The following is a 61344-nucleotide window of genomic DNA, read 5'->3' on the forward strand; positions in this document are numbered from 1 at the left end:
CTATTTACCGATGAAACAAAAATTCGCAGTAGCAGCAAAACTTAAAAAACGACAAAAAATTACCTTTCCTTTGTAAAACTATGTCTGACAGTTGCGGTTTGTTGGATGAGCCGATTAAATCGCTAAATAGCAAATATCAATATGGCATCAATATTATTACAAATACATTCATACACACACGCTCACAAGCACGCACACATTGTTGGTCACAGTTTACAGGTCAATAGGGGTCCAGGAGTCAAGTGTAAGGTACCTTAAAACAATTAACAACCTATTAACGCGACATACGAAAGAATGCGACATACGAAAGAAACACGTGGCAATGACACGAACACACTTAAAAGCTACCCGACACGGCTACAGCTACTCATATCTGACACACAAGTAACGCAGGTCATTATCGCTATACCGCGATTCGTTTCCGTTCCAGCCTCTCCTCGACAACACCGTATCGCTCTGAAATCAGGACGAGATTAAACGACTGAACTACAGTGCGATTTAAATCGGTAAACTATGATGAGTTTTAACAGCAAACACTGACCGAGCACAGGAATAAACTACAAGCCAACTACGGGGGTGAGAAGAAATGACAAGTCGAAAGAGACACGAGCAGAAAGGAATCATGGCAACAGTCGGACAGGACGACGACAACGAAGCCGATGATGATGAAAACTGTGAATTCATAGATGCTCCCTTACTAACAATCAAAAAAACATAGTCACGATACAGCATTAACCATCTTTTTTGTTTTTTGTGAAGCCAAGAACGTTTTCTTTTCCTCAATATTAATTATTAAAAAAAGAAAAAAACAACGCTAGAGTGTCTCAGTGTTAAAGTCTGATTACGCTATTGCTACGACAGCGCTGCTTTTGCAGGCCGTACGTAGTTATTGCAACTTCATGTGCATGTGTCTCTATGGTCAGTCTGCGAGTGAATGCGTTTAATTCTTATGCCTGGGATTAACTTGAGATTTTAAAAAGTCGTATAATAGTTGCTCATCTAGCTTCCCTCCCTAATCTTAATCTTTTTACGATTATTCCCAGATACCTGCCTATACCTCCCTCCCGCTTAACCTACGACCTCCCTCCCTCTCTCAGTTTGTTTCTCTCTCCCTCTTGTTACACTATCGCTCAACTTCCCTACATTTTAGGTATATTCCCCGTGATTGGGTGCATTCTGCAGTTAACTAGAGGAGTCCCCTCCCCCCTCCCACCCACCCACCCACCCTCATGGACACACAAAGGGCGTGGGATCTGTCCGTCAGGCGGAGCGGCCAATCGCGTCCCTCTCCCCCACGATCAGGGCAGTGCAATACACAGATGGATGAGTACCCCCCTCCTAAAGGTTCAACTGGAGGAACAGAAACAAAAAGTATACAGATACCAATAGTTAGTTTGCATACTTAAAATGAATAAGACTGTTGCTTGTTGATAGACGTAAATTTAGTCTGGTATAGCAAAAACTACTCGTCTCTTGCTTGTCATATAGGGCTGGGCGGTATGACATCACAAAAGTAGCCACTTACCTGACAGCGTGTGCTGTGTGTGAAGCAGAGGGGCGGGGCTACACGCCATAGCATGCAGAGAGGCGTTCCTTCAGGATGGGTGGGAACTGTTCTGAGAACTGCTGCCAGTTCTCCTCACCAACCTGGTCCTTAAAACCATGCAAGATCTACAGAAACAAAACGCTCACTTAGAAACAATTCATTGCAGTTGACATTGAGCCGTATGGATGTCTAGCTCACCTTGTAAAACATGTCCCTCAGGTCATCTTTAGGGCTGACCCAGGAGGCCACCGCATCACAGAAGAAGATAAAATCCTGTAGTGAAAAAGATTGATGTGAGGACACCGAATGAACGAACAGTGTGTGCTGGTATATAAGGCTATCAAAACTGACCTGGACCACACCCCCAGGATTTACACCAATCATCACGCAGATGCCTCTAAAGGCGGAGTCTTTCTCTTCATTATCTCTGATGTTCCTTAACGATGTGCACCTGCAAAAGACACGTACATTAAAAGAGATAAATGACACAACCATGTATAGCAACGTAAGTTAACTGTAGCTATTTCTGTATATGGTGACTCACCAGGGCCTGATGAACTGTTGCAACATAGGAGCCACTTCCTGTGGACAAACATAGCCTAGGCGACCAATTGTGATTGCTGTAAATAAAATTGGGAGTGGTCAGAAAGAGAACTGAAAATAACAGAATCTCGCAGAATGCTGAAGGTGGCAAGCATAATTTTAAAAAGCATACCTGTATTCTCCAGTAGTGTTTTGGGAGTGTTGGGTCTGTTTATGATCTCCACCAGGTGAGGAAGAACCAGGGACACATATGGCTGCATCTCCACACCTACCACAATATAAAGATCAAATAATCACAGACATGATCTAGCAATCATATTCACTACAATAATGATGATACAATCACAAACATGACCTAGCGAATAGGGCTGTGACGGTTCTAATAAGCACCGCGGTGGTGAAGTGTGACACGCCGTGGGGAAGTGCGCCATGCGGCGGGGTGCAGGTCACAAACTACGAAAAATATAAAGTACAATCTCGCCCAGTGAGATGTCATCAGGTTTGTGTTAACACAAACGGCCAGCAGACGCAGAGTTAATGTGCTATTTGCAAGGGAATTCAACTGATAACAGTGATGACCCGCTGGCTTGGGGGCGGAACAATAAGGGAAGATATTGGCCGTTTCTCAATCCGAAGGTTGTAGCTGAAAACATAACCCGAGGGGCAACCTTCCGATCTCTATGATGAAGCCAATACGGCAGTGACTTAAACTGTAATTCATCGACTGGCCACTTGAGGCTGGCTCCAAAAGGGAGGCAATTACCATAGACCACCATGTTAAAAATGCCCAACTTTGCAGTAGAAAATAATATGTTTACAGCCTGGTACAAAAAGTATGAATAGCTTTTTTTGCTCTTCATGAAAACTGTGAGGGGGTGAATTTTTTTGTTACTCATCCGTTTAAATTATATTAAGCTAAACTTCTGCATAATTAAGGGCGTGGCCACTTGAGTGAGGGGTGAACGGCCACTGCTGTCACTAGAATCGAGCTAGGCGGGCGTGGTTTCAACAACCAGCCACCTCAACTTCACACATGTCCCGCCTCTTTACCCATTTCGGTTTTCCATGAGTGATTTCTTGGTGACGCGCAGCCAAAATGGCGATGCAGGCAGCGCCTACTTTAAGCTTAAAAAACGACCTTTACAAACTAATGGGTTTTTTTTACAGTCTATGACATAACCCCAAAAAGGTTTCGCACTTGTTTCACGGACGGATGTGCTACAATAAATACGCAGAAAGGCGCCGATCCCGTGGGTGGTCGAGCACCTACCAAGATGGCCAAGCATATATGCTTCACATTTACTTCACATGTCGCGTCTAAAACCACACAGAAAATGTGACCGCGCCGCTTTCCTCCTCTTCAAAGCATGTGGGCGCTTCAGAGCGTCTTTCGTTGCTAAGTAACCTAAAAATTGCTTGACGCTCACGAGCACCCACCGGCGAAAAAAGAATTTGTTGCCTATCAACACGCACTTTTGTTAAGAACTGTATATCTGATCCTCGTTTACATTTTTATTTTTCAAAATATATGCATTATATATATAAGACCTATATGCATCAATGTGCACGTGCACACACACAATCTATAACCCCACAGTCAATTTGTGCATTACCATCACAGTGGTAAAAAACTGCCACCGTCACAGCCCTATTAGCGAACACATTCACCCCACTGATGACATCACACAATCACCAACATTATCGAGCAATCACATTCACCCCAACGATGAAATCATAATCACCAACTAGGGGTGGGCGAAGATTTGTCTGCAATTGCTGTGTGTACCTCATCAATAAAACTGGTTTTGTGATTAGTAGTTAATAGCCATCACCTGCTTTCAAATGGAGTGGCATTTACTACACAGAGCTGTATTTCAAAGAGAAGGTAGGCAAAATCGTGTTCATAATCGTGGACAAATCGCCACAGATAATATATGCAATTTGGAGAGTTTCTCAGTGAAATACAGCTCTGTGTAGTAAATGCCAGGTGATGCCAATTTACTACTACGAAACCAGTTTTATTGATGAGGTACTCATGAGAATCGCAGCGATTTATCACCCAGCCCTATTCACCAACATCATCAAGCAATCACACTCAAGCCACTGATGACATCACAACCTGTACAACACCCTAAGAGTCAAATCATTACCTTGGTGATGTCACAGTTCAATGAAAATTATATAAAAATTAAATTCACTTTAGCAAAGTCACAATGAAGCAATCAAAACAACCTCATCTATGATGTCATTTCATCTGAACGATAAAGCATTAATTAACAAATGCATCCAAACAATCATACGAGAAGATCCTCACCCATCTGCATGCAGATCTCTCCGATGGCCCAGGTTGCATTATTACACACAGAGATGAACTCGGGGTTCAGATTCGTCCCCAGGATGGGCATGAACTCAGCTTTACACAGAGACACACACACAGACAGTTTAACAGATGATTCAAAAACAATACTTAGATCAAAGTAGATGAGGTCAAATACATGATGTCTTACCAATGCATGGCTTGACGTGTGGAAAACAGGCCTTGGTCAGGTCACCCAGCAGAGCAAATGAGCTCTGTCTCACCTCCGGCATTGTGTCCTTTATGTAAGACAGACATTCCTTACTTCATATAGTACTAATGTAGTAAATTATTTAAACACATTTACTTTTTAAAGTGTGGCCCTTGAGAACACACACAGTACCTGCATACACTGGAAGAGAAGGGTCATGATGTTGCTTCGTGCAACCAACTGGTCCACATGACCACCGAGACCCTCGGCCAGCCCGCTGAGCAGATCTAGTGCGACGATCATAAAATCCTTATCTGGTGCTTCATACTGATCTGGCTGCTGACTGTACATCTAACACACACACACACAAAGATGAGTAAATATGAGTATAACCACTGATGGAAATGAATGGATGTGAATGTTTATGTTCTCACCATGGCTTGTGCAAGTGTTTTCTGGACCAGGGTAACGCAGCGCTGATAGACCGGCTCGCAGTATGGTAGGAAACCGCTTTGTAATGCTGTAGCCACAGATGACAAACACTAGACACAGGAAGAGTAAAGAAAGTTCACTTAATCGATTATATGATTTATCCATTTATCTCTTAGTCCTCTTAATATTTTCTCCCGTTTCTCTACCCCACTTTTTTTTTATGCAGCAGTTTACGTATCAATTGTTTATTGAGTCAATCAATTACATTCAACTTAATACAAAGTCCTGTTTGAGCTTCTCACCTCCAGCAAAGGAAAAAGATCTTTGTCTTCATCTTTTAGTTCGTTCCATTTTTGAATGAGAGGCGGCATCAGTTTCTGAATATATTCCTGTACACAAACACAAGACAAATATTAAGACACGCATCTTGATAACTCATCTCAACTTGTAAATAATAATTTGATTCATCATTTCACTTTAACATTTAACTCATTCCCTCAAGTAGCTCAAGAAGTTACCGGTTGGTTCAGGTGATGTCCGACTGAATCTGCCAGCGTGCCGATAGCGTCATATAGGATGAGTAGGTTCTTGTGCTGATATTTCCCAAATGCAAACACCAAAGTGTCCAAAATGAAACTGAGGTACGGCACCAGCTCCGTGCAAGCCTCTTCCTCCAGTGTTGCGAACGCACTGAGAGCGAGAGACAAACACACATATACAACAATAACATTTTATAATAAACTATTTAAAAATTATTCTCTAGTGTCACAGTATTTCGAGCCACACCTGCAGGCCGCCTCCTGCACCCGCTTGTTGCCATCTAAGATGCGTTTGAGCAGTTCTGTCATGAGTGGTTTAAGATGGGCGTCCGGCGGCTGGCTCACCACCCAGTGTGCGTAGCGGCTGAGAGTCCAGCAGGCGATGGAGCGCACGAGAGCCTTCTTATCGCACAGACACTGGATCAGGTGTGGGATGAGTTCAGGCAAGTACGGCACCATGCCCTGCATGCAGCCTGAGAGAGAAATAGAATTAGTCAATTTATAAATGAGAGAGCGAGTGTTGATGTACAAGTAAGAGAGAGAAACCACCTTCAGCAATGGCTCCCAGCACCAATATTCCCGATTCTTTAATGACCCAGTCCGGATGGAACAGCAGACCCTTCAAAAGTGGCAGCAGGTGCGGCAACAAATCGTCCCGAAACACGTTAGCCAGCACGTCCAGCGCAGCCGCAGAACACTTACCTATGTACACAAACACAATTTTATATTAACTTATACCATGTGCATCATTGCGTTCTGATTGGTCCGTCCTTTCACTTACGCAGGTTCCAGTCTGACAGGGTGTCGTCATCATCATCCTCATCTTCATCGATATCTTCTCCCTCCTCACCCTCTCCTCCCTCGTGCTGCAGGGTGACGGTACGGGATTTGTGGAAGCGAGGCTTGATGTCCTGCTCGCTGTCGGGAACATTGTCATCCTCCTCCACGTCACCCTGGTCAAACATCAAAATCACACAATGTAGCATCTGTCTACACACAGATTCGCATGACACAACATATGCCAAAAAACACACTCACCTTCAACAAAATGATGTCAATCTCTGAGTACTTCATTCCGTTCACCAGGATGGGAATGAGTCTGCAAAAACACACAAACGTGATGTCAGATCATGCACAAGCATACTGATGATGGACAGGTGGGTACATACTTACTGGACCAGGTGACCGGACAGAGCCTCCTTACAGATGGGCTGTTCAGCAAGAGTTAACCAGAACTCACAAGCCTCCAGCGCCACGTTCTCATCTGCGTCCTGTGTGCGCTGCAACATGTACTAAACAGAGAGAGACCAGATATAAACCTTCAGTAAGTCATGAGTAATTCATTTGTATTTGTGTTTATATCTCTCTCACCTGTATAATGCTGTGCATATGGGGTATCAGGCGGTCAATTCGGACCTCCAGCAGCATAACCAATGCTCGGCACACATTCTTCCTCACTTCACAGTCTTCGTCACCAGCCAGTGCAAACAGAGACTGATAAAACAACACAAACACACATAGCCTCATGTTTTTTTTCTAATGATTTCAGTATGTACAAGCAATAACACGGAGAACTGCTATCATTTGTATTTATTCGTAATGTAAAGTGCAATTATTATTCAGAAACTGTGACCACAAATCCCACGCACATTTTCCATTCCGTTCACACTGAATAATCAATAAGATATGATGGTGTGACCTCATCATGCATGGTTCATGAACTCACCTCTATGAATGTGTCGATGTTGTCCATCAGAGCCTGAGCCCTGCCGATAATGAACTGATTCACGCACGCTATAGCATGAGACCTGAGAGAGAACGTGAATGTTTACGATGTTTCGCAATAGACACACAACACTCAGCGTGAAAGGTGTGGGTGTGTGTGTACCTGATTTTTGGGCTGCAGTGTTTAAAGAACTGCAGGAATTTAGGAATCATGATGTTGAGAGGTCGATTCAAAGCATCGCTGTCCAACAGCTCAGACGAATCCTCACAGATCTTCTGCAGCGCGCCGAATGACCCCTGCACGCAGACAGTTTGAGCACATATGCACAATCATAGACACCCTAATGCATTGTGGGTTTTTTTTGTTTTAGAAAGGAATGCTAAAGAACTGATATTTCTACAAGCCAATTGTGTAGTATGCAATAATGGCAGTCACAATCTATGTGATTTTATTTTTGGTACGATGGGTGTAAGAATGTTATACGCACCTCGCAGGTGTTGTAATCCTCTGAGTTCAGGAGATTGCAGAGTTGCGGCAGCAGTTCTGGCCACGTTTGCAGCTCCCCCTTAGAGGCGATAGTAGTTATGAGAATACCTGCAAGCAGACAGATGCGCATTTAAAAAGCTTGTTTGGCTCACCTTGGTGTCTTCAAATTTACACAACGATCTTCTTAAAAAAAATTAATTATGAAAGAAAATAAACATCAGAATTTAGTAACATTTAGGAAGATCTAAACTACTCAGACGACCCTGATGTTCCTGTATCTCGACTGATAAGAGTATTTACTTAGCAAAACTTTACTTAGCAAAGGTTGCAACTTCAACTCCCAGGAAATCACTTGCTAAGCTGCTTTGGATAAAAGTGTATGTCAAATGCAAAAACTTTAGTGTTAATAGCTAATTAAATAAAATGACACATCCATGTCTGTTAGGGTTGAGGTCAACTATACACTAAAGTATGCCTAATGGAGCACAACAAATGCAAATTAGGGATGCTCATATCAGTTAATTTTCCCGACCGACAACCGTAGCTTCTAAACCGAACATTAACCGTTAACTGATAAGATTTTAACATGAAATTGTCATTGAGTAAAAATACAGTTGACGGTTGTCTGTGAACTAGTAAAAACAAAACATTTCATTTGAACGTGCAAACAGCAGCCACAGATCAACAACAGAACCAGGATTCATACATTATCAGATATTCACGCAACATTACCTTATTAAAAAGCACGCGATCGGTCCAGTAGATTAATATCCAAAGGACAGATTGTCTCCGTTTCATCTACCACAGTGGTCATTTCTAAAGCAGGACGCTTTTCAGAAAGTTTTGGTTTTGCATCGTCTTTGGTTTTACGTCGTGAAAACAGCAGCCACAGATCAAGAACAGAACCAGGATTCATACATTATCAGATATTCACGCAACATACCTTGTTAAAAAGCACGCGATCGGTCCAGTGGATTAATATCCAAATGGCAGATTGTCTCCGTTTCATCTACCACAGTGGTCATTTCTAAAGCAGGACGCTTTTCAGAAAGTTTTGGTTTTGCGTCGTCTTTCTCCGTTTGTCCAAAAAGAGCTAGATGTTTATGGTTAGGGTCAGAGGCCATCAGCGAACGTCTGTCCGGATGTGCGCAGACGGACCGCGTCATCTTGCGCGGACACGCGCGCGTCTCCGTTCAGCTTCCAAACACGCATACAAATGATTTCTCATACAAATGATTACTTTATCAGACTGTCAGGGCAGCAATCATTTGTGTCATTTACAGGACACTCACAAATTAAAGATAGAAAAGTGGCGAAATGTCTGTCGGCTCATGACGACACACACCATGTATTAACAAATATTTTTTATTTTAACTGATAATGTTAATCGGTCATAATTTCTTACCTTCGGTTAACGGTTAAACGGTCAATGTGAACATCCCTAATGCAAATTCAATGATTTGCATAAGTAGATTACATACAAAGTCAATGTAAAGACGTTAATAGACGCAACTCACGTAGGGCGAAGGAATGACGCGGATTGGGTGGCGCAACTGCAGCGAAAACGCCTTTAACGCATCTTCACGCAAGTTTAAACTCCAGCGAAAAATTTGATGACACAAAGTTAAATCTCGCAAAAAATCTAGAGCGAGGCTTTTGGTGTGTACCAAAGCAAAGCTCTTGCTGTATTTTGATGTAATGCGTTGTGATGCCACATACCACAGGGATGCTAAACAATTAATCGCGATTAATCGTTAGCAGAATAAAGGTTTTTGTTTACATCACATATGTGTGTAAACTGTGTATAATAAATATGTATATATATAAATATGAACACATTCATGTATAATTTTAAGAAAAAAAAATGTATATATTAAGTATTTATATTTAATATAAATTATACATAAATATACAAATGTATATACACATGTAAACATTTCTAAAACATATACATGCATGTGTGTACATTAGGGATGCTTAACGATTAATCGTGATTAATCGTTAGCAGAATAAAAGTTTTTGTTTACATCATATATGTGTGTGAACTAGGGATGCTAAACAATTAATCGCGATTAATCGTTAGCAGAATAAAAGTTTTTGTTTACATCATATATGTGTGTGAACTGTGTATAATAAATTTGTATAACTAAATGTACACACATGCATGTATATGTTTTAGAAATGTTTACATGTGTATATACATTTGTATATTTATGTATAATTTATATTATATATATATAAATATAAATAATTAATATATTATTTCTTTTCTTAAAATTATACATGAATGTGTTCATATTTATATATATACATATTTATTATACACAGTTTACACACATATGTGATGTAAACAAAAACTTTTATTCTGCTAACGATTAATCACGATTAATTGTTTAGCATCCCTAGTGTGAACTGTGTATAATAACTTTGTATAAATAAATGTACACACATGCATGTATATGTTTTAGAAATGTTTACATTTGTATATTTATGTATCATTTATATTATATATAAATACTTAATATATACATTTTTTTTTCTTAAAATTATACACGAATGTGTTCATATTTATATATATATATATACATATTTATTATACACAGTTTACACACATATGTGATGTAAACAAAAACTTTTATTCTGCTAATGATTAATCACAATTAATTGTTTAGCATCCCTAGTGTACATTTATTTATATAAAGTTATTATACACAGTTCACACACATATATGATGTAAACAAAAACATTTATTCTGCTAACGATTAATCGCGATTAATCGTTAAGCATCCCTACGCGCTATATTTTAAAAATTATCATTTGACTTTTACACACGTCAGGTGACGCGTAAATGGCGGAAAAACTTTTTCCATTGCAGTTTTGCGTTATATTACTTTTTCGATTTGCCTTAAAAACTGTAAAAACTTTTGCGATATATGGGAGGTTATTTAAAACTGCCGTGTTTCCATAAGCCTCATTTCTAATTTGCGCAAATTGAAGGGTAATAGAAATGCAGCTTGTGTCCAACAACTCCATTGGGATTTTCAGAACCCAACTCATGTTCCCACTCAAACCGATGTTCAAACTGACCAATGGTGGCGCGGATGAGAGGGGACGGGTCTCCGATGTTGTTGAGACACTCCCTCTTGATGAAGTCGGCCACAGGGGGAGGGAAGTTCTGGTAATGAGCCTTCACATTGTTCTTTAGGATCAGACCACTCAGAGATCGAGTGGGCTCATCTGAAAACAGACACATAAAAAGTGTTTTCCTTCAGATAGGTCACTCTCAGAAATTTGATGCATATTATAAGAAAAACACAGACCTTCTGATTTGAGGCTGGTGAGAACAAAGATGAGATAATTGTTGAAGTCAGGATACTGATTCAGCTGCTCCAGTTTCTAATGGAAACAAGATAGATTTAAGAAACTATAAATATGACCACATATCCACATATTCCGACTATATCAGTTTATAAACTTACTGTACTCATTTGGGCTGTGTGATTCAATTTAAATCTATGTCATATTTCTTTTTATTTATTTTGTTAACCCTAATTGCTAGAGATATGAAGCACACAGATTCAGTCACAAAATCTGACTGTGAAAAGAAGACGGCATTTTGTCACTCGTGCAGTTGTTTGTGTCGAACATGACGTGCTGTGATTTCTAGGGAAATCTTCACATGCATATTGGTGTGATGTTGCGAGCTCACCTCCTGAACGGCTCTCTGCGTGGCCGTATCTGGAGACTGGGAGTCTTTGAGCAGCTGTAGCACCTGCTGTAATCCCTGTTCATCCGGCTGCCACTCCATCCTCTGTCACACACACCGAAAACGGGACAGGTGTGAATTTGATACAAAACTAGAAATTGAGCAACAAGATGCAACAGGCATACACATAACACAGTATATGCTGCAACACTCGTGGGAATAAGAGACTGTTATCTCCAAAGCGAAAGAGTATAGACAACATGAGATTTCCAGTATTCCCAGCAAAACCAAAGCGATCTAACGTTACGTATATATTGATGCACAGTTTATGATATACATAACTATTATTTACATCATCACTGGTTTAACTGGGATAGAGGAAAATGTAAGCGTGTCTATCTGTATAACACTTATACAATATTTGTATTTGCAATCTGCGTGTGATGCTTATACAGTATGTATACAATCTGTGAACGTGACACTTATGACGTACGTATAATCAGTACGTATGACACTTATATTCTATGTGTGTATAACATGTAGATGAGTATGAATGTATATTTTGTGTGTATTTGTATCCTGCTGTACATGCATAAGGATACATTTGTTTATATCTGTATGTGTAAGATTTGTGTACGTGGGTTTGTTTATACTCGTGAGTGCGTGATTTGTGTACGATTTTAGTGGTTGTATGTGAGTGTGTGTACGTTGTGTGTTACGTTATATGTAAGGATGCGCGTAACTTAGGCCGTGTGTGTGTGTGTGTGTTTACGCGGCCCGGTTTACCTCAACACCACACTTTAAAGCTCGACCAGACATAAAATATCGCGCATTAAAACAGTCGCGTGTAAGTTAATACGTGTACTGTTGTAGTTTAAACGCGCTCGTACACAGAAAACGGTTATGTAGCCGTTAGCTTCCGTGCTAAACCGCCAAACGCTCTCACCTTCAATTTGTCGATCGCGCTATCTCTCTCTCTCTCTCTCTCTCTGTTTCTGCCGGTACACAAACGATGCTGGCCGTCAGAACGCGGTAACGCACTGCGGAAATCGCTCGTCCCGGTATTGTGCGTGGTTTCTGCGCGTTTCGGTCGGTGTCGGGTGTTATTCCTCGGTCGCCGGTGGCGCCTGATGCATGGCGGACGCGTTAATCGCACGGTGTGATTCTGCGCGGCTTCCGTACAGCGACGCTGACGTCACAATACATTAGCATAATTTATATATAAGGCGCTGATTTTGATATTAAATCATTGTTATGAGGGGAAAAAATAAGTTGTATGATTGATACCGATTGATTTGATGTATGTTTCGTGAATGAACTAATAAATAAACTTATAAATTAACTTTAGGGCTGGTTTTCATGATATGACCGGTAGATGGAGACAGACCTTGCAGAAAAATACAAAACGGTTTTACTACAAGCAACATATGAGCTGTGTCCCAATTCAGGGGCTGCGACCTTCTAAGGACGTATTTTAAGACCGATTGCGTCACAGCAGCGCGACTTCAGGCTGGTAAGGCCGTCCCAATTCGAAGGATGCTTAGAATGAAGCCTCAAAATGCGTCCTCATTTCTCCGCGCTGTTAAGGATAGAACGAATGGATCCTTAACAGCCGAGGATATCCCAAGATTCATTGCGCGTCTGCAACGGCAGCTGGATATTCTAAAATAAACAATTAAAACCTTCATTAAATAAAAGTGTGTATTTATCAAAAAAAGTTTGTCACTGTTTTAGTATTATAAGTTATGTTTTGTGTTAATATTATTATTTTTATGATGCATATATTTCTAAGGTTGATTAATTTAATTTAATATACTGTTGAATAGTTTAATCTACATCAACGTGTCATATTTTCTAAACTAAATTAATATTTTTCTGATTTCATATTTATTTTAATAAGTCAGAAACGTTTCCGCTATGTCCTGCTGACAGGCGCAGCAGGTGACGCCAATTATGGGTCGTCCGAAGGTTAGACCGTCTCATTTCAGTTCTCTTCGCGGATTTCTGAGGCTGCCACCTTGAAAGACCGAGTGCTCATATTTAAGGTCGCATGCTTAGAAGGTCGCAGCCCCTGAATTGGGACACAGCTATCGTTACTGTAGCAAATACATGGTTAACCATAATTTAACTAGAGTTTAACATCATTTTGTAAGGTGAATACAAGTAAAGTGGGATATTTTCTGACAAAAAAAACAAAACCACACAGGAAGCTTAAATCTATCAGAAAACAAAACTTTATTCTGACCAAAAGCAGACATGGTATTGAACAGACAAAACATAGATAGATGTTTTACTTTGGCTAAAATCTATTTATTCCATCTACACCCTCACAACTTCTCCACCTCATTCGTCATGTTTGGGATGGGTGGAGTTAAAGAACAGAAAGTTACAACAAACAGTCCTTTAACATAATGAGCTGATTTCACTCTTACTGCAGCCCCATTTACAGCATGCATTGGACAGGCCAACCACGACATCCCGCCCCTTCCTGTCTGATGACCGCAAGGCCTCCAGCACTTCCTCTGAGATGAGCGAGCGGGCGGGGCGATTAAACTTGGGGCTCTCCTGGCCCTCTCCTGCCCAGGCAGCAGCTTCTGAGTCAGGGCGAGGTCTGTACGAGAGTACAGGGATGGGGTTGGTAGCCCAGCTATCAGAGGCTTCTTCATCATGGGGCAAGAGCAGGTCACTGGATAGGTCACCTGATTAGGGACAATAGCAAAAAACGTATGTAAAAAATATCATATATGCATATTTCCTTTGTCTTATCAATACAAATTAATTTAAATTAAGCAAACAGTAAAAACCTGGCAATGTGAGCAAATAAAACATTGTTGGTCTAACTGACAGATCACAGACTCACCTGCAATATCCAAAGATCTTTTCCAGCGAGAACCTCCACAGGTGAAAATGACGGCACGAATGAACTCTCTGCCACACAGTTTCACTCCGTAGATGGGGTGGACGTCCGTGGCCTGGGCGGCCTCCATGACTGCCACTAGCAGGGCGAGGGTAAAAACTGCAGCTTTGTACATGACGAAATTGACAGGATGATAGAACCGTTTGTCTTTGAGGTGCAGAAAATCTCTATTTTCTTTTTCGGTGGACCCTTTTGGATTGGTAAAGAAACTCACATTTCTTCCAGTGGCCCCTGAGTCTATTTTATATGGTCTCAAAGACCCTCTCTGACCTACGCACCTTGCGTGTAAGTCAGATAGATTGTGATAGCGAGGCAAAGACCTTTAGGAAGACAAAGTTTCTGTAATTAACCTGTGCTCATCTGTGCATGTGATGTCACAAAACGACCTAATCTCATCACTTCTGACCTTTCTTTTGCTCAGCATCACACAATATTGGGAATTTTCACACCTCGGTTGTATTGTCTTGAATTTATCTGACCTTAGTTGTTTGTCTTCCCTTACAAAAGAGTAGTTACCTTGTGGCGGTGCCATGTATGATGCAGTAAACGTATCAGATGGTTGTCAATGACCAGAAACTCTAAATATCAAAACTAGATCCCCTAAGAACGAGACCAAGACTAGCTCCCGATGCAGACACATCCAGTTTTTCCAAACAAGGATATTCCACAGAAAGATAAAAGAGCTCACATGCTGGCAACACCAAGGCCAGAAACTACTTAACATGTTTTGGCTAAACTTCTATCGTGTAAGAGAAAGAGACTGGGAAAAATGAAAACCCTTTTTTACACCCTTGTGACATTTCCAACAAAGATAAGACTTAAATATGAAATATAAAGTGATTGTGTTTGCCAATCACACTGTAATCAGAAGAGCCTGGGAAATAGAAGCATATCGACAACGCCTGTTTTTTTTATTTTTTATTAATCATACATTCATGAGATAAGAAAGTCTGCTCAATATGATTCACCCATTTTGGCATTCATTGAGATAATAGCACATGGCTGAGTCTTCACCATATGGGTTAACCGGTTGACTGTTTTACATTAGTGATCATTGTGGTTAATATGCAAATTAAGTCCCATTGTGTGTCTGTAATTAAACAATTTCATTACACACAAACTGCTGTTTTGTTTCTCAGGTAACATTTACTTAATGAAGTACACAGACATAGTAGCAGATCAATACCATGATTTTGGCTTATACCTTGGTAATGCCATAGTATTATTGACATTACAAAAATTAACCATGGTTTTACTAAGTTACAGTTAAAACCAAAAACCATGGTAAAACTATAGTTACAACAAAATAACCGTGGTTTTATAAAATAACACTTTTCTATTGTCTTTCATCTATTTTCACCATAGTATTTTTTGTTGTTGCTGTAAACCTACAAGATGATACTATGGAAACTATTTAAACTTATTTTATTTGCTTTATTTTTTTGCAACTGAACGATTTCTGACATTAATTTGTTAGTCTACTTTACGTATTTTATGTTTTTCTTTCAGCTCTCCTTGACAGAGTACCACGCTTTTACCGTGCAATGCGGTTTACAAGCGGCATGCATGTGACGTTTGAATGACATACACATTATCCAATCAAGAAAGGCAAAGTGGGAGTGTACGTCTTGCGTAATCGCTGTGATTCGATTGACAGCTACAGTCAGCAAATGACAGCTTACGTTTTTTAAAGACACTCGCCTTATCCAATCATGAACAGACAAACCTGTTCCCCTTGGCGACTTTTAACCAACCACATCTAAAGAAGAGGGCGGTGCTAAAACGGGTGGGTAGCAACAGTTGCCCCGGTGAGGACGAGGCGCCATAGTCACGGTAGTCGTGGCGACAAGAACCCAGCAACGAGAATCAACAACAACAATTTGAAGCATTAAGAAAATAAAACTCCGCGACAAACTAACAGCAATCAACGAGGCGCGAAAGGTGAAAATAACAACTTTATTTTACGCAACCTCCTCTTGTTTTTGTTCCTGACGCGTGCTAAAGTGCGTTAGACACGATTTCCTCAGTTATCGCGCTTCATATAGCTCGCACGCGCTCTCGGTTGTTATGACGATGTCAAATCTGCGCGAGCTCTACAAAATGGCGGGTGTTGTAATGTGAGATTTTGCGACTTTTAATTGTTTGCTTAATGTGCACGTGACGTCAGATGTACGTTTAACTGCCTCGGTGACTAACATGAAAGCGTAGTTCACGATCACATGTCAAACAGCGACTTTTGACAGTCAGATTACAGTTATGCTTGTTTTTCCAGAGCTTATTGAACATAAGTGATGCATAAATGTGGATATTCGATTAAATTAACTGTCTAGAGTTGTATTTTTAGATGGTTAAAAAGTTTTTCTAGATAGACGTCGAAGTGACAAATGTTTGCCAGATCAGCTCCTGTGAGAAGGGAGTGGAGGGGGCGTGTTCTGTACAAATGGGCGTGGTGTGCGGACTTAAAGGGGCGTGGTTATATCTATATCCAGTTTGAAGGAAAAGCTCCACTCTGTTTTGTTTTTTGTCAGCACTTTTGATAACATGCTTTACATGTGTGTTGCTTATTCTGTCCTTTTAGTGTTTAAGTTAACCGTGCATTGAATTCAATAAAGTGAGTTGTGCTTTTTAAAACAGTTGATTCTGAACCATCAAGATTCACTGTAATGTTTTCCTTCTGTAAACAGCAGACAATCTCATCGCAAGACGGGGCATGTAGGAGCTGGGGGTTCCCTTTAATTGTGAAGAAAATAAGAGTACTGTTAAACAAGTTTGACGAGCTCAAAACCGCCCTGGATTAGAGAGAGAGCGAGAGAGAGAGAGAGAGAGAGAGAATGTGTTTTATTAGCACATCATGCTAATTATTAACAAGGTCAAAGAGAACTGCTGGACTGCTTACTAACATGCCAGTAACTATTGCGTACTGCCACTTAACCTCAAGTACTGTTATATACTATACTGTTTACTTTTATACTTTATATACTTTACTATTGTAAATACTTCAACCACAACCCAAAATCTACTATTTCTTTGCTATGTGATCAGACTAAAAAACTAGTGAAGAAAATAGTATACACTTCCACTGAAGCGTGGATCTAAGTCAAACCAAAGATATTTAATATTACCAAGATGCGTCACTGCTATTGCTATGAACAGGGGAGATCGCAACGATTAATATGGCCGCTCTAGCAAAAGAAGTCCCGCCTTCTAGTAAAAAAGAACCAATCGTCAACTGTTAAAGAATGACATGTTATCACGCTGATATATGTTCAAGTATTCATTTTGTGGTTAGTTTCATTTTAGCTAGTAATTTGATGCTATGGAAACGGGGCGTGTCGTTTTGATTGGTGTGCTTGAATTGGTCGAGCGAGCGTTTGGGCGGACGTTTGATACCGCGGCTCCGCCTCTGGCTCCACGGATGATTCCTTCTGCACATGCCTTGGCTCCAAACTGACGTTTTTACGTGACATTTTTGGCTTCAATTCATTACAATGGAGGGAAGCGACGTCGCATCGTCCATTTTTTTTTTACAGTCTATTCTTTTGAAAGACTCGCCTGTTTTGTCCCAATTGACGATTATAAATAAAGTGTGCATTGTATTGGTTTCCATGGCAATAATGTATTTTTGCATTTTACTAACTTACCTGTAATCGTGTACTTTACACATTGCATTTATTACAAGATTTAATATTAGTTTCACTCTATATAACTTTATTCTCACCATAAACACAGCCATAGAAGCTGGCATGGCGTTTAAAAGAAAGAAAGAAGGAAAGAAAAACATTTAATATGATTGATAATAAATATAGCAAACTTACTGCAACGTCCCAGTCTTGCTTATAAAGACTCGACAAAAAGTTGGTAAATTTTTATTTAAGGTGACGTTCTTTCTGATCCCATTTTTTAAACCCTAGTTAGTGTTTAATGTTGCTATAATAGCATAAATAATACCTGTAAAATGATAAAGCTCAAAGTTCACTGCCAGGCGATATATTTTCTTTAACAGAATTCGACTTTCAAAGCCTACAACGAACGTCCGGTTTGGACTACAGCCCTCTACTTCCTGCTTTAATGACGTCAGTAGAACAATTTATTTTGACTAAACTCCGCCCACAGGAATACGTCAGTTGCCAGCTAAGCTAACGGCAAACAAATCTGCTATCGAATCACAACACACTAATCAAACTACACAATCAGAACTCGATACATATTTCTAAAGGAGGGACTTCATAGAACAAGGAAGACATCAGCCTGTTTTTAGGACAGTGAGTTTACTTACAGAAAAGTAAATTGTGTGAAAAAATACCGTGTTTTATTACATGTGAAACATGAACACATGTTATATTGCGCATTGTAAACACAATTAAAGCTACAAAAACACAGAAAGAACAGGACCTGTAATAAATTGAATCAATTACATTGGTAATATAAATAGAAAAAATAGTATATGTAAAAGTAAACAGTGAATTTCTAACGTTGTTTATAAAAATAAACAACAGTGAATTTTTTTGTTTTCTTAAATATGCTTTAGCAAGACCTGGAGGCATTGCAAACTTCCTAAGGCGACTTCCTTATAAAGACTTTGGTCAAAACAAGAGACAAGAATATCTCTGTGGACTCTCTTGACAAGTGCTAGTAAAAAGGAAACCACCCAAAACATACTAACCACTGTATAGCAGCATGCAAATACGGCATGTGAGTGCAGCATGCAAAAATACAGAACAACACTTTAGCATCATTGCAACAAGTTTTCTCGCAGGCAAGCGGCACTCAGTGTCCTCCATCTAAACGAAATGTTTCAAAAAGCACGTAACTCCATGCTGTCTGTCCTAAATCTGTTGTAGATTTCTTTTCATTTCCTACATAGCTTAATCCATGTTTAAAATGTTTATTTACAGAGGGATTTAAGCTTTTGTTGTCATCATGGCAACTTCCGGCTATGCCGCCGAGGAGCTTCAGCGCTCCCAAACACAAGGTGGCAGTGTGACAACCTCATCAGCACAGCAAAAAGCCATTTCTACCGCCACACCTCAGTACCCCACCGACATACAGAGCTCGCCGGCATCCACGCCTTCACAATCGGGCTCCATCGCGAGAGGACAGACCACACCCACAAGTCAAAAGAAAATCGTTTTGGCCACGCCTCCTTCGGGAGCCGCATCAGTGCAGTATGTCTCAGGAGAGCTACAAAGCCCCGCCTCCCAGTCAGGAAACGGCCAAAGCACACCTCAGTATATAGTGGTGACCGTAACAGGTGAGATGCATCGCTAAATACACATTTGACTAACCCTGATATTTAAACAGGATTGAGAAATCAGTAATTCCACAGTTTTGGATCAAACCTGTCACTTTTGTGTAAGCAGGCCAGACCGTTAAGCCACCAACAGTTTATTTGAGTTGCTGGAATGAGTGCCTGTGTAATACGATCATTTTGACACCTGACACGTTCTGGGTCTCTCCCTGAATAGAAGGACCTCGAAATAAACACGCAACAGCAGAAGTGTAAACTCCCACCGAACACACACATTCTGCGTGTGCTTTTTGTTGTAGGCACACACAGACACTTTAGTATGCATGCTTTTAATTTATACGAATACAATGATGTAAGCACAAAATAAAAATAGACATACAATTACATAGAAGTGACTTGTTTTTACGATTTACTTATGCATGATCCGTCTCTTTATCCGATACCTGTGTTTACCTGAACAAGAGATTTCTTGGCCCATCTGTTGAGATTAGTTGTTCAAGGCCGTCCTTTATCAGTGAAATATAAAGACAAATCACTCGATGCATCTTTGCATCCTGCACACTTGTTATAAGAACATGTACTTCAGTAGCTGTCTGTACAATCTGGATGTTGTGTATCGTAAGTATGGGGGATTTTGACTTGCGCTTGTTAGTTAGTTGTGCATTCATGTGATCTTGTTCACCGTACCGCGATGTTTGTCTTTCCTGCCTTGCCTTCATTGTTTCCTTTTTTCGCAAAGTCGTTGGTCACGTGCTTCCCTTTTTGCCTCTTTATCTATTTCTTCGGCGTGTCTTCCTCTCATTGTCACACGGCAGCTGCAATGGCTACACATATACCATGTGTGCTTGTGTTTAAATTATTATTATATTTATTGTGTTAAAAATATTTGTTTTGTTCTTTTGTATTGTAAAAGTGGAACAGGCACTGTGTGTTAAACACCTAGCTACTGTAACTGTGCCAGTGTCATTGAGCACTTTGAGATGCCCAACCGCAGGTTCCCTTTTGAACACTTATCCTGAAATGAAAACGAACACAGAGGAAGTGCTCATAAATAAGGTTGGAGGGTGTTATCCTATAAGACTCCCTACACACGCATGTCTCACTCTTTCGAGTAAATGAAGAGTTGAGACCATATTGTAGGATTTTGTTTAGTTTGTCTTCCTTACCAAACTACTTTTTACTGTTAACAATGCAGAATCGTAAAAAGTGCTATAGAAATAAATGTACATTTGAGAAAAGTAGCATTTTAAGAATAATGTTCAATACACACGTATACACACATACACATACACAAATATATAGATAGATAGATAGATAGATAGATATAAATATTTACATATAAATATGGGTAGGTTTCTTCAAAAAGCTGAGATAATTCCATTTCTGTGAAGGACTTTTGGTAGAGATCAGATGCAGAGCGATCCTCAAAACTTACATGGACATACAGCTGTTTGCCTTAGGGCAGGGGTCTTCAACTACTTTTCTTTGGGGGCCAGATTTTAAAATTGTAAATATGATGCGGGCCACACTTTTACCCCTATTTTTACCTTTTTTTTTACTTTTACCATATATTTGTGTGTGTGTGTGTGTGTGTTGTTTTTGTTACTTTTGTTATAGTATATATTTTTTAAAAACATTAACAAAACATGCATTTTCAAACAAAGATGCACACTTCTTGTATCCAGTATGTTGCCTTACTGAAAACTCGTATTTTCATAAAACTCATAATTTTTTAATATTTAAAAAATTGCAGTTTAACATGTAAGAGCCAAATTTTAATATTTCTGAACAACTATAAACATTAAATATTGCACAAAAAAGTACAAGTGTAAAAGATCAACATATGTAGAGCTCTAATATTTTGTTTATAACTGTTTAACTTTAATTAATTGTTACATGTCAAGTATTCACAACATATAGTCTTCTCCTAATGACTAAAATTGCACTACATGTTTTCTTTTTTCATATTTTAAAGATGTATAGGCTAAACAGCCTTTCCAGGGCTCAACACAAATATTTTTTTATACTGGACCAAAAAAGATTTTGCACCACTCTAAATATGTGTCACATATTTAAAATAAATATACATTGTATTTATCATTTGAAACAGTGTTATTAATATGCTGTGTGTTATGTTGTTCAATGTGCTTAATATTCTCTTACGTTTGCCATTAAGTTCATTGGACCAGATAAAGAGTTATGCGCAACCCTTTTGATATGCAAGCTACATATTGTCGGCCTTTCTCGTGAGTTTATGGTTTTGTTAACGGATTTGCTTGTTCCAACGAAAAAAGCTCCCGACTTTACCTGGAAACTGACGGCAAACTGTACAACACATCACATTGTTTCTTTCATCGTGTTTTACCCAAGTTAATGTCTGCTTCCAAGATGTCTTATAATTATGTTTTCATTTGGCCCCATTATTAAAGGTCTTCGCCGTCTTAACTTTTTGCTCTACCAGTTACGCAACAACCAATAAGATAGGAGAAACCGCATGGCATTGCTGAGAAGTTAACATTCGCAACTTGTAAAATGTGTCTCAATAGTTACATTGCATAAGAAACATAAAGACAAACAGCTACAGGCAGAAAATATATTTTAGTGACTGATGCCCAATCGGGCAAGTGACAATGCGGTTTAATGGCCAGAATGGCTCTCACCCTGGCCCCGGGCCACCGGGCAGTCCTTTATGTTGAGCCCTGCTTTCCATTGTATATTACATACAGATATAACTTTTGGGAGTTCGCCCGCTAGTGGCAGTTGCAATGAAATTGCCGTTTAATCGTAAATCTGTCATGAAAGAGAAGCTCAATCCAGTGCAAGAACTTTTAATCTATGAATATATTTATAGTTGATAATTTTCTTAACAGAAATTAATAATTTTTAAAGTATTCAACTGCCCTTGCGTTGTCGCTCCCGAAAGTCGCTCAACATTTTGCTTGTGTCTGCGAAAAATTGCAGCGCTTTTACTGAAATTAATAAGATTGCATTGCTCCATCGTTGCATGTCACTGGACACGCCCACTTCCTGTCGCCATCGGTCACTGTTGCTTGTGTCGGTGAAAATCCCAAAGCTTTTATTGAAATGAATAAGATTGCGTTGCTCCATCGTTGCATGTCGCTGGACACGTCCCACTTCCTGTTGTCAGCGGTCACTTGTGTCGGCAAAAGTCACCAAGCTTCCATTGAAAAAAATGAGATCATGTTGCTCTGCTACTGTTAAGGGCGATTTATAGTCGTGCGTAGGTCCTACGGCTTACGGTCCGCGTAGAGCCAACGCGCTGTTAGAAATTTTGTGAGGTGCGCGTCAGGCTACGCAGAGCTACCCACAGGCTACGGATAGCCTACGGCGTAGGACCTACGCACGACTATAAATCGGCCTTTAGTCACAGGCAGTCTGTTGGCAACAGAAAGTGGGCGTGTCCACTGTCCATTGCAACAAAATTGAGAACAATTCGACTTAATACAAATGATGAGCAACTTTCAGGACCAATGAGAGTGAAGCATTGGAGAAAGTATTTCAGTTGCATGTATGCATCAGTATGCATTAGACAATTGTTAAACAGACTTTGGGCACGCTAATTGAAAATGTGTTATGATACAGTCATTTAATGTTAATTGTATTCTGTCTGTGTGTTTGTAGAGGGCTCAAATGACTCTGTGTCAGACTCAAATTCTCCTCCATCTGGACAGACAGGTGTGCCCACACAGGTAGTTCAGCAGGTGCAGACAGTACAGGTAACAACACACACATACATAGACTTGCACACTTTTTTACGAGCATAACATCCCAAACCTTCAACACTTATAATTTTACATTTTGGATTTTGATATGAATCTATCAGAAAAAGCAGTGTAACTTTGCTCACTTGCGCCCCACAGAGGTCAGTGGTGCAAGCTGCAAGCAAGGCTCAGAGCGGACAGCTGGGAGTCAGTAATCTACACATCACACCTGAGGTAAGATCAAACCTCTCATACTAGACTTAGGTGTAGCACGAGAACGAGTGTCATGAAAGTGGTTTGTGTGTTTTTTGTGTTTCTTTACAGCATGTGTACTCCAACCAGTTCGGGGAAGGAGATGCCAGCTACAATAGTACTCCAATGTAAGGGCACACACACATGCAGTTCATATTTAGCCTTCGTCGACTCTTTAAAAATTGTTTTTTCACATGATCCGTTTCAGTCGTTCCAGTAGTTACTCGTACACAGACTCCACCCTCTACACTCAGACCACGCCCTCCGTCACTTATTATGAGACTCCGCCCACGTCCGGGTCGCAGGTCACATCGCCTTCCACTACACACGTTGTCTCGGTCACATCAGGAACGGGCACAGGGGTGGCATCAATGTTCTCAGAAGGAAGTTCAGGGATAACGGTGGCCGCCGGCGGGTCCTCATCAGGTATGGGCGTGGTCACCCCTGGAGGGGTGGGGAGTTACGTGATTCAGGGCGGGTACATGCTCGGAGGAGGGAACCAGGGTTTCGGACACAACACACGAGCATCGCCTGCCACTGTGAGTATGATTTTTTGCGTATGATTTTCTGTCTGTCTGTCTGTCTGTGTGTCTCACTGTCCGTCTCTCCCTCACAGGTGCAGTGGCTGATGGACAACTATGAGAATGCTGAAGGTGTGAGTCTTCCTCGCTGTACTCTCTACTGTCATTACCTCTTGCACTGCCAGCAGACCAAGCTGGAACCGGTGAACGCCGCATCCTTCGGCAAACTCATCCGCTCTGTGTTCATGGGACTCAGGACCAGACGACTCGGCACCAGGTACATTCACAAGCCCCTTCACTTTAAGCAAAGTTTATTTTCGTCACATCATGGTGGGTAGGCCCACCCACATTAAATAAAATATTTCTTATTTTGTTTTGTGGTTAATTTTGACCTTTTGCATTGTCGCTGTGTTAAGGGTGTGTATATGAGTTGATCTTAATCTCTGTTCATGTGTAGGTGTGTATGATATAACTGATATTTAAACATGTGTTTGTGTATTTCAGAGGGAACTCAAAGTACCATTATTATGGGCTTCGCATCAAGAGCAGCTCCCCACTGCTCAGATTGATGGAGGACCAGCAACATCTGGCTATGAGACAACAACCCTACTCGCAGAAACAGAGGTGTGTATTATACAGTATATGACCCTGGACCACAAAACCAGTCATAAGTCGCACCGGTATATTTGTAGTAATAGCCAAAAATATATTGGGTTAAAATTATAGATTTTTTTTATTTTAAAATCATTAGGAAATAAAGTGAAGATCATGTTCCATGAACATATTTTGTACATTTTCTACAGTAAATATATCAAAAATTTATTTATCATTATTAATATCTGTTGACTTCATTTGAACAACTTTAAATGCGATTTTCTCAATATTTTGCACCCCCAGATTCCAGACTTCCAATTACACTGCAAAAAATGATTTTCAAGAAAAAAAATTCTTAGTATTTTTGTCTTGTTTTCAGTAAAAATATCAAAAAATTCTTAAATTAAGATGCTTTTTCTTGATAAGCAAAACAACCCAAGAAAATAAGTCTAGTTTTTAGACCAAGCAACATAAAACAAGCAACAAAATCTGCCAATGGGGTAAGCAAAAAATCTTGAAAATTTTTCTTAAACACTAAATTCGAGAAATATTCAAGAAAAATTAGCTTACCCCATTGGCAGATTTTTTTGCTTTGTTTTATGCACAAAATCACTTAAATTTGAGATTTTTGTGGGTCGTTTTGCTCATAAAAAAGCATCTTAATTTAAGAATTTTTAGATATTTTTACTGAAAACAAGACAAAAATACTAAGAATTTTTTTCTCTTGAAAATCATTTTTTGCAGTGTAGTTGTATATCAGCCAAATATGGTCCTATCCTAACAAACCATACATAGATGGACAGCTTATTTATTTAAATTTCAGATGATGTATAAAGTTCAATTTCGCCCCTTTGAATGGTTTTGTGGTTTTTCCAGGGTCACATATAGGTGCTTCTCACGAAATCCTGACTTAAAAGGTGTCCAGCATCAGATTTTTTTAAAAAGCCTTTGAAGCCTATTTTTTTGCACATATAAGGTCTGAACTTACTATAACCATTATTTTTTGAGGATTTAAAAAATATTTCCTATAGAATTATTTAGATTTTTTAGATTATCATTATAAAAAAAAATCATTACCGCAACATGATATTACATTAAATATATGCATTTACAAACTCATGTTTCGGTAATGAGAATTAAAAAGTTGTGTAGGTACTATGACAAACAAAACTTTAACTTTTATCTGAAGAGAAAAAATAAGAACTGCTCACCTGGTAGCCATCTTGAGTGTCACAGTCAATTATGTCCCTTCCAACAATTTTTTTTTAAATGTTAGTTCCTTGAGGGCTTAAACAATTATTGAAAATTGTTGCGGAGGATGAGAAAATTGGCCTTGGACACATTTATATTCCTTATTATTGTCTCTACATTTACCAATGATCACCAAATATCACATGTGTCTTTACTGTAAATGTTTATAGTATAACATGCATTGAAGTTTTTTATTTTTAGATTTTTTAATTATAAATATTTCCATGTCAAAGAACCCAAATCCAGTCATGGACACATTGCGGTAATGAAAATTTTCCCCTTAAATGTGGATAAAACAACAAAATTGGTTTGTATGATGTCATTTGAAATCATGTGCAAAAAAGAGATGTGTGTAACTGTATGCTTCTTATTTTGATACTCTTTACTTTTTTATCAAAATGTTTCATGACACCTCATAAGTCTAATTTTGCGAGAATCACCCATATGTGCCGGTTATCATGTTCTGGTAGTATTTTTATTAACAATACTTCTGTGTTCTGACTTTAGGATAAAGCCCATACAGAAGATGGAGGGACTGACCAATGGAATGGGTCTGGGGGTGGGTCAGCAGCAGGGGGTGGGGCTAGCAGACATCAGCACACAGGTGCACCAGTATCAGCAGTTTCTGGGTAAGACAGACATGACATATATGTAATAGTAACACAGATGAGAGCATGCTAGTTTGTAAATATGTGTCTTCATTTTTAGTGATTTACTGTATTGTACATAAAATCATCCTACATAATGTAATGCAGATTCTGTGAAATGATAACTTTGATATAAGACCACATCAAAGATTGAAATCAATGAGTTTAATCAAACTTTGTCCGCTTACTTAGCACAATTCTTATTGTGTGTGTGTGTCTCTCAGATGCATCTCGCGCACTGCCGGAGTTCAGGGATCTGAAGTATGAGGATGAATGCCTGCCAGACGGACTCCTTCCTCAACACATAAACACTTATCAGCGGATCTACAGGGAACACTGCGAGGTCAGTTGCAGGTGCCAAACGCAAGTTTGGTTTTGTGGCTCGCTGTCTAACCTGCGTTTGTGTGTTTAGGCAATTCAGGACGTGTTGGTGAACCTGCATTTTCCTCTTGTGGAGACATTGTGGAAAACTTTCTGGAGGTTCAGCGACGGACAAACCAGCAGCAACGACTCGGTCGACCTGTGAGAACCACTCACGCACAATTTTTATTTATAACATAAACCTTTGAGTTTGGGTCTCACCCGTCTCTCTGTCTGTGTAGACACGATGAATCAGAGAAGCGTTTACCCATGTCAGTCCTGGTGCTGCTGTGCAAATATGAGCCTATCCTCGCCTGGACCCGTGATTGTGACAACATACTGTACCAAAGCCTAGTGGAGATTCTCATCCCTGATGTGCTCAGACCCATTCCCAGTGAGTTAAATGTTCAATATACTCAATGGGGCAGTTTCCCTGACAGGGTTTAGCCAGGAGTCTGGACATTTAAGTAGTTAAAACCTTAAAAACAAAACAAAATACTGGTGTGCATCTTAAGTTAAAACAATGGCACTGATATATGTTAAGAAATGTCAGTACAAGGTGTTTTTAAATCAAGCAGCTCAGGTACTAGGATTAACCCTGTCTGGGAAATATGTACAAGCTTAATCGGCAATGAGCATAATTTATCTATGCGCTCTCTCCTGAAGGTGCCTTAACTCAAGCCATCCGTAACTTTGCTAAGACTCTGGAAAACTGGCTCACCAACGGCTTGATCAACATCCCAGAAGAGATGGTTCGCACCAAGGTCTGATAAACACAGTGCTCTATTAAAGGATTACTCAACTTAAAAAAAAAAATCCAGATAATTTACTCACCCCCATGTCATCCAAGATGTTTTTGTCTTTTCTCCATATAGTAGACTTTAGTGGACCTCAGTTTACAGTGTTTTCAATGCAGCTTCAAAGGGCTCTAATGGCGCTTTTCCATTGCATAGTACCCCATGGTTTGGTTTGGGTCAGGTCAGGTCAGCTCACCTCACTTTGGCTTGGTTAGCTTTTCCATCGAGTTTAGTATCACTTCGCAGTGGGAGGGATTATAGGCGTGTCGTTATATTTGCGCTGCCTACTGCTGTGACATCATACAAGTGAGAGCGTTGTTGTACATTCCCATACATTCGTTTATTTCTCAGTCAACCACAAAGTTAAAATTGACCACCACAAATAGATGTTTGCACATCGCGTTTATCACTATACCTCTGTCTCACATGACAGTTTCTGTTCAAACACCCGTGGCGTCAGTTGACGGCGCTCCGCTGAGCCTCAATGAAGTTGCATTTAAGCATATATAATGCTGACGTGCTCGTTGCGAATGTGCTGCCACAAACTGCAAGTCTGGAAAAAACTTTTATGGTGTCCCGGATTCTCAACCTGTGGATGTTTTTCATCACTAAAATGGAGTTTGGGAACTTATAGCAGACCACAGATGACAACATGTTTGCTCGAGACGGCGCAAGCTAGCACGAAGGTAAAGCTAATCTTTTACATTATAGCGATGACGCTGGTAGTGACGATTCTCTCAGACCAATCAGTGATCTACGTGTTTTCGCATCACGTTTTGGTATCAGCTCGGTACCCCAACCGAGGTGGTACGAAAAAAGTATCGGGTACTACGACTGCACCCAAAAGTAAGCTAACCCGATCCAAACTAAACCGTGGGGTACTATGCAATGGAAAAGCACCATAAAAGATCCCAACAAAGGCATAAGGGTACATTCACACAGGGCGAAAGCGTTAACGCCTGATGGAAAGCTTGTCTGAAGCGTGGCCAACAGCCAATCTTAGTGTCCGCAACACATGCTTCGGTCTTGCATAAACGTAATTGGCTGGCTCACACATAAGGTGATCTGATTGGCTGATGCATGCGTTGGGGCTTGAAAAGTTGAGAAATTTTCAACTTCTGCTTCGAGCAACGACAGTGACGTGATGTTGACAAATCCACAATTTAGTTTGGCAATGCATGACGTCACCTATTAAAACTAAATGAGAAGCGTTAACACTTTGGCCCGTTGTAAATGTACCGTAAGAGTCTCATCTAGCAAAACAATCGTCATTTTCATCAAAAATAATTAAAAATAAGTACTTTTAAACCACAACTTGTCATCTTGCACTAGCTGTGTGACGCACCAGCGTGACCTTACGCATTATGTAATCACGTCCAAAGGTTACATATGTGAAACGCACACTTGTGGACCCTTTTAAACAATAAACTAACATTAATTAGTATTATTCCACATACAAAAACGTCAGAACAGTCGTCTTTTTCAACACTTGTAAACAATGGAGTGGTAGTTACCCCACGGCGCATTGCACGGCTAGTGCAAGACAAGAAGTTGAGGTTAAAAAGTACTTTTTAATTTTTTTGGGGTGAAAATGGTGATCATTTTAGTAGATAAGACCCTTATGCCTTGGTTGGGATTGTTTAGAGCCCTTTGAAGCTGCATTGAAACTCTAAACTGTTGAAGTCCACTATATGGAGAAAAATCCTAATGTTGTTTCTAAAAAACTTAATTTCTTCTTAAAGGGGACAGAGAATGAAAAACCATTTTTACCTTGTCTTTGTTGAATAATGGTAGTCTACCCGCATTCACAAACATACAAAAAGTGCTAGACATGCTAAACATCTCAGTCTCATAGAAATTCCTCTTTTAGAAATGTCAGCCAGAAAACGGCCCAATCTGAAAAACTGATGCTTATGACATCACAGGCATCTCACTGCCCCTCCACTTTACAATAATTGGCAAAATTTTTTGAGTGGCAGCAAAGTCAGCCAATCAGTAATGAGATTGCAAGTCAAGCCAGGGGGAGCCAAATAGGTGCAAAACCACTTGTTTAAAATCCCCCACCCTAATAGAGCTATCTGAGAGAGGTTTTTAGGAAGCTTCTAAGGCATTACAGACCCAAACAAATTTTTTTTGTCTACATGTCACATCACAGAACAAGGATAAATACTCCGTTCAATCATTCTATGTCACCTTTAACTGAACAAAGAAAGAAATAAACATCATATTTTATTTTTAAGAAAGTGGAATATTCCTTTAAAAACTGAACGTGCAACCACTGTCGGTGTGCTCGTGGTAACGCCATGCTTGCATTTAGGTGGTGTGCGCCGGAGCATTCGCTCAAACGCTGCGACGCTACACGTCTCTCAATCATCTGGCTCAAGCCGCTCGTGCCGTCCTGCAGAACACCGCTCAGATCACGCAGATGCTCAGCGACCTCAACCGCGTCGACTTCACCAACGTCCAGGTAACACAGCCCTCTCCGCCTGCTGTATAATTCTTTCCTGTATAGCTCATTTTATCATACTGATAAAATGTGTACGTTGTTAAGTCGCTTTGGATAAAAGCATCTGCAAAATGCACAAATGTAAATGCTTCCCATGTGTGCTCAGGAGCAGGCAGCATGGGTGTGTGGCTGTGACGATGGCATGGTCCAGCGGTTGGAGCAAGACTTTAAAATGACCCTGCAGCAGCAGAACTCTCTGGAGCAGTGGGCCACGTGGCTGGACGGGGTCGTCTCGCAGGTCCTGAAGCCTTTCAGCGGCAGTCCCGGCTTCCCTAAGGCAGCTAAACACTTTTTGCTCAAATGGAGCTTCTACAGGTGAGGATGAGTAGAAGTCAGCAAGAGATTTAGGAAAGAGATGTTCAGTGTTTAAAATCTGTGTGTTTTTCTCTAGTTCCATGGTGATCAGAGATCTGACTCTGCGCAGTGCTGCCAGTTTCGGCTCGTTTCATCTGATCAGACTGCTGTATGATGAGTACATGTATTACCTGATCGAGCACAGAGTCGCTCAGGCCAAAGGAGAGACGCCCATCGCTGTCATGGGAGAGGTATAGACATACACAAACACTGTCATTTTAACCAAGACTACATGAAACCGTTACACATCAGTGTTTGTTGTTGCAGTTTGCCTGTTTGAACAGAAGTCAGAGGTCATCAGATCCTGATAAAGGTACTTCACTTAAACATACATTTCATCATTGGCTATGTTTACATGCATAAAATTGTGTCAGTCCGACTGAATTTAATCCGATTGCAGGTCACGAAAATCAGTGTTGGGGGTAACACATTACAAGTAACAAGTACTGTATTACTTTATAAATGTTCACTTTGATATTTGAGTTACTTAAAAAAAATGTTATGCGAGATACTTTTCAGTTTAATTAATTTGTTAAAAAAAATTATGTACCAAATGAAACTGAACGTAGTCGCGTAGAATTACGCACTCTTTGCGTGCGCGCCTAAGTGGGAACAGTTTGAGCGGAAACAAAAAAGGTAGGTCAGAGCCTGACATTTTTGCGATGGAAAATGCAATTTCACCTCCAAGGCCTGAAAGAGATCAAGCCTCAGCCTAGTAAGAAAAAATAACGCAAAAGTAACTTTTCCATGAAAAGTAACTAAGTAACACATTTTGTTACTTTATTGGGGAGTAACTTCATATTATAATGGATTACTTTTAAAAGTAAATTTCCCCAACACTGACGACAATACAGTTTGAAATGTTCGTTTACATCTACATTCTCTTTTATCCGAACCAAACGTCTGCGCAAGTGCACAGCCAGGGTTGCCAGATTCGCACATCAAAACTAGTCCGATGGACATTCAACACTAGCCCAAAGACTACAATCCAAAAACTATCCAGAGCCCACATACCAATAATTAATCAACATAATCCTTCGATCTTTAACCAGCAGAAAAAAAATCTACTCGCGCACTGCAAAAAATGACAAAAAATTTATTTTTAGCTTCACGCGGTCCGGCAGCATCTCTCTAATTCAACACATTGTAAGTTATTTGAACAAAAGCACACTGAGGAAGGCGCTAAGCCGAAACACGTCTGTGCAATAAATACGTTTTATATGTAAAGTGTGGCCCTTTTCTTTGAAATTACTTGCATGTTTGGTCAAACACTCTTATAATATATAAAAGAAATTGAGTGAAGCCTGCTCTTACGACACAATTATTTAAGTTATTTGAACAAACCATAATAAACATATTAAACTACTACATGTATTCAGTATTGTTTTCGTTTTATGAAAATATTATTACATCGCTTCTTACACGCTAGATGTAGACATGAACTCTAACTATTTGCTTATTTTAAAATTATTTGCTTTTTCATTTAAAACATAACAAAAGTATGCATAACAATATATAATAGCAGAATAAATAAAGCAGCATATTTTTATCAGCATAATATAATTGTAAAATTACTGTTTTTATTGTTCACTGGTAGTTTCTATGAAAGGTTTCTGGATAAATGTGTGGATACAAATCATGGGTGCACGTGCGCCAAATACACATTCAGCTCTTGTGTGTTTATTATGGTTAAAAAAATATTTTTGTAGAGATTTAATGCGTTTGTACCAGATATTATTGCAACACTTCCTGCACAAATTATGTCTTCCTAGATTTCATAATAAACATTAAAAGCCAGTCAAAACTACCATTAGCTTTAGTGGCTCACCGGAAGGAGATCAAAGATGGCAGTGCCCACATTTACGGCAAAAATAAGGTGGTTAACACGTTAACACAATTGTTCTGCGGATGTGCATGAGGTATTTTTTACATTTGATTGAGAAAACACTATAAATCACGCATTTACATGCTTGCTTTTCTCTTACATTTCGGACTACACCACCCCTTTTCGTAGGGTGGCCATTCGTCGTGTTGCTAGACCGCATACGTCATTGAGGTTCTCACTTTTCAGTTAAAAACATTAGAAAATTAAGATTTATTTCTTTTAATACATACAATCATTGTAGTTTTATTCTTACCTTGAAATGTAACGGTTGCTTTTCTGAAATTGAACCCGAAATATTAAACCTTGATGACGTATGCGGTCGACCAACGCGACTTCCGGAGAACGCACCCGAAAACATGTTCCGGCAGAACTGGCAGGAATGGCCACCCTACCTTTGCAATCGAAATGTGCATCCAATCGACATCAGTCGTATTAATGAAGGCTTTTCATTGATTGTGTGATTACAAAAATACAAATATTTGGTTGCATATAAACATACCTAGTGTAGGTAGTAAAGTAGGTTTCTGTTTCACCATTGTGCTCTTCTGCTGGTGTTTGTGCAGATGAGGATGATGAGGAAGAGGACGATGAGACCGATGAAGATCAGGAATTATCTATTCCTGCTCACTCTGTTGGGATGGAAGAGGAACCTCTAGAGCCGCCTGCGAAGCTCGCCAGAACAGACCTGTTCAATAGCAACACACAAAACTAACACACACACTTGAGTTTATTTGTGCTCATTAATCCTTAAAGTTTCATCATCTCTTTTCTTAGTCCTTAATTTGGTCAAACTCATGAAAAAGGAAAACAAAACAACCAAACTGCATTTGAGTTCTCAGTTCTGTAAAATTTTGGAGGGGGGACAACATGACAGATGTCAAAAACATGACAGATTTTAATGAAGCCCTCAGTGATAACTCTAGCAGTGAGATGCCTTATGTCTACAAATACATTTTCATCACCTTCACTTCTCAAAAGCTGCCATGTTTGTTATGTGTCTTGACTCTTAAAGATCCTGTTCTTGATAGAGATCTGTGAGGATGTGACGGTCCACACTTCAATTTCTCGTGCTCTTGTTGTCCCACTGAAATTTAGTAATGACGTCATTCTATGAAGAATCGCATGTTTCTCATGATTGGACAGCCATTGGAGGAGGTATATGGTAAATTGTTAGCAACTGCTCAACGTTTTTTTTTAAAGCACATAGTCACGTTTGACACAAATTGCACACAAGTAATGTCGTCCACAGACAATATTTCAATCGTAAATCTAAACTCGCTCTTCTGAAAACCCAATCAAAGATATTTCAGGCTTGAAAATGTTCTCTTCCAGGTCTCTGATCTAAAACTGTACATCATGAAAACCAACTTTTGCCAAAGCCAATCATACCTTACATATTCCTGTAACTCATCAATATTCATGGTCGTGGTCAATCGAAAACAATTTTGCCTTTTACAGCAGTAATGCTATACATCATTTCATGACTTTCGACAAATCTGGCACTTGGAGAATTAAACTTTGTATATAATTATGAAAATGACACGCAGTTGTAATTTCAAAGCTTCAGAAGAGAGATCGTGTAATGTAAATGGATCAAGTGTGCCTTCTATAGATTATTTGTGATCCATAAATCACTTTCTTTTTTCGGACATCATATCGGCCAACTGTTGGCTTTCCTTTAGTGAACTAAAATTATTGTTTGTTCATCTTGTGATTCATTTTGTTGCGTCCTGCATGTGTCTATGTGGGACAGGTGAACACAAATAAATGCTGAGCACAAATTATGCATTTGTCAGCCTATACACACACACAATATACAGCTGAGACATATATTAGTACAAAGTGATATTTTGATATTCTGTGTCTAATTATTACAAAATTGCCAATATTGTTTAAAGTTTTTTGTTATTCCCATAATCATCACTTGTGATATTACTGTAATACAAAATTCTGCATAGATGAAAGGCAGTAAAACACAATATTATATACTGTAGTAGTATTATATATATATATATTTTTTGCATTACAGTAATGATGGTGAGATCAGATTTTGGGTTATTGTGTTCTGCATAAGTGGTCAAATTTGAGTGACTGTATAGCTGTTTAATGGCAAGTTTATTGCAAAACTATTATGAATGCAGATTTTAAATTCTTAAGCAGTATGTAAGTGTTGAATTGTATTATAAGAGTTTACTGCAAATGATGTCACTTTAGTCTGTGTGTGCATTTGATAGGAACCCCGTGTATGATTATGCTAACGTGTGATACAGTTTTATGATTTTGTACCGTTGAAACCATAATGGCCTTATTTGAAGTATAACTGTAGCAGAAATCAATGTGGAAATTTGTGTTATTGTGCCTCATACTGAAAGTGCAGCGTCCCCTTTAAAAAAACAACATACTGAGAGAATCCTGCTGTGTAGATGTTTTGTATTTTATGATCAGGGTTTAGAAACAACATACAGAATGCATTGAAACTCGGTAACATGCTTTACTGGAGTAATACAAAATATAAAATTGAAAGAGTTGTTTAATAAAGATGTAAGGGATAAGGAAGAAATGGAGGTTTGTGAATGGTGTTGCAGGTTCAGATTAAAGTGTAAAGTTTCTAAACACAATAAATGTTAGGAATGTATTGGTGAAACACGTTACAAAAAATATAAACTATAAAAATGAACTGAGTTTTTCCACATTTCTGTGTTCAGGATTATTTGGGCGTGGCTAAAATGATGGCTCGATGACACACTGGAGTCACCGAGCATGGCCCCGCCCTTAAAACAATTGTGAACATGTATTCTTGTAGCGGTATTTGAAAGCTGAGAGAAGGCAGCTTTCCCGTGAGTGGGCGTGGTTTCAGCAGTGACAGCGGACACGCCCCCAGCATTTGGGAGCATATTTTAATAACTTTTATTATTTACTTGTCGTTTTTTTTAAATCATTCCAATTTGTCTGGGTGGTTAATAACACATTTTTCTGTGGTCTCACAAACTGAGAACATTTAATATCTAACTTTACACATCTTGTAATAAATAATCGAACCTTGGATGTTTAATGAAAGCAAGTCATGAAAACAGTGTGGTATTCAAGAACGATTTAATTTTATCAAAAATAAAATAATGTTGGATAAAAACAACATTCTCATCCAGTCCAGCTGTGAGGCCACGACCAGTATTTAAACAAAAAGACGGAGGAGCTACAGCTTCTGATTGGCTGATGTCTTCCTGTACATGTTGTAAACAACTGTAACATAAAACAAACAAAACAAATTCTTTCTGCCCCAAAGAAAGGTCTCTATCTGCTATGGCAGACAATATGTTTAGGTAATCGATTTTGTTCAATTAAAAGACAAAAGATCCCAACTTTGGAGCATTTTAAAACAGAAACACAACATAAAAACTAAAAATGTTACGTTAACATTAAAACCAAGATTTTACATTTAACGGACAGATTTCAGAAGGAAAGATGTTTCTGTATATTAAAGGGATAGTTCACCCAAAAATGAAAATTCTGTCATTTATTAACGATCTTCTTTTATGTTCATCAGAAAAAAGAAACACAACATGACATTAAGTGAATGATGACAGGCATTTTTGGGTGAATTATCCCTTTAAAGCGGTTTTGTATGTGGATGGAAATTTGATTTTCAACAGTAAAGGTACCCATTGAGAATGATCCACAGGATCCAGCACTGTCATGGATATTTAGGTGGTGAAATGTGCACAATTTTGTGTGATCTGTGAACGTTCCCTTAAGAGATACCAAGTGAGCGACAGCTGTAGCAGGTCTATAAGACCATTTGTTCAGTTTTCTCTTCATGGGTCCCAAAGCAGAGCAGCATTGATGGGTCAGTTAATGTGTGTTGTATCTCTCAGAGAACAATCCAGGTTCCTCTGTCATTATCAGCTAACACCTGAAGAGAAGAACCTGCGGAGAACACATAAACATCATGATCAGATGTCTTCAGAAAATCACGAAAAATTGGGGGGATAACAAACCAAATGTAAAAGTAAGGCAGTTGCCAATGCAAAAGACAAATGCAATACGTTTTTAGAGGACTGCTACTTTTTTAAAGGTGCAATGTGTCCCCTCCCTTTCGAAATGCATAGTGAAGCTATGGTAGCTATCACAAGACAAACATGTAATCGTCTGAGACAACTTGGTTATAATGCTTTCTGTAGAGCAGTTTGTCAGTTTAGGGCTACCGTAGAAACATGACGTGCAAAATGGCGGCTTCCATGTAAGGGGAACCGCGGTGTATGTAGATAAAAAACGTTTCATTCTAAGGTAATAAAAACAATACAGTTCATTACATCTTTATACACCACTGATAATATAGTTATGTATATTATATTGCATTTCTGTCTAAACATCCTTTTAAAATGTACACAATGCACCATTATGTATAGGATCTAACATTTTGATACATCTAGTGACCGGAAATCCTTTCAGGTACAGATGTTCGGGTTATTTTGTGTGACACGCACCTTTGTGCAGAGCCTCATTGGTCATGCGGTTGATGTAGCGTGAGCTGCTCTCTGGTACGAGCCACCTCATGACTGTATTAACACAGGACTTCCTATATGAGCTCCACACGCTTCCACTAGAGACACACAACAACAAGAGAAAACTTTAACGACAGCTTTTATGCAAAGCAATTTGGGTTGCATTTAAAGTATACATTTTAGTATGCATGTTCCCTCGAACCCACAATCTTTTCAGCTGCTAAGGCAATACTTCAGTATTTGAGGGTCATCATTATTACCTTGTCTGACCTTTGACTTCTGTCAGGTCACCAACACCGACCGTGCGACACGCTCCAGTGTTTAAATCCCAACTCACCTGCAGACTGGAATGAAATGATTTCGGTCTAGACAGAAAGACAGAGTTAAATTATTAGGATTAAAGTAATAAAATAAAGTATTTTTTTGTAAAATGTGATGGATGATTTACAGCGGCAAGCTCCGAAGAGTTTCAGAAAGGTAGGCTGTAGAATTTTTGTGCGAGTTTAAGTGCGAATATTATGCCCTATATTATGTTGTATAAGTCTATAAGAAGATTCAGCTCAAAATAACACAGATCATTTGAAGAGTTTGGTTCCAAAACACGATAAAAAACTAGTTACCACCAAAATCTGCATCAGGTTAGTATTAAAAAAAGGACATTTTTAATTTTACGCAAAATCCAATATCCGCCGTGTTATTATGTCATCTTTTCTCCCTTTTTTCCTCACAACATGATAAACCCCAGTAGGGCTGCACGATAAATCGCATGCGATATCACGCGCATCTCGTCAGTAATGCCGGTTTCTTGATTAGTATTAAATCGCCATCAGCTGTTTCGCATTAATTATCGCTGACGTATTGCCTGCGATATGTACGCGATATGGCCCAGCTTGTCAGGGAACTACGGCTCTGTGAAGTTAATGCCGCTCCATCTGAAAGCAGCTTTTTGCGATTTAATACTAATCAAGAAACCGGCATTACCGACAAGATGCGCGTGATATCGCATGTGATTTATCGTGCAGCCCTAAACGCCAGTCTTCCTTCTCTGCAGAATGCAATAAATCCGCTCCACAAATCACAGCGCACCATTCCACTCTTTGTAAACAATAATGGCGGCACGTTGAATACACAAAATCCTAGTTTTCCTCATCTACTTTGTACTTCATGATCAACAAACAAACAAAAACTAAATAATACCTTTGATGGCATTGATAAACCTTGGGAAGACGGGGAAGAAATGTAACCCATTAAAATTTAATAATTTACATGAGAGGCACTCGGGCGGGAAAAATGCCGGCTGTTGCTTGTTCTCACACGACAGCATCAAGCTTCTGTCATATTAACACATTGACCCCAGGAGATCTTATAAAAAACTTTCCATTATTTTACTCGAAGTCAACGAAAATCGAGCAGGACCAAAATATTTTACAGCTGATTGCTGTCAAAAAAGTTCAGCGACTACGTCCCAAGGATCATCCAAACATCTTTAGCCACATTAGCTTCACAATGTGCTAACAAACACATCTAGAAAAGCTTTGGGGTAAATTATAATCAGTCAGTCAGTGGACGTGGGCGGGGCTTCCCATCCTATCTAGTCAAAACCGCCGTTTTCATCCTAAACCCAACATCTCGTGAGATTTAGGCCGTAGCTGTATCCCATAGTAGGGATGGGCATTCGATTAAATTTTTTTAGTCGATTGTCGGGAGAATTAACGATCGACTATCGATTAATCATTAATATTTTTATAATAAAAAATAATTATTTGAATTTTTATCATTCAAAAATGTTGAATACAAAAATACAGCGTGTTTTCCTCCATGAGACCTTTATTACAAGATCAACTTGTGGCAGATAGTTAAACTACATTTAGTTAGACAAACGGAACATATATGCGCTTGAATATGCGGTGCTCTAAAGCAGCGGAACCTGCAGCTGCGAGCCGCATTCTTAAACAAAGACCTCATTTGTTCCAAAAAATCATGACCTCTTCATGATTATTCTTTTGAAATCAAAACACGGAAGGTCACAGATAACGGAGTATGGTGTCAAATATTGCACCCTGGTGGTAAAATGTTGAATTGCTGCCACACAGTGAAATTCATTTAATTGCTTCAAGACACACGCTACGCTAGGCAACGCAACCTGCATTAGATAAAAAAAGTATTCGATTAATCAATAACAAATTAACGTCATCGACTAAATTCTTAACGATCGTCGATTAATCATGCCCATCCCTATCCCATAGGGATGGGTATCGATTCAAATGTTCCAGATCGATTCGATTCGCAAGCTATCAAGTCGATTCCGATTCTCGGCTCGATTTTTATACTCGGTTCTCGATTCAACTCAATGAATATAGATTATACAGAATAATATATTAGAATATAGACTGAATGAATGAATGACAGTCTCGCCTCTCGCTCCTTGGTAACATCGCGCAAGGCAAAAAAAAAAAGGGTGACATCTAGTGGAGAAGACTAGTAATTAGATTAACATTAATCTTACGTGCAATGTTTGCGAAAATAAAATGGGGGAAAAAATCGATTCATGGCCTGTGAGAATCGATTTTTGAATCAATTTTGCCCAGCCCTAGTATCCCAGACATTGTAATGATACAGGTCAATGATAGAGATGAACGCATGAATCTGTGTGCGTGTACCTGCAGTGCTCATCTTCACAGTTGGAGAAGGCCAACAACAGTAAGCCAATGTTTATCACCACTTTATTTGTCTCAGGACAAACCTGTTGCCATAGAAACACACAGCACGTCCACATGAAATAGTGCACCGATAACCAAATCACATTTACTGTCCACAACCTTATTTCATGCTGGCAATCACAAAACACATCAATTCCTACTAAAAAGATCATTTACGCACCTCAAGGATGACAACATCATAATCGCTGAAGGAGCAAAACTGACCGCCCCACTCGGCGTCATTCCTGATGACCTCATTGATCAAATATTCAAAATCCAGCGTCAACTGCTCGATACACACACACTGAGACACAACACAGAGAAAATCACGAATTAGAGTCTTTTAATGATTTGTTTAAATGACGTATACCGCATCATCAATGGGTAAATACACACCTGGCCGTTGTATTGCCCCGTCACCAGCTGTAAGTTTCGTCCCTTTAGATCGGTCACAGTGAAGGGAAGCTGAACTTTATCATCCTCTTCTCCTAAAGAAAAAAGAAGAGAGATTTCACTTACTCAGTCAATATTATATTTATATTTTCCAAGGATGAAGAAAACAGTGGTACCGTTTGGCTGCTGTGTAGCACCTGGCTGTTGCAGTCTGTATCTGAGGGTGGTGTAGTTGACGTAAGCGGGCTCTGAGGAAGAGGACGATGAAGGTTCAGGGGCGCGAGGAGACAGTGAGGAGAGAGAGGAATTGGACACGGGAGACATGACTGTGTTACACGACGCCGTTTCCTCTGGCTCGGTGGGCGGGGCTAAACTTCGTCCACGTTTTAAGGAAGAAGAAGGTCCGGGGAGCTCTGCGTCTCGTTCCTCTCCAGAGGAACGGTGGGCGTCTGTCTCTACTTTCTCTTTGGGTTTGCACCTGTCGTGGTCTGTCGTTTTCTGTCCCGCTTGAGCTCGGCGGAAAATGTCAGCCACGAATTCTCTGGCCCGCACGGTCGCCTGCGATGGGCCAGGGGAGAGCGGAGTGAAATGAGGCTTTTGATGTCCGAGGTCAGGTGACCCCTGAGATGAGGTCGATGAGGACGATGATGGTGATGCCGGTACGGCAGGTGGAGATGATGATGAAGGTTCTCTCTTCTTGTAAAGAATCTGATTACTATCCTGCTGTGGATCTCCTACAGAGAGAAAATGACCAGATTAAAGAAAATTGTGATGTCACACAATTGAGAAATGTAGTAAGCAGACACTAAGTTTACCTGAACAGAGCGAGATGGCGCAGGCAACCAGTGAATAGCTGGTGTTCAGCAGAATCACCTGATCTTTCTTCAGCTGCAAAGCCGGCTGGAACGTTGGGAACGGATAAACCACCTGATAGCGGGCATTTAAAACATATCCGTGCTGCAGACACTCACCACCTACAAATACAAGGAGAGAGTGGAAATACATGAGCTTCACATCGTACAAACTTGATGATGATGATCATACCGGGCATATGCGGACCTGTGCGTATGGTGGTTATGGAGGAAGTTGGGCAGCACTGTTTGCAAGGTTTCTCTGGAGGCATCGAGGTGATGGTGATGTAAATGTCTCTGTTGTTCTCATCACTCATCATCATGTTCATCAGAGCTGAACTGGAGCTCCTCGTGCTGACATACACAGGAACGAGAGTGTTTAGATATCTGGTGATGATGTGATATAGACAATCAATACAGTGAAGCCAATCTTACTTGAAGCCGAAGACAACCAGCTTGGAATGATCATTGTGCCACTCACACACGGTTAAATAGAGGTCACTGTAGATGTCTTCACCGGCAAACAGACGCACATGATGCACCTGCAGTGATACAGACAGATGAACTTTGTCATGTTTGTAGAAATGTGGTATTAAAGTAGTTTGAAGATAACATGACAAGTAGGACTTAGCTGAAGGTCATACAATCATAACGTGGCAGGGCAGAATAATACAACTTTATCTACATCTCGTGTGAAGTGCATCAGTTGAACAAATCTACCTGTTTGAGTCGGCTGTGCAGGTTAAACTCCCACCAGTACAGATGATAGGTGTAGAAGGAAAAGTCATCATCTTCTCCACAGTCACTGGTGTAGGACAAAACGTAACGGCCACACTTAGTGAAGCCCAGGAAGATGTGTCTGCAAACAGGGGAGAAACAGATCAGAGATCCAGATTCTTGAAACATGGGGTGATACAATTACGATCACACCATTTAAAGGGGTCATATTATGAAACTTTTTTTAAGATGTAAAATAAATGTTTGGTATCCCCAGAGTACATATGTGATGTTTTAGCTTAAAATACCCCACAGATAATTTATGATAGCATGGTAAAATTGCCACTTTGTAGGTGTGTCCTTTAAAATGCAAATGAGCTGATGAAATGCAAACACTGATCGCCATAATGGTGGTTTTTTGAAATTGAAACTCAATTGAGCTGTCAATTATTATCTATCTCTCTCTCTCTCAGCACTAAATGACAGTGCCGTGGATGAATTGAATAGTGCAGATTAAGCGGTAGTATTATTGTAATAAGACTCAATTTCTGTCTCACAAAAGAGGCAAAAACGGAATAACTTTTTACATGCTTTCATATAATGATGATGATTTTACCAAACCTAAGTTACTGGGTTAATCTTTTTTATGTTTTCTAGGTTGATAGAAGCACTGGGGACCCAATTATAGCACTTAAAATGTATGACCCCTTTAAATGTTCACCTCACCCTGCTCTGAGGAACTCCTCGCTGACTATGTTCTTCAGAGGGACGCAGACCCGCGGGGGGAGTTTACGAAAGAGCCGCTGAGAGATTTGACCATTCAGCTGACAGAGACACACACACACAATGATAAAAAAATCACATATCACAAATGCTAACACAGAAGTACACTAAAATATAAATTAAAAATAAGTTATAAATATCATAAAACTAGATATTTTACTATAATACATTAAAACAGTGTGTGACATATAGAAAGAAGCGTTGAATGATGTTATAGCTAAACATGCTAATAACACACACATTATTATCTACATTACGCCTTTAATCACAAACATGTCACGCAATGAAATCGATTATATGATACATGCTCTTCCTCTCCCCTACCCGTCCACGCGCGAGGAGTTTGACGACGTGATCTTTGTGTTTTTTCTGTTGTTTTTGTTTGTCATCTTTTTCAGATTTCGAGCTGGGCGCCATTTTTGATTTTTGCCAACTCCATCGATTTGCTCTCTTGCCTGCCCACCCAGCTTACCGATTGGCTCTGCGTCATCGATCGAGTCATTTGATTGGTTAAAAGAACCGTCAGTTAGTCAGTAGTTTATCGCGTTTAATTTTCATAGTATGTATTAATATCATAATAAAATAAATATATAAAAATGTAAAAATAATAATATAAGTGCGTAAAAAATTAAATATTTTATTTATTTATACATACATACATTCATATTCTTTATAATCACCAAAATAATTAGTGTAAACAGATGTAAATAAAAGTACTAATTTAAAAGGTGAGTATAAATTAAAACAATTCGTTATGTTCTGTTGCATATCTAGAGAGTGAATATAAAAAAAGTTTAATTTGTCCTAACATAGTTTTCTTTATTGTTGTATTATCATTAAAAAAAAAGTTATGGTGCTCACTATGGCTTTATCATATATGTTATATGTTGGGATTTATGACTGTACCTCCTACTTGACCATTTTTTGTTAGGGCTTGTCTCAGGAGAAATTGCTGAGACATGAGTGTGCAAAACTCCTCCCTCCCATGTATACATACTAGGCTTGTTCGAAATCAAAACCGACAGGCGGATTACATCAAAGTACCGCGAGAGCAATTCAAAACGTTTACGTAAGAGTCTGCTTTCGAATCACTCTCGCGGTATTGTGATGTCATACACATATCGATTCTTGCGACGCTGCATGAACCCTCCCCTGATAAGGCGAAAGAGGCGGACTCTAAAAACACAGAAGGGGGAAATATGGCGTCACTGGTAGGTCGTCTCTCTCGGGCTGCTTTCATTAGAAATGCAGCAACATTGAGCCGTAACGCTGGCTCAAAATCTGTAAATGGGACAGGGCCGACCCTCAGCCGAACTGTCGTGTCTTCCACATCTGGGGCAATCCTTCCCAAACCAGATAAGGTGAGTTTTTGTGTCTCAACAGTGCCGATAGGCTTAGAAGGAACGCAGTGGCTAGGGTTTCTTGTTAGCCAATGACAAGAAGAATTGTTTGACGGACAAGATTGATAGCCAATTACATTGTTGGAATAGAAAATACGGAAGTACTCAATGAACAGTTGTAGTATCAATTTCAAAAATATAAATAAAATACAAAAAATAAGTTAAAGGAGGCAAATGGTTTAAACGTTAAAAATGGATAGTTCTGACGTAAGAGATAAACGATGCAGTTTATAGTTTTTATTTTATATTGCAATTCAAACGTGCACATGTAAAGAATGTATTTTTATGAATTTGTTGTATTATTTATTTAATTTAATCGTGATTATTACACAATTCATGACTTGATTGTATTGTATGTGTACAGGTTCCGTTCGGTATGATTCGCATGACGATAGTGACAGTTCCGTTCTTGTATCTCGGGACTCTGATCAGCAAGAATTTTGCGGCTCTGCTTGAGGAACACGACATCTTCGTCCCAGATGACGACGATGATGATGATTGAGATAAGGTACATGAACATGGGATTTCATTGGAAAATGTGTTTTAGTGGAAGCAATATAAATATATAGTGTGTGTATCTGTTTTTTCAATGTTTATGTTTTCTTTCAGTGCATGCTTCAGTCCAGCTGCATGAAGACCCGAGACTTGCAGCATTGATGTAGACGTCAAGAACCGTTTATGCAACCATGAAGATCATCAACGTGTTCTTGTGTTTACATTCCTGCATTACACTAACGCTCGCTGTTCATAAGCCAAAGTTGAATGTTATTTTATTACTTTTAAACATTGTCAAATACTGTCACATAAGACAATATTATTTGGGGCTATCATCACGTTACGAGCCTCTCTGCTATTTAATAAAATATCTAAACGTGATTTATGTGTTATGGGTGTTTGTTTGGCATAGATGCTGGTGTGTTTTAAAATCAAATTTTTATTGTTTCAAATGCTCATTTTACATATCAATTCAGTTATGAATAAAATACTTAAATAATCCACAACTGTAGTCCAACAGGGCAAAGATTTTTTCATGTTTAACATAAATATAAAATATCAGTGCTTAAATAGTTAAACTTAAAGGTGCAGTGTGTAATTTTTAGAAGGATCTTTTGACAGCAATGCAATATAATATAGATAACTGTGTTTTCAGTGGTGTGTAAGGACCTTACAAAAAGAACTTTATTGTTTTTATTACCTTAGAATGAGATGTTTTTATCTGCATATTCACCGCGGGTCCCCACATGGAAGCCGCCATTTTGCGCCATCATGTTTCTACAGTAGCCCTAAATGGACGAACTGCTCTAAAGAGTGCGTTTGTCATTACTTTGTCTCAGAAAATGACATTTTTGTCCCAAGCGTGCCGCATAAACCATGAAAAGTGAAGCCAAAATGTCTCGTATCTCAAAATGTATCTTTTTTTTACAGTCTATGGTTTGTCCTGTGACGGCTGGCTTTTCTATGCCAGTGGTTTTCAAACTGTGCCGTGGCCCCGTTTAATGTCATTTTATAAGAAACATTAATTTATCATAAATTATTTTTATTAAACCTCAGAAAAATAAGGCTACTAACTGACCCCACTGCATTGTATAATTTAATGTGTTTTGATTGATTGAAATTGTAAATTTTGGAATGTCTTATGTCATACATTTCGGTATGCACCGCACACGGGGGGCCGCACAGTAAAAAAGTTTGAGAACAAATGCTCTATGCTCTTCGAAAGGGAGGGGTGCAATACGCAACCTCACCACTAGAATATACACACTGCACCTTTAATTAGGCCTAAGTTTAAAAAATATAACCAATTACAGGTCTGTCTCTTTCAATATATGTATATAACTAAAACCAAACAGTCAGAGGTAGAAACTAATGCACCATCATGAAACACAAATATTTTAATAGCATCCCTCTTGTTATGTTCTCATTGGTTGGCGCTGTTGCCGTGGAGACGCCCCTCATCCAGAACAGTGCTGGTGAGTTTGAGATGTTCTTTAAGTGCATTAATCTCTCTTTCACTGTGGCCCTTTAATTCACTCAGCTCGACGTGGACCTCCTTATAGCGCTCACTCAGGGCTTTATTTTCCTACAGACGGAGAAAACTTGTTAATGTTCTAGCAAATTACTAGAGCTGCACGAAACTCCGATGTGAGATAACTTGCAGAATGGTGCAATATATGATATGCGATACAATAACTTTGAAATATCTATTTAAATAATAATAATATTAATAATATATAACAACATTTATGTTTCATATTCTTACTGGGAAAAGAAACCATCACTGTCTTGCTCTCACCAGTTTCTTTGCTATCTGCATCGACCTATGACTATGCAAAACATTTTGCAATATGTGTATTGCGATATTCTTGTTATTTCTTGCAGCCATATTTGGATATGTTTATAGTAAGGAACAGTAAAACATTACATTTTTAAACACACAATTTATAAAGTACCTTAGTCAGAGCTTGGACTTCTTTCCTGAGACAGCCGATCTCATTGTGGAGATACTCCACCTCATTCTCTTTCACTTTCAATAACATCTGCAGATTAAAGCAGTTGACATCACATGTCAGGCTTTAGTGACCGGTTATAAACTTATAAAAGTATTTTAAACCATAAATCTATTATAATGCATTTTAATTGTATAGCAGTCTTCTTGATCAATCTTCGCGTATCACGCAGGTTAAAGCGTCGTACTCTGAGTCAAAAACATATTGATGTTTAATACAAAAAGCATGTGTCCTTTTGTGTCAACAACCCAACACGCAAACTACATTAAAAATTCATAAACCACCTGCATGAATGGAGAAAGACAATACATTAGCATGACAAAGGGAACCCTTTTAATGATTTATTACTATTAACAAAAAACTTGAAAAAGCAATGTCAATGCAATTGCAATTCTGTAAAATAATAATCTGAATATTTTAATGATGTGAGCATCACCAGAAGGGGGCAGTGTTTATCCACAGAAACACTATTCATGTCTGTCCAAAAGATACCCTTGCAGCATACTGTACTTGTTTAGTTACACTACTTTAATTCCTTGCTACATTTACGCAACTTATTCAAAGGGCCTTGTTAAAAATGTTAACATTATGCATATTGTCTGGGATGGAATCGATGATCTTTTGTGCTGACGTCAGAGCCTCACCTCTAATTCTGAGGTGCTCCTTTCGTAGCTTCCAAGGGGAACAACTCCTGACCTTTGACCCGTGATAAATGATCGCATGAGACTTATCTCCTCCGTCAGACGCGCCTGTAGTTCCTGTGTCAACAGGAAGTGGAAAAGTTATTTTGACACGTCCAAACAAAGCCCACACACGAAGGCTCGCTAACGCATTTACACCATCAATGACAAGATGCTGATCTCAAATCAGTTTTGCAGAACTTGCAATGTTAAGCAAACACTGCAACAATTGACTTGTATAAGCCCACACCAACCCAGATGTCCACTCTTGTAAGAACAATGAAACAGGACGCCGTCTGCTGAGAAATCAAGATCTTTCCCCCCTCTGATTTATTGATAGGTGCTGTGTGTTGGATTTCTACTTTTTAAGCGTATGACATTTACATTCATGCATTCAGCAGATACTTTTATCCAAAGCTAAAGGTTCAGCTTTATAATGGCATTGGATAGTGCCCCATTTTTTAAAGCTCCAAAAAGCACATCCATCCATCAAAATCTTATCCATACAGTTATTAAATGTCTTCTGAAATAGACATAGTCTTATAAACACGCTTTTTGGAGCTTTAAAAATGGGGCACTATCTAATGCCAATACAAAGCTGAAAAGAAAAATTGGATCCAAAGGGAGGATGGCTCGAGAGTGAGTAAAATATGGGCTTATTTTCATTTTTTGGGTGAACTAAATATTTTCTATATATTTATTTATATATCTATAAATACATATACATATAAATATATTTGTAGGTTAATTCTCCTAAAACATTTTAATTTCACACTTTACAGATTTACTTAAATCTATAATATTTAAACTCTAGTGGATGGTGTCCGTACATGGCTTATCCTAGTCCCAGACTTAAATGCATGTTTGAGCTACCTTAATTTAAAATTTTAAATAATTTCAAATCTTTACATATATCAGTGCTATTGTTTTGTCTCAAGATCCAAACCAGTATTGTTTTTTGTAAGGTATGTTTGTAAGAACTACTTAAAGGTGCAGTGTGTATTTTTTAAATCTTTTGACAGAAATGCAAAATAATATACAAAACTATATTATCAGGGGTGTTTAAAGACCTTTCATAATGTATCGTTATGTGTTTGTTAACTTAGAATGAGATGTTTTTATCTACATACACCGAGGGTCCCCTTACATGGAAGCCGCCATTTTGGGCCGCCATGTTTCTACAGAAGCCCTTAACAGACAAACCTTTTTTACTAAGTTGTCTCCGACGATGACATGTTTGTCCGGTGGTGGCTACAGTAGCTTTTCTAGTGGACTGAGCCATTGGTTGCAATTCAACACTTCACCACTAGATGCCGCTAAAATTTACACACTGCACCTTTAAATGTCCTAATATAACTTAAGGCCACGATTAATCTGAACCTTGTCCAGAAAACCACCCCTTGAAGTTTATATTATAGCTTTAAAGTGACTGTAAAGTGTTTTAATCCAATATAGAGGCTGGATGTAACCCTGATCATTACTTCATCACACTTCTTGTCTCTTCCCAGAGTACCTGATTCTCTCCTCTGAGCTGCTCCATCTCTCTCTCTTTCTTACGGATCTCTCCCTCTCTATCTTCAGCGCTGTGGATGAGCTCCATACACTGCTGAGAGTAACGCTCGGACAGACCGTCCACCTCACGCTGCAGAGAGAGAGACTCACGCCTGAAAGACACAAGCAAAATCCAATGCATAATGATAAACCCAACTGCAAATGATTGTTTATTGATTAATTGATATGTCGAGTAAATGACTAACCAAATGATCTCTTGGTGAAATTCATGTCAATAATATACTATCAATCAAGCTTCAGGCCTACAAATGTTTAAAGGTGCCAAAGAATGCATTGATACAATCTTTTAAATAGTTGTCTTATATCTACATAGAAGGTATGTGTGCAAAAAGTGCAAAAATGACAGTTTTACATGTCCATTTATAACCCTAGGATTTGCCTTTAGAATTAAATGGTCTATTATTACCTTATTTGAAAAGGTTATGAATAATAATGTTGAGCTCTGCTCTGATTGGCTGTTTCTCAGAGCAGCTCCTTCAATGGCTCTGTGTGTGTGTAAACATATCTTATCTTTGAGTCTGTATCAGATGAAAATACAGAATTTGAGGAATAATCAAGTATTTGGAGATTTTTAATGGACGTTTCTGAGTGGTAAATTTGTGTTTTTTTCAGAATGGACCTGCAAAACGTAACTGTAACGTCAACAGTAGAACTAGCCTAAACGCTAGCATATAGCATTAACTAGCATATAGCGCTAACTCAACAGTCACAACTTTGTTTTTAGCATTGTTGTTACAACATTGTACTTAATTTAAAGTTGGGGGCGTCACAGTCGGTGTTATGTTGAGATTGGCCTGTTTTCCAGCGACTTTTCCCATGCATGAGTTTTACATAAGAAGGAGGAAACAATCGTGTTTGAGGCTCACAATGTCATTTATGTACAGAACTCGTATTATTCATCTATGCCTATCTAAATACAGTCTTACATTCTAAGGCACCTTTAATGTCCAGTATTATATGTTTTGGGCTGCTGTTGTTCAATGCACATACTCAGACATAATGAGCTGTGGTTGATGCACCGTTCTATGGTGCACCATAGACAGTTCGAATCTGGCTTGTAACATTTCATGATCCCTTTACCCCTCGTTCTCCTCATCATTTCTTAATGTAAAAAAGCTGGTGTGTAGAGATAAACTTACAGCTGTTTTTTTATTGATGGGTCTGTTGGCTCTTCGCCACCGTACCTCCTCAGTTTCTCGATCTCCTCTTGATGAGACTTCCTCAAAGCCTCCATAGCTGAAAAAAGAGATAGAATATAAAAAATACAATAAACAAAAAAATGTGTGCTCAATTAATGTAAATATACTTTTTTTTAAAATATTGCAGGGCAAAATTTGTACACAGTGTTAACCTTGAACAGTATTGTGCGCCTCCTCTTGGAGGAGTCTCTGTTTGTCTCTTTCCATCTCTTTGCGGTCTCTCTCGTGCTTCTCATGTATCTCCCGCAATCTCTCTTGGTGCTCTCTTTCAATCTGCTCCAGTCTAAGAGAGCAGGGTGCGTCAGGACCGCAAAGACCAGCGCCGCTGGCCGCCACACGTCTCTGCCGAAGAGCATCAATCTGTTGCCTCAGAGAAAGAACCTTAACGGCAAGAACAGGAAGTATCAGCAGTGAATCAAGACTTTGTCAATCGTATTATGCACAGATTGTCACCTCTTGCTGAAGAATCTCATTTGTCGCCTCTGGAGTTTGGGAACCTCCTGATGACAGCGTCCTCAATTCACCAAATGGAAGCTGCTCGAAATCTGCCCATTTTCTCTCTATGTCCGGCCCAGTCTGTAAGTCGTCAACCTGAGGACGCGTCAGAACCGCTGAAGCCAATGCACCTTTTTTCAGCTCCACCCTCTCCCAGGGGTCCTCACCCTCCCGGTCCGAAACACCCTCCTGGAACCACTTGGTTCGATCCTCCAGTCGCCTCTCTTGGTCCTTGTCACGCCCTTCGCCGGCCTCTCTGCGATTGCTTAAAGGTGATGACGTCATGTCGGGTTCGCCTTGATATGGGCCGCTGTTATCTGACCCCAGGTTGTGCTGATGTTGTGGTGCGATAGCGTTTTGAGAGGATGCATTCAGGAAACCAGAGTTGTCACTGCTGTCACTGTTGTCACTAAAAAAAGAGATGTATTAACTTCCTACTTACAAGAAAAACAGAACCTAAGTCTACTCAAATATCCACACAACCAAACTTCATGAGTAGTATTGCTTCAGTCATCCAAACTAAAATGATAACAAACAAAACATTAGAGAAACATAATAAAAATTCAGTCAAGTCTGTTTAAAAGTCTAAAGCAATGACAATTTGATCGACTCTCAGCATCATTCGTTATATTATAACTGCTGGACTGTTTCTATCATACTGTATGCTTTCAGCTGAATCCCCATAGGAAATTCGGCTCCTCAGTACGTTGATCCAGTTTCTTCTGTTCCTGGAGGTCATGGCTGAAAGGGTCACCAGCCCATCGTGCATCTACAAACCCAACAAATCATGCGGTTTAAGACAACACCACAATACATTTGTTATTGGTTGATTATATATATAAAAACTTTTAGTACTTACATGTAGTTGAAGCCCATAGTCTTTGTCTGCATCGAATTCCTCCACACCCAGACAGTGATGTAAATAAATCTCACCGTCTGACTCATCTCTCTACCAAGGCAAAGTTACATTTTAAAGATTTAATTCTCATTAATCATAATTCACAATATATTATTACAGTTAAACTCATGACATGTATAAAAAAAGAGATTAAAGGTTCACTAAAAACAGGTATAAATGTCTTTGTTCTGATGAACATGGAGAAAGATATTTTGAGGAACGTTTGTAACCAAACCAATCATGAGCCCCATTTACTTCCATATTATTTTTTATTCCTACAACGGAAGTAAATGGGGCTCATGATTGGTTTGGCTACAAAACATTTTTGGGTGAACTATCCCTTTAATGTTAACGATAAATTACACTTTATCCCCTCTATAGCTCAGTGATAGAGCATTGCATAGCAGTGCAAAAGGTTATGGCTTTGATCCCAGGGAACACAGACAAATGCTGATAAAAAATGTATACTTTGTAATGCATTGTACATCAATTTGGATAAAAGTGTTGATCTGCCAAATCTTGTAAATCTTATGGGTTTTCTCTCCATAGCTCACCTTTAAAGCCTCGGCGTCTCTATAGTATCTCAGTCCTGAATCTGTGATTACAAACCAGTACTTCCTCCACTATACACACACACACAAACAAAGCATACAGTACTAAAGATCTTGCACGTGATATCTATATTGATGTGAATTATTTACAATTTTGATATTGTTTTGCAATAATATAACAATACTACAATATGTGCAATATAATTATTTAAACCAAAAATGCAAGGTTATAGCAGTTTTAGATGAGGTATAGCTTGTAAAGAAGTATATATTATAGACAGTCAATGAGGCAGACTTAAAAACGTGCAGAAAAGTCCTTACCTCTTCATCCTCATCCAACATACACATCCATCCCTTTAAGGAGTCGAGCTGTAAAAATAAGTTGCATAAAAATAAAACAACTCAATATCTCTCAGTATATGAATCATTACAGCGCTACAGAGTATACAGTAATCCAGTGCACGAGACATTCCAGTCACATTCCAGTACTCCATCTCCACGCGTGCACAGGATAACCGATGCTTTACGCAGGTATTTAAACAACACACAAATGGACATTTCAACTTACCGACATGAGTATCCGGTTGTTGGCATAAAAGAGGAAAGAAACCGTTATGTTTTTAGTTGCTCAATTTTCGCTGTAGTTTGTGTCATCGTAGTGCGCAGGTCAACTCGTGCATTAAATACATACTTTTTGAAAATTCAAACCAATTTCACTTCTCTTGTTATAAAACACTAAAAAACTAGTATAAAAAATCAATCTGCTGAATTATTCCTGTGAAAATGATCAGCGTCTAAAATAGATCACGTGACCGCGAGCTTCCGCGCGCAGCTCGGCGGTTTGACACCATGCACCCACTGTACACTTGATTAATTTACAGTTTAAGTTCCTCATAAACACACTAAAACGTCGATATCTGTCGCTAGATGTCCTTAACTTCTATCGTGGGTCTTAAAGTCCTCACGGTTTTCGTGCGTTCTGCTGCTGAACTTGAAACTGGATACCTCAGCATTGGTAAACCTGTGGTGAGTGTATAATAATACCTGCATCTGAGGGTGCACTGGACCTCTGTGTGCACTGTTTAGTGCCCTACTGTTGTCTTCATACATGTCACTGGACCTCTGGTAATGTGTACAGAGACATTTTAAGTCATTAAAAGCGGATTTACATAAAAAATAATGCAGTAGGACTAGATATATATTGCAATTTTGGGTGTGTAAATGGGGTTGCCAGGTTGTTGCTATGCCAGAGCTCAATGCGTGTGCGCCATGTGTGCTTTACTGTAGTAAAGCCCAAAACCCATGGTTGGTTTGGTTAAATCCACTGCTTTAATCCCAAAACCATGGTTACCATAGTTAAACCCCAAAACCATTACTGAAGTAAAACCCAAAACCATGGTTAAACCATGGTTACTGTAGAAAAAAAACCAAAACCATGGTTACTGTAGTAAAACCCAAAAACCATGGTTACTTTAGTTAAATCCACTGGTTTAATCCCAAAAACCATAGTTACTATAGTTAAACCCCAAAACCATGGTTACTGTAGTAAAACCCAAAATTATGTTAACTGTACTTAACCCCAAAACCATGGTTACAGTATTAAAGCCCCCCTCCCCCAAAAAAAACCATGTTACTGTAGAAGAGCAAAAAAAAAGGTTAGTTTAGCTGGACCCACTGGTTAAATCCCAAAACCATGGTTACTGTAGTTAAACCCAAAAAACATTACTGTAGTAAAACCCTAAAACCATGGTTACTTTAGTAAAATCCAATAACCATGGTTACTTTAGTTAAATCCACTGGTTAAATCCCACAGCTATGGTTACTGTAGTTAACATGGTTACTGTAGTTAAACCCAAAACCATAGTTACTGAAATAAAACTCATAAACAATGGTTAAACCATGGTTACTGTATTAAAATGCACCTGTGAATATCCTGATGCAGTGCTACTGGTTTTTGATGCCTCATCTATTTCTTTCTCTAGACGTCTCCTTTCTTTCTCTTTCCGGTCTCGTCCTCTTTCTCTCTCTCTTCCTCTGCCTCTCTCTTCTGAAACCTCATGCTCGTATCTCCCATCCACACTGCTTCAAGCACAGAAAACGAGAAGCAACATTTACTAACAGTTTTTCCTCTTTCTGGTCATAAAAAATAAAGTCAACAACCGTAGATGTCCTTTTGTAATTTAATGATTTTGACATTTTATGAAATGGGCTGGCATCCCCTTTGTGCCCACAGAGTATCTTCAATGTCCCCATTTGATTTTAAGGTGGACCACTATCAGACAGTTGCATTGCGTCAACAAAGTTTTAGAGAATTGCAGAGCTGTAATTTCTCTTTCTGTGTCTCTCCCTTTCTTTCATTCTTTCATGTTTGTTAGGTGCATAGCATTTCAAGTATTCAAATTCATAATTCATAGATAAATACACATATTTGTGACCCTGGACCACAAAACGGGTCACACTGGTATGTTTATAGCAATAGCCAACAATACATTGTATGGGTCAAAATTATTAATTTTTCTTTTATGCCAAAAATCAGTAGGATATTAAAAAAAGATCATGTTACATGAAGATATTACGTACATTTCCTACCATATATCTATCAAATTTTTTTTGAGTGGATGCAGTTGCTAAGGACTTGATTTTTAAGGCAATTGATTTTAATAATTTTTCGCTGACCTGTGCTGATTGTCTCGGCGTGGACTTTGGCTCTGCGGTCTTCTTCTTACAATTATTGTTTCTTCCTCTTCAGGGTACAGCTTAGTTCGGGGAATATCCGCTATTATCACATAGTCCTCTATGGTCATCTCTGGCACTGGTGGCTGGCTGGACGATCTGGTATTTTCGGAAAGAATTAATGCCTCTAATCCACGCCTAATATTGCTTCTGCTCCTGTCAGTGACGGGTTTGTTAGTCTCAGCATTTAATGCTTGAGATTTGGTAAATTCACTGGGAGATACCTGGTACTGACCCCGCTTTGATTGGGAGATGTTTGGTGTTGATGCAGGAGAGGTGGGGCTTATCTGGGTGTGGTTGGAGCTTTGTGAGTGACAGGACTCTGATCTGGATTGTTTATCTGAAACATCCGAGTATGCTCCATTCCTTCCAGCGTTATGATTGGATTTTTTAGGAGTAAAATGACCAGGGTTGTTATGTTCTCTGTAAGGGGTTGAGGTACCAGGAGTGTTATAACCAGTGTTAGACCCACTGTTTCTGCTGCTTCGACTGTTTCGACCACTATTTCGGCCAATGTGACTTGTTTTATTGTTGTTTTCACAGTAGCCTCCAGTTGGAGAGAATTCCCGGCTGTTGTAACCAGTGTTATGGTTGCTCTTTCGACTATTACGACCACTATGACGACTGCCATGGTTGCGTTCCTTATAATCACCATCTATTTCCACATCAGAATTGATCCCCTTCGACCAGCCGTTTATGTCTTCCGAAGCGTCTGACTCTGCGGAACTGGCAATTGATTTGAGATTCTTGTACAACTTTTCTGAATCTAGGCTGTGCCCGTAAGAACTCTGGGAGGGGCTTCTTTTGTGGGCGGGACTGAACGAATCAGCGTATTTGTTCGTTCCAGAGCTTACTGAGACTACAGAACCTCGTCTATGCGAAGGAGTACATTTCCCAGAGGCCTGTCTTGAGGAAGTGTGAGATGTTCGGTGTCCACGAGTTGCAGAACTTCTCCGATGAGATGAACTTCGGGATTCTGCCTGCCTTTGTGGTGAGACGTTCGTAGATCTCGGACTCCCAGATCGAGGACTTGCACGAGACTGGCTGTCACTACGTCTGAAGTTTGAATAGGTCATGTGTCGCTGAGGAGAAAGACCACTCATCGCTTCATTGTGAAGATAATCAGAGCGCCTCCTATAAGATGGCAGGCCCAGGTCAGGGTTTCGGAATGGAATGATGGCTTTACGCTCAGGACTGTGGTTGGCCGGTAAAGGGTGGCCTCTCTCGAAGTAGCGCACTGGAGCGGATGGACTGCTGTCATCACGCTCTTGTGAAAGAAAGCGATTGGCTCTCTGAAAAATGGCACGACTACCATTTTGTTCTATTTCTTTTCTGTTCTCTGTTAGAAGAAGACAGGACATTTGTGTTTAAATGTTAAACATTAATATAGTTACATAAATCTGGACATGCATACAGTAAATATATATTCTATAGTCGCTGGATGGTTTTTAACCCATGGCTGGGTAAATAATGGACATAATACACAATACTGGGTTAAAAAGTAGTGCTACTCCTACAACCCAGCATTGGATAATTTTTTACCTGCATTTTTTAACCAATTATGTTTCGCTTTGTGCCGCGTAATGGTTTTAGGGGTGTGGAAAATACACAAAAGGTAGGGCGAATTTAAGTCCAGCCCTACTTTTTTCATTTCAGAAGCCATTTCACTTGGATATACGTCACCACGGTCAAAATAAGACAATCGCTACTTCCGTTTCATTGCGACTTTAAAGGTCCATTTTAGCGGCATCTAGTGATGAGTTTGTAACCATTTGCAACCAACGGCTTAGTTCACAGCTCACTTTCGAAACGCATAGAGAAGCTACAGTAGTCGCCACAAGACAAAGATGTCATCGTCTGAGACGACGTATGAACAATTTGCACTCTATAGAGCAGTTTGTCTATTTTGGGAAACATAGCAGCACGCAATCGCACTTTAATAATATTAAATATGACTTGAATATTTTCAAGCACTCAAATCAAGATAGCTGTTATGTTAAATCTCACCTGTGTGTTGTTGGCTGATGCTTTCTCTTCTGCTTGTGCTTGTACTTCCTCTTCTGCTCGGCATTTCTATCAGAGAGCGACTGTCTGAGCGTTGAAGAGCAGCGTCCAGTCGAGTCATAGCTGAATCTGTAACCTTAAAGATCTGAATCTTCCTTTAGATGTCAGGTTGAGAGTTAACGCTGTGTTTAAGAGCTGTTGCTTTTGTCTGCACAGAGAAGAACACCATCATGACAATGTTATACTTTAGTTGATTTTATAGTATATCTATATATTATAGTATATTATACTTTAAACATACTTTATGCAGGCATTTAAAAGCTCTGACTCTAAAACAGCTTTTCCTTTACTTTTTTTTTAAAGCAGTACAACTCTTGATGCAGAAGATAATGGACAGGAGACATTTTTACTTGTTGCATGAAGAGATGCCTTCTAGCTTTGGCTTATGCTGCGTACACACCAAACGCAAAGCTTCATGTTCTTCGCTCTAGTTAAGTAGCAGGATTTATCTTAGGGCGCACTCACATTATCCAAACCAAACCAAACCATGCCCCAGCGCGATTGTCACCCCTCCCTACTCCCCCAGATGCACGCACTCACACTGTACTTCTTATCGATCCGAGTCCGGGCGCGCTTTCGTCATTAAGATGCGATTGTTTTGAAAAAAGCAGGAAGTAAAGCGCTCTCTTAACACTGGAACCCACCGTAATGATAAGTCTGTGTTTTTTATTCTGAGTCATTTGGTGCGCGATTACAGACAGCCCTCTCACATGTCATCATATTGCTTAGTTGATCTGTCACGTGTGCAGCTCGGACATTCACGTTACCCCGCTGCTCGCAGCAAAAGGTTTTTACGGAGGCAGATAAACGTGAGTGGTCGCGCAACTGACGTCTTCACCTTTTGAATCGCGCTCAGGCGCGATTGCACTCACACCACAGCCTTCCGCGCCTGAGCCCAAGTGAACGGCGCTCCGGCCCACCTCTGCAACCCGGCCGCGGCGCGATTAAACAATCCGCGCCCGGGCACGAAACAGAGCAATCACACTAGTCAAACAAACCAGGCTTTGGGGGTCAAACGCGCCCCGAGCGCGGTTTGGTTTGGATAGTGTGAGTGCGCCCTTAGTGTGATGCGAATTTTTTCGCTTGAGTTAAAAATTTTAAAAGACTGCTTCCAAAACCAGATTTTTAAATTTTTTCTTTGTTTGTGCATTCCATAATATCAATCAAACTGCAGTTCCTTTGTTTTGATTTAAGCCTTCATAACTAAAACATACAGCTATATAGCACAATAAAACACAATAAAAACATGATAACATAATATAGCGTGTGTTTTCACGGCAATTGTGCCACACAATTCACAATATTTGCATCCCCCCACGCGCAATTTTGCGTCTATTCGGATCATTGCATTGATTTTGTATGTTATCTACTTGCGCAGATCGTGGAATTTCCGTTTGGTGTGTACGCCCCATTACTTGTTAGATTGATAAAATAACATTTTGTACTTCATTGCATTTTTAGTTTATTGATTTGTAACTAAAAATTTTTTAGTTATCAGTATTTTATTAACATAAACACTCTCTTGTGTGGATGTTCCTCTTGCTTAACTCTTAGTGCACGACGAAGCTATCAACGGCAAGATGTTGGGTTTGATTCACAGGGAATGTAAATACTGATAAAACATTTAGCATTAAGGCTAGGGATGCATAATAATTAATCGCGATTAATCTATAGCAGAATAATTTTTTTTTTACATAATATATTTGTGTGAACTGTGTATAATAATAATGTATATAAATATGCACACATGCATGTATAATTTTAAGAAAAAAAATATATTTATATATTAAGTATTTATTTTTATATACAGTAATATATAAAATATACAAATGTATATACACATGTAAACATTTCTTAAATATATACATGCATGTGTGTGGATTTATTTATACAAAGTTATTATACACAGTTCACACACATATATGATGTAAACAAAATTTTTTATTCTGCTATAGATTCATTGCGATTAATCGTTATGCATCCCTACAAGACACTATAAGTTGCTTTTGATGAAGCATCTGCCAAATGCAAAATTTTAAATTATTTAGCCTTTAAAAATTCAGTCTATTGGTGAATGATGTCATGTTAAGGGACGATGTAATGAAGAACAAATTGACATCACAAAGACGGCCTGTTCATGACACATCATCGCCGTCATTTCCCTGATTGGAAGATTGTGACAGAATCCAAGCAGTCTTGAATAATTCACATCACTGAGGTGAAGGTAGAGACTTTTAACTCCTAAATACAGCGATAAGTGCAATCTTAGCAGGATCTGTACCAGAAACAGGATATTTTAATGTAGCTCGAGGGTTAAACAAGTTCCTCAAGGCTTAAAGGTTAGATGGATAAATAGATGCCAGAACTCAGACACAACTAATCAAATGATGTTATGTAGTACAATTTAAGAAATACATGCATGTGGAAAAGGATTTTAGGGAAGGCACAGTATGGACCACAAACATAGCGCAAAAATTCATATTAAGGTGATGCAATAACATACACATATTGTAATGTAATCAACAATGAAATAATTTAGTTTATATAAAGCATGAGAAACTAAAATTAAAGCAAGTCCACACATAAAAAGCGCATCACAAACCTTCTTAGTCTCCTTAAGAATCTGCTGTTGTACTTGCCAGCGTCTTGTATCTCTCCTTGTCTGTCCCATCTCTATGCTATTTCCTCTCTCGTTCTTTCGTTCATTACTTTAGGACCGGCGGGTGTAACTCAAGCTCTGCCTCTCCTCATGACTATTTCATCACACCTTGACTATCTCCATTGCACCTGCGCTCTCGTTCTCCTGTTCTGAGTTTACTTGTCATCCTCTTATCTACGTTCTTTGCTTATTTCCAGCTCTGCTTGGACCATTTTCTGGTTTTGAATACAGTCAGTTTTCCAACATTTAGATGGTTTTTGCTGGTATTGCCACATACAAAAGGATGAATAACTGCAGACAATGGAAGCAAACCAAACTTTCACAGCTCATTTGGACGCGATTGATGAATATAAAATTTTGCTGTTTTGCGTTTTAGCGTCCGTATTGGGAGGGAATATACTGTTACAGTCCCAGAGGACTTTACATGATCGGCTCATTAAAATGCAACAGGATCACAGAGTAAACCTCTTAATCCTTTCTTTGTTTTCCATGATGTCACGTTCACGCCAGCTCAGACACTAGTGCTAATTGAAGTGCACCTACTTAGGTTAATCTTGGGCTGTTTCTCAAAGAAAATATTACTTTTTATGAAAGCAACTCACACTGCCACTACTGCGCCACTATTTTATTAAAACACGTAATGTTTAATGTTGAAACTTGATGTATTTTAATACAATTATTTTGGAAGCAGTAGTGGCGGTGTGTCGATTTTTGTTTCATTTCAGTACTCTGGTTGATTGGGAACCTACCAAGCGTTTTTTCTGCATGTTCGCATATTTTTCTGAATTTGCCAATAACTTGTAGCCACAATGTGAGGATGCTCTGCTTTTCAGGGAGTTGGGATGAGGATGCTGAGATGTATTGAGCGGTTGCTAGCGAGATTCTATGTGGTTGCTAGGGCGTTGCTATAGAGTTTTGGGTGATTGATTACAGCTATAAGTCACATTTTCAGTAGGTCTATAGCATGGGTCTTTAACAGGTGGTATTGCCTATGGGCCATCCAAGTATTGTTTGAAGTAAAGGAAAACAAAAAAAACAGGCTAATAATAAAATATAAAATGTGAATCAAATGAAGGTTCCATGTTAAAATCTATTAACCTTATTATTTACAATATTATACAGTATGTTAACAGTATGTGACTTTACACCAAAAATTATTATTTTAATATCTTTGTAATGTAACCATCTTAACAAAGGTGGTAAATTTAGTCTTACTTTGATACATATACTGGGGATCCAGACTGATCTCACAGAAAGTTGTGTTATAGTCACACAAAATTTTATTAATTTATTCGTGTCCATGAAATTTGTTTTTTTGTGCCTTGAGCACAAATGTCTATTTTGTGTCACTTGCACAAATTTCTATAAATAGTTTTTCGTGTCCATTGCACAACTTTCTTTTTCATGTCATTTTATGTATTGTTTTCTCGTAGTTTTTTCCTATTTTCTTACCATTGTCACTTGGGGTTGGGGTTAGAATCACTTCCTGTTACATTTTTAGACATCCTAACCCAAACCCCAACTCCAGGCGAGAATAGTTTTAAAAGCAGAAGAAAAACACGTAGAAACCAACACATAAAAGTAAATCCTAACCCAAACCCCAAATCTAACACCAACCCCAAGCGACAATGATTTTAAAAATAGGAAAAAATGAGAAAACAATATAAAATGACACGAAAAAGAAAGTGTGTGATGATGTTAATGAGGAATTCATTTATACTAAGAGAATTGATGCCTTATAAAAAAGGATTATTAAAAATAATGTACAGAACCAGTCAAGATTGAAAACATTTACTCTTTATTTATATTTTTCCACATTGTAGAATAATAATAAACTCATCAAAATATGGAATAACATAAATCTAACTTTACATTGTAAATAATTATTTGTCTTGATTTGAATTAACTAACATTTTTTACTTAGTTAAACAAGTTAAACCAACAATTGTTTTTCAGTGTAGGAATTATGGTGTTACTAAAAGCATCCAAAATAAATCAAAAGTCTTATATTTTCTAATTTTCAGTGTAGTCACTCATTGTCTAAAATATGCAAAGTCGTACTTATGGTATTTATCAAGCAGCTTCTTGAGGTTTCAGGTGCA

The 61344-nt window shown here is 39.1% G+C and overlaps 6 protein-coding genes across 8 annotated transcripts; 2 read left to right on the forward strand and 4 right to left on the reverse strand.

Annotated features, from left to right (window-relative positions):
• Window positions 1-1224: 1224 nt before the first annotated feature.
• On the reverse strand, window positions 1225-12649 carry tnpo2b (transportin 2b). The gene is made up of 25 exons (XM_065295127.2): window positions 12432-12649; window positions 11489-11590; window positions 11100-11175; window positions 10867-11016; window positions 7781-7887; window positions 7456-7589; window positions 7294-7375; window positions 6939-7061; window positions 6741-6859; window positions 6606-6666; window positions 6349-6520; window positions 6117-6269; window positions 5815-6040; window positions 5547-5718; window positions 5331-5417; window positions 5031-5138; window positions 4789-4947; window positions 4597-4684; window positions 4404-4502; window positions 2262-2357; window positions 2091-2166; window positions 1898-1997; window positions 1745-1819; window positions 1526-1671; window positions 1225-1350 (listed from the first exon to the last, which is right to left on the reverse strand). Exons 2-24 carry the CDS (start codon window positions 11585-11587, stop codon window positions 1564-1566), a joined length of 2670 nt encoding a protein of 889 aa, XP_065151199.1. The 5' UTR covers window positions 11588-11590; window positions 12432-12649; the 3' UTR covers window positions 1225-1350; window positions 1526-1563.
• Window positions 12650-13701: 1052 nt separating this feature from the next.
• rln3b (relaxin 3b) lies at window positions 13702-14939 on the reverse strand. The gene is made up of 2 exons (XM_065295157.2): window positions 14346-14939; window positions 13702-14184 (listed from the first exon to the last, which is right to left on the reverse strand). The coding sequence occupies exons 1-2, from the start codon at window positions 14515-14517 to the stop codon at window positions 13889-13891; spliced, it is 468 nt and encodes a 155-aa protein (XP_065151229.2). The 5' UTR covers window positions 14518-14939; the 3' UTR covers window positions 13702-13888.
• A 1223-nt stretch (window positions 14940-16162) lies between these two features.
• On the forward strand, window positions 16163-35216 carry rfx1b (regulatory factor X, 1b (influences HLA class II expression)). Of its 3 annotated transcripts, none has more exons than XM_073814317.1 (18): window positions 16163-16343; window positions 19300-19653; window positions 23293-23387; window positions 23532-23606; window positions 23697-23752; window positions 23833-24163; window positions 24241-24422; window positions 24650-24769; window positions 26498-26619; window positions 26862-26980; window positions 27050-27159; window positions 27240-27391; window positions 27664-27761; window positions 30112-30261; window positions 30407-30615; window positions 30692-30845; window positions 30922-30967; window positions 33103-35216. In XM_073814317.1, the coding sequence occupies exons 2-18, from the start codon at window positions 19323-19325 to the stop codon at window positions 33249-33251; spliced, it is 2499 nt and encodes an 832-aa protein (XP_073670418.1). In that variant the 5' UTR covers window positions 16163-16343; window positions 19300-19322; the 3' UTR covers window positions 33252-35216. The 3 variants fall into 3 exon arrangements, with proteins under 3 accessions (XP_073670418.1, XP_073670419.1, XP_073670417.1); XM_073814316.1 differs by lacking the exon at window positions 16163-16343 and adding an exon at window positions 17215-17339 and having other exon boundaries at window positions 19298-19653; XM_073814318.1 differs by lacking the exons at window positions 30922-30967; window positions 33103-35216 and having other exon boundaries at window positions 16164-16343; window positions 19298-19653; window positions 30692-30851.
• Window positions 35217-35615: 399 nt separating this feature from the next.
• Window positions 35616-42963, reverse strand: dcaf15 (DDB1 and CUL4 associated factor 15). Its single transcript, XM_065295132.2, has 13 exons — window positions 42809-42963; window positions 42428-42525; window positions 41705-41843; window positions 41420-41526; window positions 41193-41338; window positions 40949-41107; window positions 40310-40867; window positions 40137-40228; window positions 39922-40044; window positions 39702-39784; window positions 37302-37406; window positions 37024-37139; window positions 35616-36463 (listed from the first exon to the last, which is right to left on the reverse strand). Exons 1-13 carry the CDS (start codon window positions 42899-42901, stop codon window positions 36408-36410), a joined length of 1875 nt encoding a protein of 624 aa, XP_065151204.2. The 5' UTR covers window positions 42902-42963; the 3' UTR covers window positions 35616-36407.
• Window positions 42964-43658: 695 nt separating this feature from the next.
• Window positions 43659-44760, forward strand: smdt1b (single-pass membrane protein with aspartate-rich tail 1b). The gene is made up of 3 exons (XM_065295160.2): window positions 43659-43845; window positions 44249-44392; window positions 44494-44760. The coding sequence occupies exons 1-2, from the start codon at window positions 43684-43686 to the stop codon at window positions 44384-44386; spliced, it is 300 nt and encodes a 99-aa protein (XP_065151232.1). The 5' UTR covers window positions 43659-43683; the 3' UTR covers window positions 44387-44392; window positions 44494-44760.
• A 139-nt stretch (window positions 44761-44899) lies between these two features.
• On the reverse strand, window positions 44900-52614 carry triobpa (TRIO and F-actin binding protein a). The gene is made up of 12 exons (XM_065295133.2): window positions 52355-52614; window positions 52108-52155; window positions 51790-51858; window positions 51197-51286; window positions 50997-51106; window positions 50296-50746; window positions 49995-50223; window positions 49783-49879; window positions 48585-48735; window positions 47036-47149; window positions 46335-46421; window positions 44900-45964 (listed from the first exon to the last, which is right to left on the reverse strand). The coding sequence occupies exons 1-12, from the start codon at window positions 52358-52360 to the stop codon at window positions 45803-45805; spliced, it is 1614 nt and encodes a 537-aa protein (XP_065151205.2). The 5' UTR covers window positions 52361-52614; the 3' UTR covers window positions 44900-45802.
• Between the last annotated feature and the right edge of the window lie 8730 nt (window positions 52615-61344).

This window comes from Paramisgurnus dabryanus, chromosome 4, assembly GCF_030506205.2.
Source record: "Paramisgurnus dabryanus chromosome 4, PD_genome_1.1, whole genome shotgun sequence".
Lineage (NCBI taxonomy): Eukaryota > Metazoa > Chordata > Actinopteri > Cypriniformes > Cobitidae > Paramisgurnus > Paramisgurnus dabryanus.

What these genes read in the sequence shown, in the direction of transcription:
- tnpo2b (XM_065295127.2), bottom strand. Translation starts at nt 11,587, where the DNA reads ATGGAGTGGCAGCCGGATGAACAGGGATTACAGCAGGTGCTACAGCTG. An exon ending in GTGCAGGAGGCGGCCTGCAG is followed by an intron (nt 5,719 to 5,814) that starts GTGTGGCTCGAA and finishes TCTCGCTCTCAG; the next exon opens with TGCGTTCGCAACACTGGAGG. An exon ending in AACACTACTGGAGAATACAG is followed by an intron (nt 2,167 to 2,261) that starts GTATGCTTTTTA and finishes TTTTATTTACAG; the next exon opens with CAATCACAATTGGTCGCCTA.
- rln3b (XM_065295157.2), bottom strand. Translation starts at nt 14,517, where the DNA reads ATGTACAAAGCTGCAGTTTTTACCCTCGCCCTGCTAGTGGCAGTCATG. An exon ending in AAGATCTTTGGATATTGCAG is followed by an intron (nt 14,185 to 14,345) that starts GTGAGTCTGTGA and finishes GTCCCTAATCAG; the next exon opens with GTGACCTATCCAGTGACCTG.
- rfx1b (XM_073814317.1), top strand. Translation starts at nt 19,323, where the DNA reads ATGGCAACTTCCGGCTATGCCGCCGAGGAGCTTCAGCGCTCCCAAACA. An exon ending in TGTGCTCAGACCCATTCCCA is followed by an intron (nt 27,392 to 27,663) that starts GTGAGTTAAATG and finishes TCTCTCCTGAAG; the next exon opens with GTGCCTTAACTCAAGCCATC. An exon ending in AAGAGATGGTTCGCACCAAG is followed by an intron (nt 27,762 to 30,111) that starts GTCTGATAAACA and finishes GCTTGCATTTAG; the next exon opens with GTGGTGTGCGCCGGAGCATT.
- dcaf15 (XM_065295132.2), bottom strand. Translation starts at nt 42,901, where the DNA reads ATGGCGCCCAGCTCGAAATCTGAAAAAGATGACAAACAAAAACAACAG. An exon ending in ATGATGTTGTCATCCTTGAG is followed by an intron (nt 39,785 to 39,921) that starts GTGCGTAAATGA and finishes CTATGGCAACAG; the next exon opens with GTTTGTCCTGAGACAAATAA. An exon ending in CAATGAGGCTCTGCACAAAG is followed by an intron (nt 36,464 to 37,023) that starts GTGCGTGTCACA and finishes TGTTCTCCGCAG; the next exon opens with GTTCTTCTCTTCAGGTGTTA.
- smdt1b (XM_065295160.2), top strand. Translation starts at nt 43,684, where the DNA reads ATGGCGTCACTGGTAGGTCGTCTCTCTCGGGCTGCTTTCATTAGAAAT. An exon ending in TCCTTCCCAAACCAGATAAG is followed by an intron (nt 43,846 to 44,248) that starts GTGAGTTTTTGT and finishes GTATGTGTACAG; the next exon opens with GTTCCGTTCGGTATGATTCG.
- triobpa (XM_065295133.2), bottom strand. An exon ending in GGCGCACAATACTGTTCAAG is followed by an intron (nt 49,880 to 49,994) that starts GTTAACACTGTG and finishes CTCTTTTTTCAG; the next exon opens with CTATGGAGGCTTTGAGGAAG. An exon ending in AGCTCAGAGGAGAGAATCAG is followed by an intron (nt 47,150 to 48,584) that starts GTACTCTGGGAA and finishes CTGTTGACACAG; the next exon opens with GAACTACAGGCGCGTCTGAC.